Source organism: Rhea pennata, chromosome 2 (genome assembly GCF_028389875.1).
Source record: "Rhea pennata isolate bPtePen1 chromosome 2, bPtePen1.pri, whole genome shotgun sequence".
Taxonomy (NCBI): Eukaryota; Metazoa; Chordata; class Aves; order Rheiformes; family Rheidae; genus Rhea; species Rhea pennata.
Genome location: NC_084664.1, coordinates 50,448,642 through 50,501,587, shown reverse-complemented (window position 1 = coordinate 50,501,587; position 52,946 = coordinate 50,448,642). Strand labels below are relative to the sequence as shown.

Genomic DNA, 52,946 nt, shown 5'->3' with positions numbered 1-52,946 from the left:
GCGCAGATCCCATCTCTGGTGAGGTTCATCAGCATTTTGGTCTTTATAGCTCTTACAGGATTTTCTTAGAAGAAAACAATTCTGTTCATTATTCCTACAGTGAAGCAAAAGGATGTTTACATGAGAAATTGTTGTTTTACTTTTAGATAAAGATGACAACATGCAGGTGGGTGTTCTCTACAGGCTCCTCTGTTACAATTAGTTGGCCAAATTAATCTTGTGGTCAAGGAATATGGGCAACAGCTGTTACAGAAAATTAGTCTCACCATCCACCACAACAGGATCCGATCCTAGGTTCCCGCTAAGACATAAGTTTGAACCCAAATTAAAGCGAAATAATTTTTAATGGCACATGCAGAGTAATTATAGATTGAGCTGGATGTCTTTGAAGAGGGGCCTCAGACGAATAAATTCCTAGGCAATCATACCTTTACAATCTAAGTTCCCTGCCCCTCATGCGATGGTTTGGACCAATAAGTTTAGGTCTGAGGTATTCTTGTGTTTCACTGAGTCCCTTCAGTGTCTCTAGGCAGGCTGTGAAGAAATTCCTCTCTTATCTCTGCAGCTGCAGCTTCTGCTGTCTGCTGTGACTTCCTTATCCTTCCTGCTTGAACTGGCCTTGGGACCTCCTTTTACTTAACTAGGTGAAAAGTTCACACCTTGCGGCCGAAAGCTTCAGCAAATTTAGCTACTAACACTAAGCAAGCTATGCTAAGTTACTAACTCTTTACAGCTTCAGTCCAATCTTCTTTAACAATAGCACACGTCTGTACCGACTTAGGTTAACAGTTAAGTGGATCGCTAATTTCTAAGCGTACAATAGTCTTCTACACAATAGTGTGTCAGCATATTGAAGAGCATCCTGACAGAAGGCCTAGCTTCAGCTTTGTTTTGCCCTAAGATGTGCTTTCCTAGGGAAAGCACCAGGAGAGGAGTGGGTGGGCTGATCCTCTTTTCCAGTTTACAGGCAGAGTTAATCCAGGAAACATAAGAAGACAGTCACTCCCCTGAGGAGGGAACTCCGTAAGGAGAGAGAGAGGCTCACCAAAGAGAAGTCCACTGCAAAGGGCATATTGGATATGAGTAACAGAACAGCTTCACCAATGATCAGTGAGTACCACAACTCCGCCTGGAGACAACAGGGAAACCAATCAAGAGTGAAGAAGCTACTACTTGTCGAGCAATCATTGGTGCAACAAATTGGAGACCAGACAGAAAGCTTAACCCATAGGGATATAAATATCCAAGGAATTTCCTGTTTGGGGTCTCTCTTCGGTGGCATTGAGCTCAAGCTGTAATATTAATAAAAGCATCTTATAAAGAATTATTTTGTATGTTTTGGATAAAGCAGAAACCTAAAGTTGAACCTTGTTAAGGACACTGGGTTGAACAGTTTCCCTAACAGGGCAGAAGGAATCCCTCAGGAAAAGCTTTTACTAGCATATCTGTTAATTTTGTCAGACAAGAATAGTCTCACTCTCTTCAGGGCTGCTAACTGGCAAAGTGAACAAACAAGAAAAAGTGGTTTGTGCAGGTGATTATTTTCTGTGCCCAAGTTTTTCTTTTTAGGAACAGCCCAACTTAGCTGAAGTGTGACGTGTTTCTAAGCGCCTCCCCCTAAAGGGAAGGCAGGCCAGGGCACTGCAAGCTGGCAGGAGAGTCTCAGAAAAGCTGATCATCTAAGCAGCTGCATAGTCCTCCCGTCTTCCTCTTGCTTCACAGATAAGAAAGGGACAAACCTGAAGAGGCAGCAAAGAAACCCAGTCTTGAAAGCTGAAGCACGTTTAAAATATATCACCTAATTTCAGTGTCTAACTTCTTAAATGATCCAGAAAAACAGGCCTCCTCTGTTCCAGGCTCAAGATGTAGAAGACAAAAGTAGAAACGTTAATGGTAAGAAAATAGTGGAGAGAAACTCGTGCTTTTGAACGCCACTTTCTCCAGAATCCTCTCTAGGGGGAGGGATGGGAAGGAAGAAATTAAAACAACAGGTTATGAATTTCCCCTTCTGCATTGCCTTTTCTAGAATACACTGTATCTGTGCATTGTAGCAATTTAGTTGCTGGGTATCAAAGTAGCTGGGGAACCATGTAGTAAAGAAGAGATCTTTTGGGGGAGTGACTTTAAGTGTTTCTTATTACTTTCATTCAATAAACTTACAGTCTTTAAAGGAAAGACAGCTTTCAAAGTGAGCATTTAAGAAAGTATGCCAATGGTAGCACAAAAAAACTCAGTGGCAATAGGTAACACAGGTATCTGTTGAAAAACATTTAGTAATAGTTCAGATCCCTTAAAGTGCACCCTTCCCAGGCTCTAGTATTTTGAGTCCTTACAGCCTAGCTGGTGTGTTTCTGCAGGGGAAGGTTTCAATATATTGCAAACTATACGCAGAAGACCACAGCGGCTGGTGCGGATAGGGTCGGCAGCATGGAAAGTTTGCAGGACGAGACCACTCTGCAGTGGGTGAGTTTCTCTGCGTGCAGCGCAGAAGGTGCCAGCACGGGAAGGATGGCCGGGCACACGACCCGTCCGCTCTAGCGACGCTCCCGCGGGTCGCGGAAGCGGAACCGCGGCGAGCCGCTGGCCGTGGTTCAGCACCCGGGAGCGGAGGGAAGGGGCCGGTTCCCGCTGAGGAGGGCGGCCGTGACCCGGGACCGCACCGACACGCGGGGCCACCCCGGCCTCGCCATCGGGGGCCCCGGGGAGACCACCGCCGCGGGGCAGCGCCGGCCCGACCAGCCTCTAGCGGGAGCGGCAGAGAGCTCCGAGCGAGCCGCCCCCCGCAGACCGGCGCCGACCGGCACCAACAGGCGCCGCGAGCAGCCGTGCCGCCCTCGCCTCCGGCACGCGCGGGGTTAAAGCGAGCGCGCAGGCGCCCCTGCGCGGCCGTGCTCTGCCCCCCGATTGGCTCGCGGCGCGCTGCTCGGATTGGCCAGCGGCAGAGGAGCGCCGCGTACGTCACTCTACCCCGGCTTGCGCGGCGGCGGCGGCGCGGCTCTGGGATGCCGCGGCGAGTGGCGGAGGTAACGAGGCGTGCTCGCTCCGCGCGGCCCGGCGCTGAGTTAAGCAGGGTCTGCCTGGGTCAGCAAGTGGATGGGAGACTCCGGGGAGGGCTGTGTTACTTCTTTGCTGTCATCCTCCGCGTTGTGAGGCCGAGCCGGTGTAGTAAGCGCTGGTGTACCCATGAGCCTGCTGTGCTTGGCTTGCCCTGCGGGGCGGCGGGGGTCAGGCCAGGTGCTGGTTGGTGCCGATGCATGTGTTGGCCCAGGTACTGCACTGCTTCAGTGTAAACGTGTCTTCTTTTCCAAATCTTGTGCCTGTTTTCAGGAGCCTACTTCTTTCTCCTAGATAAGGTTATATATATATATGTATATATATATATGTATGTATATGTATGTGTGTGTGTATATATATATATATATGTATATATATATATATTTGCCTTGTAACAGAGTTAGTGGAGTGGTATCAGGCTAATGTGCCATCAGGAGGTGCAAACCGGGGAATGGGTAGCTGGAAACTTGCAGCTGCTATGGGCTGCCAAGGGGCTCACACGTGAAGGGGTGCTTAGTGGCCCAGCAGCTGTGTGGTTGATAAGGGGGTGTTGTGTGCAGGACACAAGCCAGCCCATTGCTCTGCCCCCTCCTCTGCAGGGAACCTGGGGTGCCCCGACTGGGAAGACCCAGCTTTGGCCACTGCCAGGATGCTGTGGGATGAAGGACGTCTTGGGAATGTGCCTATGTCAGCCTGTGGTTGCTGTCCTGCAGTGATGTATTTTAGAGAACATTGTTGAATAATCATAATGTATTTTGTTAGTGATGAGAAGTTTAAAGTAAGCATTAAAGAATAGGAAGATATAGTTTACTTTAAAAGATTTAATAATACAAGAACAACAGCTGTCAGGTTTTTGAATGTACCCCACTAGAGGCCATCACATTTTAAAATGTTTTCTGATGTGATTGTGCCTGAGGGGCATAGAAACATTATGATGAGTTAGAATCACATTAAATGATTGTATTAAAAATAAATCTCTGCCCTGCTCTGAGGTTTGTGCCTTCCAGCTTGTCATCCAAGGAATACTGGAAGTTGACAGCATGTGGATGAGAAAAATGGATCTTAGCTGACCTGGCAGCAGCTTGCTTTCAGTATGCTTGAGCTATATAATCTTTCTGAAAAGTCAGATTTTAAGGGAGAGTCTCACTTTTTTCCATGGTAGTTAGGAGGCCTTGGTCTGTGGATCTGGCAAGGATAAACTTGGAGACCTGCAAATAGAATGCCAAACAGAAATAGATTGAATTAAGGCTAAAGCACAGGTAGCTGGTAGGATGGTAGGAAGCAGATGCAGATTCCCTCTAATGTGCATGAGAATGGTATTGACAGAAAAATAAATTGTTACCAAAGGGCTACTAATGCATTTAAGTTTGACATTCAGAAGACTCTTTCCAACCATTAAAATACAAGTTGATTCTGGAACAACCCCCCAGGAAATGCAGAGGGAACAAGAGCCTCAAACAAAACTTGATCAGTCTATGAAAAAATCTGTGACATAGTTTCCTATGTGAGCAGCTGTACTCAGTGTCTGGGTCTGTCTCTTGTTCTTTTCTGGTGATATGTGGCATATCGACTAGTTTATTTCCTCTCATGCTACTCTTAATCAAATAGCCACTTTAATATTAATATCAGAATAATCTTATTCTTCCTCTTCCAGATGCATCCGGTCCTAAAAGCTTTTGTCTGTGGTTCCATCAGTGGGACTTGCTCCACCCTCCTTTTCCAGCCCCTCGACCTGCTGAAAACCCGCCTGCAGACTCTGCAGCCTTCTGTGAATGGGTGAGGGTGGGTGGGTGGATGCACGGATGCATTGATGCGTGCTCCATCACGGGCTTCTTACTGGTATCCTGGTCAGGGCTTAGAGTTCAGGAATATAATTCAGGTTTTAAGAGTCTTTCTGAAACAGGTATGTTTTTATAGCATGGAGAAGATTCAGTATTTCATTCCAGAGGAGTGAAGATAGTCCTTGTTGTGAACTCTACCAAGATGTGGGCACAGCATCTATTGATGCTCCATGCTTGCTGGAGTGGGTGCTAGGCAGTTTAACTGGATGTCCACTATGGTCTAATAAATTCTGTGGAGCTTCCATGTAACCTTTTCACATGCATACAGCCGCTTACATTTGCCGGGTGCAGTCAGTCATGACAAACATCAGATGTTGTTAATAAATGGAGCGATCAAAAATGCTACCGAGAGATGCCTTTACCTTGTATCACAAATGGTAGGTAAGCAGGAAGTTGCAGTGAAGCACTGGGCAAGGTGACCAAGGAAATCAGGCTGAGAGAAGACAGAGCACCTCTGAGGTGGCGTGGCTAATGCGCAGATATACCAGTGGAAGGTGGGGTGGCTGTGAAGTGTGCCTGCAAGAGAACACAAATAGGTCACCTCTGTATTCCTTGTTTCTTGTCTTCCTTTCAGGTCCAGTCGTGTTGGGATGGTAACACTACTCTTTAGGGTTGTTCGTACAGAGAGTCTCTTGGGGCTCTGGAAAGGTGTCTCTCCAGTAAGTGACTGTTTTAACCCTACTTTCTAAAAATAAGAACATAAATACATCTACTGTTTATTACTAACTATGAGCTGGATTTAAATGGACAGCTCTAGTAAAATTATGAATGAAACCATGTGATTAAGATGGTTAAATCCGATTTTAAGGAGTTAATATCATGAGTTCCACTGATTTGGTCACAGTGGTCACTGTGAATTTGCAGTACTGAGCAGTTGAGCATTTGAATACCTTTGCAAATCTGGAGTGGCATCTGCACCAACCTCATTTTCTTCTGGAATATGCTTATTGCTAGAAAACTGGAAGTGAGGAATGCATTAAATCCTGGCATCATTTCAACCCACTGGCTGCTAACTCTGTGGTGTTTTTTTTTTTTTTTTTAATCTTGTTGTCTTAGTGTATTACCTTTAGTCTCTTTTTTTCTCATACAAAGCTTCCTGTCAAGTCTAATAGTCTCTATAAAGTTCTGTGGTACATCTTCTCTCACATGTGCTTTTTCTTTCTTCATCTGCTTCTGTTTCTTCTGAAGTCTTTTGCAAGATGCATTCCTGGGGTTGGGATTTACTTCAGCACTTTGTACACAATGAAGCAAAAGCTTCTAGTGGACCGTTCGCCCACGGCCTTGGAGTCTGTCTTTCTGGGTGCTACCTCCCGTGCTGTAGCTGGGATTTGCATGCTGCCAGTGACTGTAGTGAAGACCCGATATGAGGTGAGTGTGACTTTAAGAGCTTTCTAATTAGTTCCCTGTTAATCATGTCACACCCTTTCCCACTATGAAAAAGAAATTTCTCTTGTCTGGAAAAACTAAGGGCATTGAATCAAGATAGTCTATGATTATCTGTATTGATGTGTGATATGATGTCAAGGAAATGGGTTGCTTTCTTGGCAAAAGATTCTGCTTGTTGTTTTTTTTTAAATATAGTGTCCTCCCTGTACAAGTGAGCATACAGAAGCATCTTAGCTGTAGCCTTAGGTTTGCAGTGCTTTTTTGTTACCTAGTAACAATGTGTGTATTTCAACTTACTATGACTTCTGCTTAGTGTGGTAATGGTTTAGTGGACAATGAAATTTCCCTCATTGAGAATGAGAACTGCTTTTACTGAGAAAGAACGCTGTGGAGGCAGCAAGCTCAGCCATCTTTAGGAACCAGTGCTAAGGACTTCCCAGAGGAAATGGATGGAGCAGAAGCTGCATTGAAAAAGCAGATATGTTAAGGCATGTTGGAAATTCACCTTGTGCTCTAGCAAAATCGCAAGTTCCTCGCACTGAGGTAGAGTGGGGATTGTTCTGATTTCATCTTGATTCACACATTATACAGAAAACGTCATGCTACATCACTGAGATTTGTAGACAAGGAATATAAGATGGGACAAATTCATCCTGAGATTTTTAAGTTTCAATTTTATGCAACGCCTGTCTAATTGTAGCATCTTCCATATTTAACCTTCTTGAAGGATTGTTTTAAAGGCTGAGGTAGATTGGAACTCAGTTGTGCCCTTGAGGCATTTTATATTGCCATCTCAACCGTCATATGGAGTGCATACTAACGTCTGTTTGGAGATAGTAGCCTCAGGGTGTGTAGAGAACTTGTTGCCCTGTGCCTGGCACGTAGATGTCTTTTGTCTGCCTTTGCAGAGTGGAAGATTTGGCTATGGGAGTATATATGGAGCTCTGAAGAATATATATCAAATGGAGGGGGCTCGTGGCTTGTTCAGTGGGCTCACTGCAACGCTGCTGCGGGATGCTCCTTTCTCTGGAATCTACCTGATGTTCTACACACAGACCAAAAAACTCACCCCTCAGGGTAAGGCTGAACATTAGATGATGGAAGATGTTCTTGCCCTGCAGTAAGCTATTTGCATGCTGTACTTACAGCAATCTAACTCAGTAGACATAGACATTTTCATGGTTTTAGGTGGGACATGGGCCTTTTACCTGTGCAATACTGCAGCCTTGGATCAGACCAGAAATAGAAATTGGTTTGTTACTTTCTTTGATGGGGGGCAGGGTCTGATGCTTAAGGTAGGTTAGTGAACAGTTGAGAGAAAGGTTGTGTTCAGTGGTGCTGTCTGCTGCTGATTGTCTTGTATGCTGAGTAGTTTCCACAAAATGGGGTTTCATGATGTTACGAATTACCACACTGCTTTGTGTCTGAGTGAATTCCTTTTGCTCTCTGGTAGATCACCTGGATCCAGCACTCATGCCCTTGCTGAATTTTGGCTGTGGGATCTTTGCGGGAATCTTGGCTTCACTGGCAACACAGCCTGCTGATGTCATCAAAACACATATGCAATTGTCCCCACAAAAGTACCACAGGACGACTCAAGCCATTGCCTTCATCTACAAGGTGAGGTGAATCTCTTCTAATAAATTTGATAACAGCCTTTTATCCCATCTCATTGCCAGAAGCACAGCTAAGAAAGCTCTTATCTTTTAAAGGAGGCAAACAAATGTGACTGTGATAGTCATGCTCTTGCAGTGAGGCTAATGAAGCTGAGGTGGATCATGAGGGAATTGCTGAGCAAGGTCAGAGTGCAGGAGCACAAAGGTGGGCTTGTTCTAGCAGGCAAATCTCCAGACAAACCTGCTTCATATTTTAGGCTGGTGTACAACTTCATTTCAGTTCTGTCCATTCCACCTTGACTCTTACACTGGTAAACAACTGATGGAAAAGCACTTAAGTTATTTCATTTTAACTATGTGAGCATGCAAAGTTGTAGGAGCTGTCTGCATCCAGCTTAGAGCTGCTGCCACCCCTCTGGTTTGTCAGTGTAGGCACACCTGTGATTACCGTGCTAAGGCAAAGAAGGTTTCTTTAGTATGTGGCATGAAATGCCAATTTCAGAGAGAAAACAGCTACAAAGCAATTCTTTGACCTTTGGATGCTAGAAGGCAAATGAGTGTCCAGATCTGTATTCAAGGAATTGGGTGGAGATCTGCTCCAAACTCACCTTTCCTTGGAAGGACAGCTACTGTGATGCATTTTCCTTCATCCATGTGGGCATATTAGTGTGTACTGTTAAATTAAGTGCAAGTCCATGCCATCTTTGAAAACCAGGCCTTCTACTATCCCTATGACATGATCCTGAGGTACAGGCCTTGCTGGAAGTAAGGAAAAGTCATTTTCCTAAAATGGCTTGAAACTGTTAATCTCTTATCTCTTCTTTGTCGGGTTTGAGTAAAGTTTTCCCTGTCACCAGCCTGATATACTCTTCCCCACTCACTTTTCCTCTTACAGCGAGTAGCAATTGCACAATATTACAAGTTCTCCCTAAGGGTTAAATGCTGTTTATGACTGAATCTTTAGGAGATGAGTGTGGGTCTGAGCTAAAATAGCTGTTCCATGCAATAAATGATGATGAATTAAAATGTTGGAGGCACATGATGATGGACTCTTGTTTGCTTGTCTCTTGTTGCAGGACTTTGGGTTAGTTGGCTTTTTCCGAGGTGGTGTGCCCCGGGCCCTAAGGCGTACTCTGATGGCAGCAATGGCATGGACTGTATATGAACAGATGATGGAAAAAATGGGATTGAAATCTTGACTGACTTGCACTAGAAATGACCAGCCTCACTCCTTTTCCCGCTTGCTGTGATCAACTGGCATTGGGAAGTTTCCAGTTCCATGAATGAATGAGCTTTCTTCAGCTAGGAAGAAGAAATCCCTTTTGAGATGGGAGTTAGGCCTTTGGGCAAGCAGAGAAAAGACAGATCGGATCGCCACATCATTTGAGTAAGGCATTCCAGAAAGACTGCACTTGTAGAGACTGCTGTGGGAAATGGCAGGGTTCTCAAAACTTGGGAACTATGCTCAGAGAAGCCCCTTTTACAAATAGCTTTGTGCTCTCCACCTTTATGCAATGAGCAATTCCTGAGCAGAAGTTTGAGGAGAAAACAGTGAAGACAATGCTGATTGCAGAATCTGTCAGCCTGTTCCTTACTGGTGTAGCCATTAAGGCCTTGTTGATTCACCATCTGATGTAGATCAGCCTTCCTCATATGATTTGTTCTCACAGTGGAACATTGCAGAAGATGTTAGGAGACTGGCTGTGTGTCTTAGTGCTTATATTGCAGGGGCAGGTGGAAGAGAAATGAAAGGCTGAAAGAAAGCTAGGAACAGGCTGTGTTATCACTTGCTGACTATGCTTGATAACAGAGAAAGTAACTGGAACCTCCTCGTTATTTGTTTTTACCTAAATGAACATTTTAACAGTCTTCAGGTGTGCTTCTGCCTCTACAGCAGTGCTTGCATGGGAATTAAGAAGCATAAGGCACTTTAAAGTAGAATAGAGAGAGTTGAATTGTTACCAAAGTTGTATTAATTCCCTGCAAAACATTTTTCCTGTTGGTCTGACTATATCAGGAATACTTCAGTATTTTTTTTTAATCCAGTTCATTTGCTGATCTCCATTCTCTACTCTCAGTGCAAGCTGGTCCTTAGATGTAGTTTTTAAGGACATAGTTCGTAATGCGTAAATGTATAACAGAACCAGATATTGGCACTTCAGACTTCACTGAGAAGTTGCTGCTGACTGCATGAGGAGTATCTTCGGTTTTGGCAAGAGAAGGCTGTTCTTTTCTGTAAGTTTTTTCCAAAGTTTTGAGGTCTCTGAGTGTTTGGTAGGGAACTTTCATCTCTGGGCTCTGCATGGATCCTGGATGGGTTTCCAGATGCTCTTTCTCTTTCAGAAGGTAGGCCATTCACATTTCAGTATTCCTGCTGTTAAACTGGGAGTCAGACCTACGCTTTCCATCAACTGTGCCTTCTTTCTCATTCCTACTTTGTTACACAGACCTGATAGTGTGTGCTTTTCAAAGTCAGATATAGCACGTTCCGTTCTTCACTTGTGCCTCAGTGAAGCCTGGCTGAGTTGGTGTTGCTGCAAAGGTGGTCATGGAAGTCATCATCCTATTCCATGGTGAGCCTTGCAGACAACATAGCTTTGGTTCTTTACTTGAAAACAAGAGCAGAAGTCTCTAAATATGAATACGTGACACACTCCAGCTGTACAGGCAACTGGTATTACCTACTGTTCTTTATTTTAAGTGTAATTTTCACAATCAGTGCTTGCCCTGGCAGCCTCCTGAACACAAGATCAGAGGGGAGATAGATTGTAAAAGATGTTCATTATCACAAGTCCAACCCCAAGAAGGTGTGATGACTGACAGAAAAGTCTAGGGAGAGTCTAAGGGACAGGCTAGAGGCTTGGAAGGTGCTGCCTATTTTCAGCCTTAGCCCATCCATGATGAGGACTGGCGCTACGCAGCATGGGAGTCTCCAAGTAGTAGGAGAGTCCTGTGTACATTTGTCTGCATGTTAAGAATAGAGCACTACATCAAATAATTCCAATCAAAATCAGTTTGTGGCTGACAACCTACCAGATTCCCAGACCTGCTTCTGACTGTCAGACATGTGGACAGATGCCTTATCCTAAGTATGAAGAACTTTTCCTTTCTTTGGCTGGCTGTCCCTTCTGCTGCTGGTGACCTGAAAGGTGCCTGCGTGAAACAGCAGTGGAAACTGCTGTTTATTGCCCCAAGCACTACAGCCTCAGAGAGCCAGAGAATCAAGTCTGGGGTTACTGACCTGGCAGAGTAAGGTAGCAACTGTATGAGCTACTCCGAGTCTTCTTTAAGCATGGGATGAAACCAACATACTATACTAGAAGCCTGAATTTATCTGGAGCTTTCTGAATCTGTTGTATGAAGTGGATCTATTTCTCATCTCGGGCTGTGGCAGTCCAAGGCTGTGGATGGTGTCCTGCAAGATACTTCATGAATATTGTAGTTCCTGATTTAGCAGTGGTAGAGCACAGCAGTGTGCCACTTGTGCAGACAGAAACTTAAATTCTTAAAAATGACTGTCAGGTGTTAAATCTCAAATTAAGTAATCTCTGCATCAGAAGCCTGAAATGCAGGAACAATTCAACAGCTTTTATGCCCTATACTCTTGCTTGCTCAAGTAACAAAGGAAGAATCGAGAGAATCTGTTCTGACATGCCAGAATGTCTTAAAGTATACTGTTTTTCGTTCGATTTTTCTTTGGAAAAGTTCTTCCATTCTTCTCCTTTTGTGGAGAATGAGGAGGGCTCTTTGTTGTTCCAGTAGGGGGAAGAGGTATATGCCTTTGACTCGTGAATTAGCCTGGGCTCCTTTAAGAAATAAGAGACTCTGAACTGCTTTGTGTTTTGTCAAAACCTTGGTGCTGCAAATCCAAAATCTTTCCCATGTGTGTGTTGGGGGAGTGGGTTTTGTGGGTTTTTTTGTTTGCCTTTCTTCAGTATTTCTTTGTCAGGTCTTCTATATTTGAGGGGAAAAAGAAGCCTAAATTTCTGCTTTGTGCTCTTCTGAAAGCTGTATGAATGTAGCCAGGCACAAGACTTATTTTTGAGCTCTGTCCTTACCCTCCTTTCTCCTCTTCCCTCTCTGCACAAACATTCTATTTCTGAAGTGATCCATTGACTTTATTTCTCAAAAGCTATAGCAAGTCAAGGAAGACAAATATGTGAACTTGAAGATTAGGTATACTGCTCTTGAGGTCATATGCTTCTCATTAACAACAAATGGCCATTGTACAACTGGAATACAACTTAAAATCAAGGAAGTTTCAGAGACTGGCACTGGAGCACTTACCTGCATCACCTCAGTCCTCTCTTTATTTACAAAGCTACCCTAGCTTGGATTACAGAGATGGTGGTGTTGGAAAGGGTGATGCTTTCCAATGTAGGACAAGGGTGCAGCCAGATCCCTCTCTGAATGATCTGAGATGCTGGCAATACATTAGGAGTGAGTATGTACTCGTATTTTTGCTCTCTTTGCCCATGCAGCTATGGTAGCAGAACACAACTGTTTAATCCATTGAGGCAGTTAGTATTTAAGTGAATTGTACAGACACAAGAGAAATAGTCTGATTATTTATTTTTTAGAAACTCTGTTTGCAGTCTTCCTGTGTCTGATGGCTTTATTTTTTTTTCCCTTGTACTATTTAAACACAACTGGAGCTTTGGAACATTGTCTAGGTTTGAGTGCTGTGAATGTTCTTGTGTCTATATAAAGTATTTATGTGAGAAGAGTATATTTTATATTGCTATTAAAAACAACTGTGGTTGCCAAAATGAACTGTCGTATCTTCAGTGTTTATTTAAAAAAGAGGGGAAAAAAAGGGGGAAGGAGGTGGGGAAGAAGCTTAAGAAAGCGAAGGAAGCCACCCAAGGTAACAGAGCTGTTGGCTGAGTTCAGATCTAATACATGGCAATATATATTCTCTTTCTCTCTGGGGCATAATATATAAAAATTCTGCTAGTTCAACCTAAATCTGCTTTGCTTAAATGGAAAAACACATAGCAATGGGGAATCTTGCCTTTTTCCCCAGCTTCCTTTGTCTGTGTGGTGTGTGAAGACTGGTGGAATTTGAATCTCAGTACCAACTATTGAGATAGGAACCTTTAGGACAGCGAGTTTTTTGAGCACTCTCAGCAGAGACTAATTCTCTTCAGTCTCTTGCACACCAGCTCTCTGCTACACAGGTAGTCTGATCTCAGTAGAGAACCAGAAATTGTGTCTGGGACTTCATTCTCTGCTGAGACACAGAGCAGGTGATGCTAGACTGCTAGGATCTCCTTTTCTGTTATCACAGCATGCTCCTGTCCTGGGATTTAATGTTAGGCAGACCATGCTAAGCAATACATAAATATTGTTGATTCGAAGGTTCCCAAAGCTTTTTATTTATTTTTTTTTTTATTTTTTTTTTTTTTTATTTATTTTTAAGATGTTGCCTAAATGATGTGTTCTTACGTGGAGCAGTTTTCATGGGGAGTTACTGGTGAGGGATTAACACACACTTACCAGACAGTCCTGCAAACTTAGCAGTGCACAGCTTCGTGACAGTTGGACCCAAAGGGCTCATGCATGTCCTTGATACCAGGTTAGGCTGGCAGTAGTACCAGCTGTTAGACAGAGGCCTGCTCAGAGCTCTTCTGCTGCCTTGGAGAACAGCCTCTGGGATAGAGGGTGTTTCTGTTCATGCTGTTGTTGACAGCTGTCCCAGCTGTGATAAGAGACAGGAGACAAGCTTCTCTGACAGCTGTCCCAGCTGTGATAAGAGACAGGAGACAAGCTTTTCTAGGGTGCTGTCCTTGTAATAAAACACTGAACTACTGATTTCTCTTCCTCCTGAAAATCAGGCAAACACTGTTTGGTTTATTTACTTATTTGTGAAGGCATATTATGTGCCAAGCACAATAACTGATACCAGTACTGAGCAGCAAATATTCCTCATCTGAGGGTACTGGAGCAGAAGCTTTTGTAGTGTTTTGGAGATAACGGAGTGACATTAGCTTTCTTCCAGTCCTCAGGCACCTCTCCTGTTCTCCATGACCTTTCAAAGATGATAGAAAGTGGCATAGCAATAACATCTGCTAGCTCCCTCAGCATTTGTGGGTGCATCCCATGAGGGCCCATGGATTTGTGGGTGTCAGGTTTGCCTAAATGATCTCTAACCTGATCCTCCTCAACAAAGGGAAAGTCTTCCTTTCTCCAAACTTTCTCGTCTCCAGGCTCTGGGATTTCTGAGGGCTGGTCTTAGCAATAAAGACTGAAGCAAAGAAGGCGTTAGTAACTCTGCATCCTTTGCCACCAGGGCCCCTACCTCATTCAGCAGCAGGCCCACATTTCCCTAGTCTTCCTTTTGCTACTGATGTATTTGAAGAAGCCCTTTCTGTTGTTCTTGACATCTCTTCTCAGATTTAATTCCAAATAGGCCTTAGCCTTCCTCTTTGCCTCCCTGCACACTCTGACTACATTCTTATATTCCTCCCAAGTGGCCTGTCTCCTCTTCCGCATTCTGTGTACTTCTTCTGTTGAAGTTTTGCCAGGAGCTCCTTGCTCACCCATGCAAGTCTCCTGTCCCCTTTTCTGCACTTCCTTCTTATTGGGATGCACTGCTGTTGAACTTGGAGGAAGTGATGCTTGAATATTCACCAGCTCTCTTAGACCCCTCTTCCTTCTAAGGCTCTAGCCCATGGGATTCCTCCATGTTGTTCCCTGAAGAAGCCAAAATTTGCTCTCCTGAAGTCCAGGGTTGTGATCCTACTTACTGGCTTGCTTCCTCTATGCAGGATCCTGAACTCCACCATGTGGTAGTCACTGCAGCCAGGGCTGCCCCCAACCTTCATGTCTCCAATCAGTCCTTTGTTAGTACAAGGTCCTCTCCTTGTTTGCTTCTCCACTGCCTGTGTCAAAAAGTTACCATCGATGCTCTGCAGGAGACCCAGACTGCTTGTGCCTAGCTGTGTTGTCCTTCCAGGAGATACCTGGTTGGTTGAAATCCCCCATGAGAACCAAGGCCTGTGATCATAAGGCTACTCCCCAGCTGTCTGTAGAAGGCGTCATTGACTTCCTCTTCTTTTTGCAGGTAGCATTCTGGCCCCATTAGTCCTGTATAGTGACTGCACTGGTAAATAGGATAGTGATGTTCCTGTGACTACTCCTTACCCTCCTATTAGTAGGACCAGTGGAAGAAAGGCAATGTGTAAACCCTAGTTCTGGCTGCTCCTTTCGTAAAAGTAATTATTTCATTTGATAAATAGGAAATGAAGCAAATTTGGGGGAGCAAGGAATTAAAGCCATTTCTAGCCACTGAATAGGTGTTTGAGATTTAACACAGCTATTAACAGACATCTTAAATTTTCAAAGCAAGCATGAGCAAATTAAAGCTAACAGAAGGAGCATAGCTCAGAGAGTCAAAGTAGATGAAGAACTCAAGGAGAACAATGCGTTGGTGTTAGGCAAAGGTGGAGTCACAGTACGGGTATACCCTCCTCATGGACCTGGGGGTCCTAGGGGAAGTCCAGCTGTCTGGAGCAGGGTCCACACAGCCACAGGATGGCTAGATATTTTATAGTTCTCCCGTTGTTTTCTACAAAAGTAGCAGCTTAAACCAATCACAAGTGGAATTGTCTTTTTATCCAATCAGTTTTCATTCTTCCCTACAACTTCCTTGTTTTACATGTTACACTCAAAAAGTTACCCCAGGAGAGCCAAGGCTTCTCATAGCCATCAACCTGGGCCCAGATACGAGCCCCCTCCCAGGAGATCAAGGAGGAGGCTGTATCAAAAAACATCCCGCAGGTGGGAAACAGAGCCCAGCCAACCTCCACGGCCAATCAAAGAATGAGCTCTTGAGCTTCAAGTGTTGTGTGAGCCTGTCTTCAGGGGCTGAAGAGGTGGTCTGTCTTCTGCACTGAGCCCTGAGGGTGAGGCAAGGAGAGGGCCTGGCTGCCTTGTGGACACTGTGCCTGGGCAACAGCAGGAGTGTGTTGGAGGGTGGCCAAGGCCACTAGGGACCTGGAGGTGGGATTTTTCAGTCGGAGGAGGAGAAGGTGAATGGGGGGAGCTGTCTTCAGTGACTCTCTTCAGCTGCCTAACTGCTGCCGCTCTAGAGTCAGGGCTCCTTTCAAAGAGTCCCAAAATGCTCTACATCTGCTAATAGGAGCCATCCATTGAAAGATGAGTGTTTTTCCCTCCCATAGCACCAAGCAGATATGGAGCAGCCATGTCTGCAGCCAAGGTGTGCAGCAAAGCCTCAGGGAGCTACTGCCACCCTCTGTGGAGTGTACTGAGCTCATCAAGCAGGTTCCTTGGGTGGCTGCAAAGCCCTGCAACATGCATCTCCCCAGAGCAAGCCCAGGCTGTTGGGGACCTCTGTGACCCTAGCCAGCACAGGCCTCCAAGGAGGCACTCTCGGAGGACCTCCAGTGGTGGGAAGAGAGCCACTGGGCAGTGTGCAGGTGCCCTATGCTTTCCAGAGGGTAGTCCTGCAAAATGCATCAGATGGCCCACCGTGGAACCAAAAGAATGAGAGTAAAAAAAAGTGAATTCTGGGACAAAATCATTGCCACTGAAGATTCTGTGAGGTCGCCCCCCGCAAAAGGATTTGTAGAACCAGTGGTGGTGGACTCTTGAAATGATGAGGCCGAACTGATGGAGGTAGACCCACCTATATAAGACATGGAAGACATCCATCATTAGCAAACACAGCCTGCAGGAATGCCACAGTGCCTGGGATGGCCCGCCAACAGCCAAGAGGGCAAAGTCATCGCAGGAGAGCTAGGGCTCCTCATGGCCATCGACCTGGGCCCAGCTACGAGCCCCCTGCCAGGAGATCAAGATGAGGGGGGCTGTATACAAAAGACATCCCGCAGGCGGGAAACAGCCCAGTCAGCCTCCATGGCCAATCTAAAAAAGAACTCTTGAGCTTCAAGTATTGTGTGAACCTGTCTTTCCAGCCCTGCAGTGCTCTCTGGCCCAGGGGCCTGAAGAGGTGGTCTTCTGGACTGAGCCATGAGGGTGAGGAGAGGGCCTGGCTTCCTTGTGGATGCTGTGCCTGGGCGACAGCAGGAGTGTGGCAGAGGGTGGCCAAGGCCACTGGGTGCCTGGAGGTGGGTTTTCTTTAGCTGTAGGCTGACAAGACAAATGGGAGTAACTGTTTTCAGATACTTCTCTATTCAGATATCTAACAGGTCATTGGAATTTGAGCAAGACCCTCCTCAGGTATTTACAGTTGAAGGAGCCCTCAAATGAGTTGCAATGAGTTTCAATACGAGCATTAAGATGTGCTGGATTTCAACAGGGTGTCTCTTCTTTTCCAATTGCTACACTAGCAGTTCTTTTCAGTAGGCCAGTTCATTAAAACTGTAAATATATTACCTCTCTTTCTGGCACTTGTGAGAGTTCCTCTATATTGCTGTGCTGGGTTTAGGCTCCTCCACAGAAAAAAAGACTGAAATACTGGAGGAGCCTAGCCCAGGCTCACAATGATGACAAGGTGTTGGAAGACATGGTATATATGAGATGGTTGAGGGAACTGGGCTTGTTCAGCATTCAGAAGAGAGTTCCTTTCAGAAGTTTTGCAGTGACTTTGCTTTTACCTTTGTGCATTTGACTGTGCTACAGATACAAACAAAGATTGCTAAAATCAACTGTCTTGATGGTGAAGCTATTAGTGTATGTGGCCACAGAGGTGTTGGTTGTCACTAGAGCTACTTAGCACAGTATCGTTCTTTCTGGCACATGAAAAATCTCTCAAGTTTTTGCCTTCTGGTTAATCAGACTGAAGAAGAGCAAAAAAAGTTTTTTTAAATATATATTGTGCTTAGCCATACGACATTAAACTGAGAGTGACATCATCACTTTTAGTTACCAGGTATTTTTGTAGAAGGTTGTATGTGTATATAGAGGCGCATGCATGCATGCACACAGGTGTGTACACAAATTCATGAAGTCAAGAGCTTGATCTTTGCTTGATTTCTCACAGTATTATCTCTATTACTGCAATTAACTGCATGAGATCTGGTAAGTTTTAAGGCTTCCCTGAGATTTGTGTGTGCATACTTCCATGTGCATGTTTGGCTAATATATAGTTATGCAAAAAGAAAGCATAAAATGTATATGATTGGTATTTAATTCTTTTCTGAATGGATGTCTCTTTTGGAAGGAACTCTTTGTGACTAGCAATTGGTCAGACTTTTCTGTATGGAGAATAGGATCCTTTTCTTGAAGCCCATTCTTTTTTTTTTCTTTATTCAGACTACAGCTATAAAAACACCAAGAACATCTGCCACCTTATCTGCATTTCATATAAATTGGACTGCAGGTGTGGCAAAAGTGTCAGAGTTTAACTGGAAATAGTTTCACGTAGCATATTTCTCTGATCTCTTCCTGATCTCTGGTTCTGGATTAAGAAATCCATAATCTAATTAATTAAATAAATTAGAAAGAAAAAGCATTGAGTATAGAAAATTAGACAGCCATCTTCAGCATCAGACATTGAAGGTATCAATATAATTCCTGGAAAAGGGGTATAGGATGCACAGCTATAACATTAAATGTTCTCTTTTAAAAGCCTGGAAATAGAAGAATAAGTCAAATTGTACTCCAGCAGAAGTGACAGTAAAATGGCAATGTTGACAGAATCACAGGATGGTTAAGTTTGGAAGGCTCCTCTGGAGTTCAACTTGTCCAACTCCCCTGCTCAAGCAGAATCACATACAGCAGATTGTTCAGGATCGTGTCTAGATGGCTTCAGAATATCTGCCAGGAGGGAGACTCCACAACCTCTCTAGGCAACCTTGTCCAATGCTCAGTCACCCTCACAGTAAAAAAAAGTGTTTTCCTACATTTGGATGGACCTTCTTGTGTTTCAGGTTGTGCCCAGTGCCTCTTGTCCTGTCAGTGGACACCCATGAGATGAGTCTGGCTCCGTTGTCTTTACTGCTTCCCTTCAGGTATTCACATACATTGAGAAGATACCCACTGAGCCTTCCCTTCTGCAGCCTAAACAATTCCAGCTCTCTCAGTCTCTCCTCATGACAGATGCTCCAGCCCCTTAACCATCTTCATGGCATTTGCTGGACTCACTTCAGGAGCTCCATGTCTCTCCTGTACTAGGGAGCCCAGCACTGGACCCTGCACTTCAGATGTGGCCTCGCCAGTGCTAAGAGGGGAAGGATCCCCTCCCTTGAGCTGCTGCCAACACTCTGCATACTGCAGTCCAGGACATCACTGGCCTTCTTTGTTGCAGGGGCACATTGCTGGATCATGTCCAACTTTCTGTCCACCAGAACCCCCGGGTCCTTCTCTGCAACCTCCTACATGCTCTCTCCAGCCAGGAGCCACCCTTAGCCTTGTGAATAGTGTGTTTGGTCCTGGCCCTTACATCACATGTTCACCAGCGCTGGTCCCAGCAGGGACCATAAAACACAACTATTCACTGCCCATCAGGTAGCTTTGTGCTGCCTGCCCTACTTGCTCCCTTCACCCAATGTGCTGCTGCCATTTGGCTTCCCTTCTCACTTGGATGCATACTTTTCCTTTTATTATGGGAGAGAGCATTTTGTGTCACGGGTAGCAGCTGGTCACTGTTCAGTTCCCTTCCACTTCTTAAAAACTGTGGCAACATCATAGTAGCTGCATCTATTTTTCCTCTTGCTTCTCCTGTGTGAAATTAACACGTAAGACATGATGACAGAAACAATCAGAGATCATATTCTTGGCTCAAAATCTGCAGGGAAGCATGTCCTATCCCAACAGACCTCACAGTTCAGTCAATGTGAACTGGAGGTGTCACTACCTTGGCAAACTCATCACCAAGGGAAATAAAAGCATGTGGAAAATCTAAACTTATACATATACTGATGAACATAGTCTATGGTTATGTCCATAAGCATGGAAGCATTGCCCTTTTGCCACAGTTCCCAGTCCACTCTTCCCCTTCTTCCACTCTTTCCTCTGGCAGAGTTTGAAGAGTATTAGTGAAAGAAAATCCTGTGGTAGCTAAACTCTAGGACCACCAAACAATACTGCCAAAGAAGATTCCTACAGGCTGTGCAGCTGCAGTACTGCTTTCATAACTGATCAGATATGTGTGCTGATACCAGAGTATGTAGTACATAAAGCAGGAAAGATTTAAAAAAAGTCTACGGAGAAAAGAACAGCAATACAGAGCTGCAGCAACAAAACTAAAATGGGAGGGAAAAAGACCAGAGATTGCTTGACAGTTAAAGGAAAAAAGAAACAAATAAAAACAATTTAGGCACTGTTAGTTCCTGTGGGAGGATCTGTTGGTGGCCCAGAGAGCTGACTTGTAAGCACTGTGACACCTCAGTCCAAGGCAAGTGTCTGGGGTGGAGGCAAATGTCCAGCTGACAAACACAGAATGACATCTGCACCACAGGGCATGGACAGAGGAGCCATAGGCAGCTACTTACCTTTTCCTGTGCCTCTTCATCTTGAGAGAAGCCTAGAAATGCTGCATGACACTCCCAGGCTGGGAAACTCTGCACAGACTGGTGAGAGAAGATGGGAGATCCTCCGCTGGTCCCTCTACTTTCTGTGGTGGAAGTCTCTGAAGGCCAAAAGTTTTTCTCCGAGAATTTGTGGGAAGGCTCCAGCTTGGATGCTCTTTACAGTTCTTCATCTCAATCAGCAGAGCTTTATGCCCAAAGGGAATGAACAAGCCTCAAAAGCAGTTCAAAGAAAGATGAAGCAAGTATTGTGGGGAGAGAAGGATGACATGGGATATGGGGGACTGGCATTGAGGGTGGGAAGGACAGTTGCGTACTTGTGAGTACATAGGCCAAGGAGAGTGCCAAGGCACCTGGCAGCCAGGAAGGTTTTGCTCTATCTCCTGTCAGAGCTCCCCCATGATACAAAAGGGCCTGGCACGAGGAAATGGAGTCAGGCAAGGGTGATAAGTAGCCTCAAGTGACTACCTCCCTCACTTCTGCGGCAGTACCTTGCCAGGGTGCTGGTTCACAGATCCATGTGCTTTGTGGCCTGGAAGCTGTGTACACTGCCACAGGGCTATGCAGAAAGCTCAGGCTGCCATTTCTTCAGGGCCTGGGACGTATCTTGCTCCCTTGGCTGCCCTCCACCACACTTCTGCTGTTGCCCAGGCACAGTGTCCACAAGGGAGCAAGGCCCTCTCCTTGCCTCACCCTCAGGGCTCAGTGCAGAAGACAGACCACCTCTTCAGGCCCCCAGGCCAGAGGGCAGCACGGGGCAGGAAAGATGGGCTCACATAACACTTACTTGAAGCTCTAGAGCTCTTTTTTAGATCGCCCATGGAGGCTGGCTGGGCTCTGTTTCCCACCTGCTGGATGTTTTTTGCATATAGCCCCCCTCATCTTGATCTCCTGGGAGGGGGCTGGTATCTGGGCCCAGGTTGATGGCCATGAGAAGCCTTGGCTCTCCTGGGATGACTTTGCCCTCTTGGCTGGGGGCATCCCTGGTGCTGTGGCATTCCTGCAGGCCATCTTTGCTGGTGGTGGACTGACTTCCATGGGGTCAACTACATCATACATTGGTGGGTCTACCTCCACGGGTTCAGACTCATTGTTTGGAGGGTCCACATCCATAGGGTCTACCTGATCTTTCCAAGGTGAACCTGAAGAATCTTTGATGACAACCATTTTGTCCCAGAGGTCTTTCTTTGTTATGCCCGTTCTTTTCGTCCCAGTGTGCACCATGTAATTTGTTACGTGACTACCCTCTGGAAAGCAGAAGGCACCTGCATGCTGCCCAGGGGCTCTTTCACATTGCTGGCAGTCCTGTGACAGTGTCTTTTTGGAGGGCTGCTCTGGCAAGGGTCACAGGACACCCCCATAGCCTGGGCTGTGGGGAGATGCTCCTTCCCTGGCTTTGCAACCTGCTTGATGCTCTCAGCACACTCTGCAAATGGTGACAGTAACTCCCTAAGGCTAAGATACTGAATGCCTTCTTCATCTCAGTCTTTACTTGTAAGAGTGGCTTCCAGGAATCCCAGACTCCTCCTGCTGCCCAACACAGCAACCCTAAGGAAGCCAGGTCATCTCCTCACCTCGCCCTCAGGGCTCAGGGCAGAAGAGAGGCTACTTTTTCATGCCCCAGGACAGGGGACAGTATGGAGCAGGAAAGAAGAGCTCATACAACACTTGAAATTCAACAGCTCTTTTATTCATTGGCCCACAGAGGCTGTCTGGGCTCCTTTTCTCACCTGTAGGATGTCTCCTATACACCCCTGCTCATCTTTTTCTTCTCAGTGGGACCTGAACCAACTTTAGGTTGCTGAACCCAGGTCAACAGCCATGAGAGGCCCTGGCTCTCTTGTGATGACTTTGCCATGGGTATTGGTGGGCCATCTGAGCCACAGTGGTGTTTCTGCATGCCAGCTTTGCTGACGGTCCATTGATTTCCATAGGTTTCAGCTTCACCGTTAGGAGGATCCACCTCCAAGACTTCCACGTTGTCTTTTTGGAAGTTTGTTTCCATGGTTTCCACGTCTGTTGCACGACAACCAGTGGTGTATGGTGGGACAAAAGGTTTTCACCACACCTGAGCCATCATCTCTTTTGTTAAATGGCAGGAAACCACACACAGCCCAGGTGGGCTAACACTTCCATTTCCCACCATTGGGATGTCTGCCCTCTTCACTTCACTTCACTGCAGCTGCCTTCTCACAGGGCACTGAACCAGTCTCAAAAAAACAGGCCTCCACTGAAGGACACGATGTGCCCTGGCCTTCTTGGGATGACTTTGCTGCCTCTTTGCCAAGAATGCCAGGCACAGTACTGTTTCTCCGTGCCAGCTTTACTGGAGGAAGATCAGTCTCCATGGGTCCAACATCATCTTTCAGAGGGCCCACCTGCTTGCGTCCTCTTTCAGACGGTCCATCTCCATAGGCTCAATATCATCTTTCTAAAGAAAACCAGTGGCATCTTCCACACCAATGATTTTGTTCTAAGTGTCTTTTTCCTGATCCTCATTCACTCGTTCCGAGGTGCACCATCCGGTTTGTTCTTTGCAGAACCCGTCTCCTGAAAGCCCAGTGTTTCTCCTACTGCTGGGAGTCCTGTGACAACTGCCTCCTCTGAGGCCTCCCTTGGAAAGAGTCGCTAGACCTCCCTCACACCTCAGGCTGGCTATCAGGAAGGTGCTCATTCCAGGGTCTTGCAACCAACTACCCGAGGAACTCTCGGTGCACCCCCTAAAGGGTAGCAGTAGCTCTCTGAGACTTTGCTGCACCTTGCCTGCTCCCTGTCTCCTCAGTGCTATGGGAGCATGTACCTCAATGAGTTCTGGGCCAGTCCTGTTTTTGAGGGTGTGGTACTATTGCCAATGAGGTGGATCACAACATCAGAAAGCCCCTGTGATGTCAGGCCCAAGTTCACAGGCAAACATGGGTCTCTTTTGAGGTGAGGGCACATGGCCTGAGAGACATATGGCCTAACTTGGAGGAGCAGGAGGCTGGGTACATCATATCCTCAAAGGAAGCTCTCAGGTTGCTCTTGGCACAACTTGCCCTTGGTGATCTCTGGTGGCTCTTCCCAGAAGCCTTCCTGTTTCATATGTCTTGATACATTTTCCTGTTTATGTTTACTGTATCTTCCTAGGGATCAAGGGGGAGACTGACTACCCAGTATTTCCTTGGCTCTTCCCACTTGCCTGTTTTGAAGATTGGTGTGATGCTTGCCTTCTTCAGACACTCAGTAATGCTCTTTGATCACAGTAACCTTTCAAAGAGATAACAGAGGCTCACAGTGATTTCAAGGAGCTCCTTCAACACTGCTGGTTGCACCCCTTAACATCTCACAGACTTGTTCATGCTGAATTGGCTTAAAAACTCTCAATCCTGGTCTGCTGTGCATAATGCCTCAGTCTGACAGGTCCTGAATGAAAATACAGATTTATCTTTTCTATTAAAAAAAAAAAAAAGTATGACAAGCAGTTTCACATCCTGTATTCTCCAGATACAGGCTTTTCTTGTTATATTATGAACTGCTGATGTATCCTGTTTTTTTCCTCCTTTTTTTCTCTTTTTTCCCTTTCTTTCTACTATTGTAAATTATGAGAAATATCTTGGATTACCTGTGTGTCACAGCCTTATAAACTAAAATTCTCTTTGATACCATCTACTCTGCAGCTTATGCACAGAGAACAGATAAGCCATGTCCTAGTATTTTAACACTATTCCCCTGTACTAAGGGCTAATGAGCATAATCCAGAAGTAAATTTCAGTTTATAAATCTACTCACATCCTTCAGAATAGATAGAACTGAGATATTAACCATTCATGATCAATGAGAAGTCAGTATCAGTCTCTCAAAAGAAGGCCCATTATCTTCCTGGAAAAATTTCAAATTAATTAATTTCCACCTGAATTGCCCTCTACAGCTACAGTATTTGTGCTTTAAAGGAAAATTAAGGTTAAAGACAAGGATTTTTTTTTAATGGCTGCTCACCAGCATAGCATCTGAGCTTTTAATGTACATCACTTTTGGTTTTTAAATTTGGATTTTCTTTTTTACAACTCCTTGTTTACCCTAACCTGTAACAATAACTGAAACTATATCCCAAAGAGTATATCTAGCGTTTAAGAACAGACATTCACAATATGAACACTTTGACCTTTGCTACTCTCATTATTTCATGTAACTGAGGCTTTCACTGAGCAGAGAAGAGCCCATTCTTCAGAGAACAGGTTTTGTTAAGCACACATCGCCTTCTTAAACGGGATCAACCCCTTTTAAATAGAAGTGTTACTAAACCAATCTCATCAGTGAGAAAGCAGATGCATGTTCTTTGGTGTATTTAGCTATATGCACTTATTTTAGTAAAAAACAACAAATCAGGTAGAATTATGCATCATCAGTAGCTTTTATCAAGAGCTAGAAAAGAGACAATTGGGAGAGAAAAATGAGCAACACAGCATGTTAGGGAAAGAATACATTAGTTGGAATCAGAACCTGGATCCATCTATTTACTTTCTTATTAAGTCAATACCACAGCCTATCAATTGCACGGGGAGACGAGAAGAAAGAAAAAGTGGAAAACTACTGAAGAATGCAGTAATGGGGCTGGGGGAATACAATCAATGAAAGGCAGGCAAAGTCACATACAGATTGAAAATTGTTCCAGACCCAAACCTAAACAGCAACAGGGAGAAAAGGTTATAAAATCTTCTAATGCAAGAATCTCAGACTTCATCATCGTGTCACGCAGAACCAGCCGGCCGCCGGCGGCACGGAACTGCAGCGAGCGCCGGGAACCGCCCCGCGGCGGTCCAGACCGGCTCCAGCCGGTTCCGGAACGGCGCAAACCGGCCGCCGCGCGCCAGAACCGCCGCGCACCGCAGCGGTTGGCGGCGCTGCTCTTCACAGGGGGTTAGAGAGGGGCGCGGAGGCTCAAGGCCGGGGTGGGGCGGGGTCCGTTGTTGGGGACGCGGTTGGGGGCGCTGCGCGCCGGGACCGCGGTCCCCGAGCCACCCGCGCCGGGCAGAGGAGCAGCAGGAAGCTGGCAGCAACGGAGCGGGGAGGGGCGGGTTGAAATCGTTGGGCGCCGCCGCCGCCTTCGCAGCCCCGAAGGCATCACCGCGGGGAACACAGGTATTGGACTGAGGCTAGGGGGGAAAGGAGGGAAAAGTGCTTCCATAAATCGCATTTCTTTAATTGTTTGACTTTTGTCTTTTCAGCACCCAAGTCTGTAATTGAAAGTTTACGTTAAACGGCAGGAAAATTCTGTGAAATCCCCGAGTTGAGACTTCTGCCAGCAATAACTATTAATACGCTTTTTTATTTTGGAAATTAAGATATTAGTATTCAGTTTTGTTTTTAGTACCCTATTTGTATCTTATGGCACTCATGTTCAGTGATACAGTATGAAAAAAATATTAAATACATAATTAAGTTGGATGTATGTTAGAAACGAGATATGCCAATTTGAGATCGATGATTACATGAGTAAGCTTTGTTGATACCGAATTGCAGTTGTGGGCGTGGTGTTAAGCAGAAGCCGCGCGCAAGCAGTTTTTGTGTCACTTTTTATAGTTCCTATTCTCTCGACCTGCCTCAGCTCCTCATAGGTTGAATATCCTGAATTCACAATCTCTGTGCTGCGTGTGGTAAGCATTTTACAGTCTTTGTAGTGCATAGTTTCTCAGTCTTTTTTTATAAGGAAATGAAACATTTTTGGTTGTGCTGCTACTTTTATTTATAACAGTTTGCAGAATAACCTGTGTTATGACATAGATCAGGTGAGTAGCCTACCTACTTGTTCTAACCTCAAGGTTGTTTAATGTCTCTGTAAAAACAAAGTATGTCATCTTTCTCATGTATACTCACCAGCAGATTGTAGAGCAAATAAAATTACACATTTCATACAATTTTATTGGCTGTCTGGAAAGTTTCTTTGCACTTCTTTTGTGTAGAGTTCTGCACTTAGGGAAAAACAACGCTAGGCACCCGTACAAGCTGGGGGCTGACCTGCTGGAGAGCAGCTCTGCAGAGAAGGACCTGGGAGTGCTGGTGGATGACAAGTTGACCATGAGCCAGCAATGTCCCCTTGTGGCCAAGAAGGCCAATGGGATCCTGGGGTGCATTAGGAAAAGTGTTGCCAGCAGGTCGAGGGAGGTGATCCTGCCCCTCTACTCAGCCCTGGGGAGGCCTCATCTCGAGTACTGCATCCAGTTCTGGGCTCCCCAGTACTAGAGAGACATGGAGCTACTGGAGAGAGTCCAGCGTAGGGCTACAAAGAGGATCAGAGGGCTGGAGCATCTGCCCTAGGAGGAACAGCTGTGAGAGCTGGGCCTCTTCAGCCTGGGGAAGAGAAGACTGAGGGGGGATCTTATCAATGTGTATAAGTACCTGAAGGGAGGGTGTCAAGGGGACGGGGACAAACTCTTTTCAGTTGTCCCATGTGACAGGACAAGACGCAATGGGCAGAAATTGAACCACAGGAAGTTCCGTCTGAATGTGAGGGGGAATTTCTTCACTGTAAGAGTGACGGAACACTGGCACAGGTTGCCCAGAGAGGTTGTGGAGTTTCCTTCTCTGGAGATCTTCAAGGCCTGCCTGGATGCAACCCTGTCTAACATGCTCTAGGTGACCCTGCTTGAGCAGGGGGGTTGGACTAGATGATCTCCAGAGGTCCCTTCCAACCTTATTGATTCTATGATTCCTAATAGACAATTTCTTTTTGTACTGCAGTTAGTTTTCTTTACTGATTCTCACCCAAATCACTTGAATGTGAAAAATATGATTCTAAATTTGAAAAGAAACTTTAGCAAGAGAATCACATTCAGGCCATTTTTGCTTCTACTATATTTTGCCAGAATTTAGTAATAGTGAATGTCACATACAGATCAACAATTACAGTTGGAGATAAAAATTCTTTAACATTGAAACAACTTGCTCTGGAAATGCTTACCAGCAGCATTGACAACAGTGTATTTACTGAAGTAGTTGTTACTGAACTCCCAATCATTATGTTGGAATTTAATAAACATTTGTTATTCTGCAAGAGTATTCTCCAAAATAGGTTCATTACATACGCCACAGTAACAACCACCCCTGCCCCCAAATACTTCATGCTTCCATTTGGAGATACACAAAATGTTGTATATAGCCCCAGAAGGTGAACTTTTAATATCCATAGTGCATTCATTGAAGTTCAACAAAAATATATTATCTGTAAGCCACTTGTGTAAGACTTTACGTTCTTGTTCATGGAGATCTCATCCAACAATTTGCAGAATTTGGTTTACTTACCTGTGGTATACTTGCCTTTGGCACCACCATGTGGCATATGTGTGAATTACTCGTTGAAAGAATAATCTTGTCTTTCTAATTGACATCTCATAAACAGACAGAAAAGGAGAAAATGTACCTGACTTGCGGGTTGAACTTTTGCATGATGGAATGTGACTGCCAATAAACACATAAGCTGCTTTTCACTAAAACAGGACAAGTGTTCACTTTACAAGAAGTATAAAGCATATATGAAGTGATGTTCTAAACATCTGCTATTTAAATAATCATTTATAGGATAACTCGGTGGACAGTCATTGTAAAGGCAGTGTTTTGGGTTCTATGTCCAGTCATACAGCTGTAGTTTTATCAGTTTATATAAAATACAGGAGAGAAAACTAAAGGAGTGCTGTTGCAAGAAAGGCATAAACAAAAGAAGAGGAAGACTGCAAAGTAAGAAATTGCAAACATTTCCAGGAAGCAGAAAATGAATCAAAGCCAAAATTGAATTTAGAAAAGCATCTAACAGAACAAGCAAGAAAGTAAGCAAAAGATCTTAAAACAAGTGGATCCCAGGATGTCCATGCTCACATCATTGAACAAATGCTACAAATGTTCCACAACTTGTCTTTTGGTTAGGTTTTGAATTCAGAAATTCAAAACTTTATGGAATTACTATTTTTCATGCTCTACACTAAGCAATTTTAAAAGAGCACTGCATTTTACCAAAGCACAAATGAATTCCTTACTTTGTTAGATCCTGCAGCACACGATCGAAGAAGCTCTTTCACTAGACTTCTGTCTGATCAACACCAACCACTTACCTCTCACAAAGGAAAACTGGAGGGATTGCACTGCAGTATGCTACGTGCATAATAGCCGAACATTTAACATGTTTCACACTTGTGTTTTTAGCTGCGGTGTCACCTTTGCTAGCCTAGAGCATGACAGCCTGGAGCATACACTAAGGAAAGACTTGCCAGGTGTGTACAGCAGAGGTAATTGACAGATTGTGCTCCTCACTCACCGTGTAGCAATCTGCAGTGGAGCCTGCAAGCAAGGGGAACCTGTCTTGGAGCTTATAAACATTTCCCCACCGTATTGATACAGTAATGCAGATCTTTCACTGATTTATCCAATTAATGTATTCGGACAAGGAAGGAAACCCTAGCTGGACAAAGTGTTTGGTGGAACTTGGTAATATCCCCAAAGGGATTACAGGAGGCAGCCTGACAGAACACTGTGCGCAGCTAAACACAGCGGAAATTTTGGGGGAGTGCCGCTTCGCTGATCAGTTCATGCCTCAAAGGGGTGAAGGCCAGCCCTATCAAATCTCAGCTGCACTTTGGAGAGAAAGAGACAAGGTATTTTTTCCTAACTGACGAGGAAGTTCCCGTAGACAGCTTTCGTAAAGATAGACAAGGTGGTTTTTGCGGTAAGAAAAAACGATCCTATCATTGCCTATCTTCACCTCCTCAAGGAGGCAGAGGAGTGCACCAAGGAGGAGCCAGATGCCTCCAGCCTGAGATGTGCTAAAGTAACACAATCTTGACAGCGGTTTTTGGGCAACTGCGAATCCTCCCTCCTCCTATCCAGCTTGCTCAACTCCCTTTTACTTTCTATCCCAAATAAAGAGAATAAAAATAAGAAGTCACGCGACAACAAGCAGAAGCCTTCGTTTTTATCAAAAAGAAGGAAATGTTAAAAACCCAAATAGAAAAACGAAGGAATGTGATATGATGCAGTTTATACCACACAATTCCACTTACCCGACCTGCCTCCCGCTCCGCTCCCCGGGCTCTCTGCCGCCTGGTTGCTAGGCACCGCCTTCCTTAGCAACCGGCGGAGCACCTCCCTTCCTGTCGGCGCCGCGGCTCCCCATTGGCCGGCGGAGAGGCTATATATAGACGTCATGCGGCGGGCGACTTCCTTTCGCCCCGCGCCCGGCGAGGTCTCCACACGGCGTTGTCCCCGCGTGAGTCCCGGGCCGCGCGCGGCGGCGGCGGGGAGGCGCCCCGCGCATGCGCTCCGCGGGCACTGGCGGCAGCGGCGGCCTCCTCCGCGCTGCCGACGGCTCGCCCGGGCCCCGCCGCGGTGAAGGCCGGCGCCTGCGGTGGGCGGGGAGCGCTCCGCGCGGTCAAAATGGCGGCTGGGGCGCTTGGTGAACACGTTGCACCGTGCCCTCTCGGAGGTGGTGTGGAGCGGCTCCCTGTGTGGCTGACCCGCGGTGTTTGTCGCAGCAGGTTCCCTGTCGTCGCTTCTAAAGGGAAACCCTACAATGTCCGGAGGTCTCGATGTCCTGCAGATGAAGGAGGAAGATGTCCTCAAATTCCTTGCTGCCGGGACCCACCTGGGAGGCACCAACCTTGACTTTCAGATGGAGCAGTATATCTACAAAAGGAAGAGCGATGGTGAATCCGTAGGGTGGGCGACCTGGGGGTAATTGTTTTTGGCAGCTGGGAGTAGCTAGGTGCTGTGGGCAGAGCTGGACAAATCAAAGTGTGAACGCTTGAGCTTTCCAGTACTATTCTGTGTGATTTGGAAGGCATGCTCCTTAAGAACTGAAATATTTTACTCAAAAAAGTAGGCCTAAAGGTGGTTTTTAGAACCATCAATCAGTCAGTCAGTCAAAACTGAATTTGGGCATTTCTGTTACTTGATTTTTAGCAATAAAACACTTTGGATTCTTCTGTAGTAATTTCTGCTTCTTGCTTGTGTTGTCTTTAAATCTTAGCTGCATTGTATTACGAGTTTTGCAACTCGTACTAGGCCCTGGTATGTGTTGGTTAGGGTTGGAAGTGTGCTACATTAAAACCATATTGCAAAGATTTTTCTGACACAAATCTTTTGCTAACTAGAGAATGAGAGTTGTGTGATGAGTTTGAGTGTGATCCTGATTAGGATCTTGTGTTTAGTCTAAATTTTTTTGTCACTTATAGGCATTTACATCATCAATTTGAAGAGGACATGGGAGAAGCTCCTTCTGGCAGCCCGTGCTATTGTTGCTATTGAGAACCCAGCTGATGTTAGCGTCATCTCCTCTAGAAATACTGGACAGGTATAGACCTTGCTCAGTGGTCAGGAAGCCTGCAGTCTTGGGAGCAAGACTTGTCTGGCCTTGTATAATGCTTGCAAATGAAAACTTGGTAAAAGGGATGATCCAAAATTTGGCACTTAAAACACTTTGAAGCATGTTTTTGAACACCTGCAGTTTAGAACATATCAACTGAAGTTTAACACCTTCTGTAAATTCCTGTAGGTTTCAGGAAAGACAGGAGACAGCTGGATAGTTTGTTCTTTCATATACTGCCTTGTACTATACTTTTACTGCTGGACTGTGTCATTTTAGTTGTCACTTCTCCCTTCTTCCTTGTCACTTCCCCCCATTATTCCTTGAGCCATTAGCACTGCTTTGGGGGGAAAAGGAGCATCTGATATAAAAATTTTAAAAGAAGAAATAATTGCTTTGTTATTCAGTAAGGAACAGTAACAAGTGTGTTTCTAATGTGTATTTCATCAGTAGATTTTCAGAAAAATACTCTAGTGTTCAAGGGGACTCAGCTTTCAAATAATGATCAACTGGCTGTTGAAGTTTACCTTTGAGCTTCTCTTTTTTTTTTTTAAGCAATGCAGGTGGTGCCAAGTATACTTGAAAATTATGGAATACAGTGGGTGGATTTATAAAGGAAAAGCACAGCCTTCTCTTTATTTGACCTGCACACTGTTAAAGCTTGATGCTGAGGTCAGTTTTTGGCCGATGAGCTCTCAAGTGTCGGAAGTGTGCTACAGCAAACCGGATGGCAGGGTTTTCGCTAACACCAGGAGAGGAGCTCCCTCTATGATTGGCGTTTGATAGTAGTCCTTGCCACATGGCACAGCTGGTTGAGACCTGAGAAATTGAAAGCTGTTGCAAGTTGGTAAGGCAGCTTTAATATATAGCTGTTAAGTGTGTTTTTATTAGTCTGCTTCTGAGTGCAGAGCTGGTGAGTAAGCCCTGATTTCACAGGTGTTCAGACAAATACATCAGCTGAAATTCATGCATTTTCTTTGACAGCCTACCTGAGTGACTTGGTTTAGATGGAGTTTTCCTGCCTCACTTTTGCTGTGGTCCACTTTACAGCGTGCTGTTCTGAAGTTTGCTGCTGCCACTGGGGCTACTCCTATTGCTGGACGTTTCACTCCTGGTACCTTCACAAATCAGATCCAGGCAGCTTTCCGTGAGCCAAGGCTCCTGGTTGTTACAGACCCTCGGGCTGATCATCAGCCACTGACAGAGGCATCCTATGTCAACATCCCCACCATTGCGCTGTGCAACACTGACTCCCCTCTGCGCTATGTGGATATTGCTATTCCATGCAACAATAAGGTAAATTTTTTGTTGTGGTATTCAGAGCTGGAGTACACCCTAAGCTGCAAGGTGGATGCTTTCTGCAGGGGAAAGTTGGCTTGTATCTGGTATGGCTAACAGGGTGAAGAGCTAGCTAAGGCTCTTGGCAAGATAGAAGGTGGGTGAGAAGGAGGAGTTAAGCTGCACACAGTTGGAGCTTGGAGCTGAGGCCACTTTCTGGCCAAGGAACTCTCAAGTGTAGGACGTGTGCTATAGTAACCTGGCAGGCCTTTTCACTGATGCCACGAGGGTCTTTGTGGCCCAATGAATGGAGTTTGATAGTCAGTCTTGCCACAGCTGGTTAGTATGAAGAAAAGGTAAAGGGAATTGATGAGGAAACTTCTTTGAAATGGTATCTGTTCTTCTCATGAACAATCTGAAAGGCAAAATTTATGAGATGGAAGACTCTTTGACCTGTATCTAGGTGTTATTAACGAAATTCTAATGCAAGCCAAACCTGAACATGTGTGTAAGGTTTGTGTGGTCAAGCTTATTTGTGCATACTTACATATGTGATGAACATAATCCCTGTCTTTTGGACTGGGTGTATGTGTGAGAATGGGCAGTACAAACTTCCATGGGGGAGAGTTGATTCAGGCTATGCTGTATATTGCAATTAATATATTAGTGATTGAAACATGCTTCTGCAGAGACCTGAAAATGCCACTGGAGTCTTGAAAAGTGGTCCTTTAAGTTCAAAGCATGATAGACTTGTCAGGCGTTAGCCTGAAATTGTGCCTTCTCTTATCAAGCGATAATGTGGACTTGGTGCAAACACCCTTTGCTCTTTTTGTGGAAGAATGTTTTTTAAAGATTTGGCTTCGATACAAAACTTAAATACTTTTTTCCCTATTTCAAGGGAGCACATTCAGTGGGTCTGATGTGGTGGATGCTGGCTCGAGAGGTCCTGCGTATGCGTGGCACGATTTCCCGTGAGCACCCATGGGAAGTCATGCCTGACTTGTACTTCTACAGGGATCCTGAGGAGGTAGGACATCTGTGGAAGTGTGCTTATGTGAGATACTGTTTGTGCTCCTGCCCATTGTCTTGCATGCCTGCCACTGCAGGATGAGTGTTTGCCAATATAATTACTAGCTTTCACACTTAGGATTGAGGTTAGTTAGTTGCCTTGTCTGCACTCAGTGCATATTGTCTGGCAGGTGATGGTGCAGGGCGTTCTGTTTCTGAGTGAGTTAAGCTATGCTCTTCCTTGCAGATTGAGAAGGAGGAGCAGGCTGCAGCAGAGAAAGCAGTTACGAAGGAGGAGTTCCAGACTGAATGGACGGCCCCAGCTCCTGAATTCACTGCTCCTCCTCAGCCTGAGGTTGCAGATTGGTCTGAGGGAGTGCAGGTCCCATCTGTACCCATCCAGCAGTTCCCCACAGGTCAGTCTGGGGCATGGGGAAGGATGTTGGGGGGGAGAAGTGGGATCTTGGGAGCAGAAATGAAAAGTCTAACCTGTGTTCAGTTAGCTGCAGAGATGTGAACAATGCTGGCAATGAATCTATTTTCATAAACGGAGAATTGAATAGCATTCATTAGGCACTTCATTCTTCTGAGAATGTCTGCATTAAACCTTCCTTTTATATGCCAACTTGATACGAGGTGCCTATCATGGCTCAGTGTTTCTTGAAAGTCACAGATTGGCTATTTTGGGGGCACAAGCTCTCCATTAGGTAGTTTTTATGGGTACTTCTGTGTGGATAGAAAAGGACTGCAGCGTGCATAACATGTTTTAGTGGGTGGAAAGAATTGGAGTTCATTCAGGATTGTTATGTTCTATCATTGCAGAGGACTGGAGTGCCCAGCCTGCCACGGAGGACTGGTCAGCAGCTCCCACAGCTCAGGCTACTGAGTGGGTTGGGACTGCCACAGAGTGGTCTTAACTTCAGTGCTGCTGTACTAAGAGGAGAAATAAAGATGGTTTAATACACATTGTTTTCTTACATTTCTGAATGTGGACTGGTACTGCTTTTTTCCTGTTGGTGTGGAAAAAAAATTGGAATAGAGTGGTGTGAAGGATAATTCTTGTCCAAGGGTGGGAGCTTAGAGGCCTGTAAAATACCACTTTACGCTGTTTGTGGAATCAGCACTTTGTACCTCTGAGTGAAAATGCTTTGGGCCTCCTTTGATGTGCTCTGCCATTTCTGGGCTTGAAATGGCTGTTCTGGCCAACAATAGTCTCCAGTTAAAAGTGGGATTTGCTGCACCTCTGATCTGGTAGCATTTGCTTAAGTACTGCTTCTGCTGTAACTGCAGCTGGGCCCCTGAGCAAAGAACTGTGGTTCCTATTTCCTGCCCTAGCATAGTCTTTCTGGTGACATGACCCTGTGGCTCCTGATGGACTGGCAGGCTATATCAAGTGATGCAGTGAGTGGCCTTCCTTTCTTTCCAAAGTGAGTGTCTCACATTGAGTAGGGAGGAGGGGGAACGGGTGGACTGCCTGCCCACTGTTTTCTCCATGGTGGGGGCAGGCTACTTCCCCTTTCTCCTGCTTTGCCATTGCAGTGTTGCTGAGGGGACCAAGGGGCATACCCCTAGAGGTTGTGTACGCTGGTTAAAGCTTGATTAGGGAGAATGCCCAAATGGGATGTTTCCTCATGGTGACCCTTGATGTCACTAGTTTGAGCAGCTGCAGTGAGCATGTTCCAGTAGCCCCGGTTGAAGTTGCAGTCAGCCCATGTACACTGTGGAGTGGAGGGCCCTTGAGGTTTGAGATTTCTATGGGTCAATTCTTGCATTTTCAAATGCAATGCTACTTCTCTCTTTATTATAATCCTCAATAGTAAAAGCAGATGGACAAGTTGTTGCGACTAATGGCAACAGTAGGAAGTACACCAAGAAAGAACAGGATATACTTTAAATTGTATCTCTTTGCATACTGCTGTGATCTTGCTGTCCTCTAACTTCAGCCATGGCAATCAACACCAAGTATTAGATTGTTTTGCTGTAGTACATATGCCTAACATAGTAAAAGTAAATCTGGAAAACAAAAAACTTGAAGTTACATAGTGTGTGGCATTAGTATGTTCAAAGGAGGCTGCTCATTTTTTTTTTCTCTTTGCAAGATAACTATAAAGATCTCATTAGTAATTAAGAGGTTTTAGCTGAGATGCATGTACTCACTGTATTACACTTTGGCCCTCAATTTTTGGAAGAAAGAGGGCTTAGCTGGATGGTGACCCTAAAGGGTCCTTCCTGTTTGTAAGTTAGATTCTCTGGATGTCCTTTTCTGGCATACCACTTGCAATCTTCACTTTCAGGACATAGTACTGGGAAGCTCCTACCCACTTGAGGTCTGCCAGGACCACAAGATGGGGCGAGAGCCTGCTCATCTGGGGACTCTCCATGGGTGTTAGTATGCCTTAGCTGAATCAGGAGCAGGCTGTACAGTAGCTACTCATTTGCTCCCCAGCTCTAAGAATCTCCACCATTACCCAACATTATTTGCTGTTCTGGAGGTCTTTTACCCTTTTGTGTTAAGAGTTACCAAACTCAGGAGCACAGGCTTAGTCATCTGTACTGTATTGTCACTACTCTTGTGCCCCTTTATCCATTCTGTGACCTCCTTCATGATAGTATGTTTCAGAAATACATGGTCATATTTTATATTAGTCATCTCCTGTGTAGGTGATGGTGCTAGTTTTTAAATCAGTGATAGCTACAGTTGATTAAATGTTACTGAAGTGATTCTGGCATGTTACTGCAGTGATTGTTTTCATGTGAGAATTTTCTACAGGATTGCTTTGGGTTCTATAATCATAGGTCTGTCCTTGAAGATCAGGGACCTCTAGTGAGAGATCAGATTCTCCTGAAAAAGTGGGAGTAAAAGCATCTTTGTCAACAGGCTTGCCAACCTGATGAGGAAGGCTTTAAACTAGTTTCATTTGTGGGGTCACAATAACAGTTGGCAGTTAAATGGTGGAGCAGTTATCAGGAGAGGGGTAAAACAGGTCAAAATGAGCCCAACCCTAAGTGCCTGTGCACAAATGCATGCAGCCTGGAAAAAGAGCAGGAAGAACATGTAGATGCAGAACAATTGTGTTGGAATAGCTGAGATGGAGTGGGAGAGCTTATGTGAGTGGATGAGACGCAGGAAAGAAGATGAGGGAGGGTTGCCCTTCCCAGGAAGAAGCTTCAAACTATGGACCTCTTCTGTGGAGTGGGTGACAGGCTGGCCAGGACCTGATGGGTTGGGATCAGAGGAGGGGTTAATAAGAGTGATGCTGTGGTGGTAATATGTTACCACTTGATCAGGGTGAGGAAGGGGACAAAATCATCTTTAAGCATCTGAAGGAAGTCTGGAAATAAGAGACACTGGTTCTTATGGGAAATTCTTAACCTCCCTCATCTCTGCTGAAAGAGGAACAAAGCATGATGCAAGCAATCCAGTGGATTTCTGAAGGATGCTGGGGTGACTTAACACAGATGGTCCTGGATCTGCTTCTCATCAGGAAGAACTGGCTGGGGGGTGTGGTAACCAGTGACAGCATTGGCTGCAGCAACAGAATCCAAGTGCAGCAGTGCTATGTCCTGTGCCGGGCACAAGAGAGATGGTGAGGAGACAAGTGCTGAGCTGGGGGAATTTCAGCCCAGACAGGCAAAGGCACAGCAGAAGGGGTTTGCAGGTGGGGCAGTGGCAAGGTGAAGGCTGGAGTGTGGGTTTGGGGAGAGGAGGTATCAGCTCAGAGTTTCCCTGTCCCTATCCTACTTGAGATGAGACAGCTCAGTGCATTGCATTGATTCACCCTACTGAAAAGTTGCTTCCACAGTTGCTCACTGTGGTGGGGGGATTGATGGCTGAGAACCTGGATATAAAGGAAGCCCTGACGAACTCAAGGAGGAGCTGAAAGAGCACAAATTTTATTAGTGGGAACTATTTAACATTCCACAGGCTTCCTTGGAAAGTGTTACCACAAGCCATGAACTAAGCTGCTGGTCAAATGCTTCCCAGGCAAAGCCAAAGAAACGCTGTACACTCCTCTGGACAAATGTGGCCACAGGACCTGGCCATGCAGCTGATGGAGCAGGGATTCGCTAGGTGACTGCAGCAGTCAGGTTCTGCGTGAGGATCAGGGCTCTATGCAGGCAGTGGGAAAAGGGAAGCAGCCACAGGCCTCAGGGAACCTTCCTTCCTTGGCATGTATTGGTTGCACTGCTGCTCTTCCTTTTTCTTTCTTCCAGACCAAACCCACAACAGGGCTCTGAGGTGCTGTGGGAGAGCTGCCATTTAGCTTAGAAGCAGTTAGATTCACCGGGGGATCTCTCAGATGAATTAATAAATAAAATTTTTGTTACTATCTGGTGTTACCCTCTTTATAGACACCTTTTTACTCAGGCTTTTGCTGCTGCACCGGTTCTTGGCTCCAGGAAGTGCCTGGTACCGGTCTTTGGGTTTAGAGGCTGGGGCAGCTGTGCAGAGGTCAAGGCCTTGAGTTGCCAGGTAGGAAGCTGAAGGAAGAAGTGAGCAGGCTGCACATCATCTGACATGACAGAGAAGGGGACCGACAGAGTTTCCTCAAAGACCTTGCAAAGGCAAGAGCCCAAGCCCTGTGGTGCAGAGAAGGGATGGCTAAAGACAATGCCCCCAAAACCAGTGAATGGAGACTGTCATGATGGGGAAGGCTGGAAAATTGTGACTTCTGGTAGCAAGAAGAAAGCTCCTGCTCCACCTGCAGATCTGCAATTACAAAACAGGTACAGTGCTTTGGGAACAGGTGAAGAAGAACAAGCTGCGTCAAGGGAGGCATTGCCTTCACCTAAGCCTGAACCAAGTTTCTCCAGGAAAAGCAAAAAGGCAAAAGAAAAAGATAGCCCTGCCCACTGAGAGCAGAGGGAGGGAGGTGTGCGTCTGCCAACCTGACTTGATACCCTGGGAGGCTTGCTGCTTGCAAAAAGGATTGCCATGCTGATTAAACAGCTCACCCACTGACAAATGTTCGCAGATACGTTCTCCTGAGCCCCTACTGTTGCCTTGGCATGCCTGTTCCTGCACCCTAACACCTGCTCCTCTGCACTTCCTCCTTCTTCCACAAGGGACACCATTCCCCTCCTAGCAAGTTTGTACAGGAAATGCTATATAGGTGACAGCTCATGGACCAGCAGATGCTCGCAGGGAAGTTACTTGGGTCCTGGCATGCCTGTTCCACCACCACAGCTGCCTGTCTGCACTTCCCCCTGTTTCCCAAACTGTCTTCTTGCCTACTAACAGATTCACACAAAGATTATCACTGGTTTAGTGGCTTAACCACCAAGAGGAACTTGCAGAGAAGTTCTCCTGGGCCCCTATTCTACCCTTGGCATTTGTATCCCAGCCCCACAACAACTGTGCCTCTCTGCACTTCCTCCTGTCTTCCAAACTAACACTATGTCTGGGGATGTTAGTGACAAGAAATGTCATATGGGTGAAATTACTCATCAATCAACAAGTGCTTGCAAACAAATTATTTTCACAGAATCACAGAATTGTTGGAAGGGACCTCTGGAGATCATCTAGTCCAACCTCCCTGATCAAGCAGGGTCACCTAAAGCATGTTAGACAGGGTTGCATTCAGGCTGGCCTTGAAGATCTCCAGAGAAGGAGACTCCACAACCTCTCTGGGCAACCTGTGCCAGTGCTCCATCACCCTCACAGTAAAGAAATTCCTCCTCATATTCAGGCAGAACTTCCTGTGTTTCCATTTTGTGTTGCCTGTTGTTCGGTTGCATGACGCTACTAAAAGAGATTGGCAGTTTGGTACCATCCCTTTGACACCCCCCCAAGGTATTTTAGATATTAATAAAATTTCCCCCTCAGTCTTTTCTTCCCCAGGCTAAACAGGCTCAGCTTTTGCAGCCTTTCTCATAAGGGAGATGCTCCAGCCCTCTGATCATCTTTGTAGCCCTATACTGGACTCTCTCCAGTAGCTCCATGTCTCGCTTGTACTGGGGAGCCCAGAACTGGACACAGTACTTGAGATGAGGCCTCACCAGGGCTGAGTAGAGGGGCAGGATCACCTCCCTCCACCTGCTGGCAACACTCTTCCTAATGCACCCCAGGATCCCATTGGCCTTCTTGGCCACAAGGGGACATTGCTGGCTCATGGTCAACTTGTCATCTATCAGGACTCCCAGGTCCTTCTCTGCACAGCTGCTTTCCAGTAGGTCAGCCTCCAGCCTGTATTGGTGCATGGGATTATTCCTCCCCAGGCGCAGAACCCTGCGCTTGCCCTTGTTGAACCTCAGGAGGTTCCTCTCTGCCCAGCTCTCCAGCCTGTCCAGGTCTCTCTGAATGGCAGCGCAGCCCTCTGCTGTGTCAGCCACTCCTCCCAGCTTGGTATCATCAGCAAGTTTGCTGAGGAGGCACTCTGTCCCCTCATCCAGGTCATTGATGAAAAAGTTGAACAGGACTGGCCCCAGTACTGAGCTCTGGGGAACTCCTCTAGCTACCGACCTCCAGCTAGACTCTGTGCCACTGAGAACAACCCTCTGAGCTCTGCCTTTCAGCTAGTTCTCAATTCACCTCACTGTCCACCCATCTAACCCCACACTTCCTAAGCTTATACAGGATGATGTTACGGGAGACAGTGTCAAAAGCCTTGCTGAAGTCAAGGTACACAATGACCACTGCTCTTCCCTCATCCACCCAGCCTGTTATTCCATCACAGAAGGCCATCAGATGATTGGTTAAGCATGATTTCCCCTGGGTGAATCTGTGCTGACTGCTCCTGACCACCTTCTTTTCCTCCATATGCTTGGAGATGACATCCAGAATGAGCTGTTCCATCACCTTTCCAGGGATGGAGGTGAGGCTGACCAGCCTCTAGTTTCCTGTGTCCTTCTTCTTCCCTGGCTGCATGGACCCACTGGAGGCCTCCCAACCTGAGCTGCATTTTGTTGACTACCTTGTCTTTATAACTCTCCCCTTCCCCCATCCTACCTAGTTTAAAGCCCTCTTTACAAGGCTGGCCAGCCTGTTGGCAAAGACATACGTGCCCTGCTTAGTGAGGTAGATCCCATCTCTGTTGATCTTCAGACAGGGTGCCATAATCATAGAAACAAAACCTCTGTTGCTAACACCAGTGGCGCAGCCAGTTGTTAACTTGGAAAATCTGCTCCTTTTCCTATCCTTCCCCCTCACTGGCAGGATTGAGGAGAAGATCATCTGAGCTCCCAGACCCTTGACTACCATGCCCAGAGCTCTGAAATCCTCTTTGATTGTTTCCAATTTGCTCTTGGTATCATTAGCATCCATGTGAAAGAGCAGTAGTCTGATATGTCTGAGATAGTAGTCTGATACGTGGATGAGCCTTGGCAGTCTTTTGATGACATCTTGTATACGAGCCCCTGGCAGGAAGCGAACCTCTCTAGACAAGAGCTCAGGCCAGCAGATAGGTGCCTCTGTCCCCTGCAGCATGGAGTCACCCGCAACAATCACTCATCATTTCTTCTGAGTGTTCCTGCAAGGCACAGGGTCTGTCAGCCCAGTTGCTTCCCTTGAAGTCAGGTCCACGTCCTCCTCATCCTGTAGGACACTAAATTGGTTCTTCAATTGCAAGTCAAGTCTTCAGGAGGACCAGCGGCCTTTCTACCAGTTTCTAGCCTTCTTCTACAGTGTTGTGGTGTACTATTTCACTCTGCACAGAGCCCTCCAGTAACTCCCCTGCTGCAGGGGATTGGGACTCCTGGAGCAGGACAGTCTCCAAGAATGCCCTGCCTATCTTCTGCTCATTTTCGCAGATGCTTCACAGTCTGCTGACTTCTTACTGCAACTCCCTTACCTGAGGACACAATGCTTCAACAACACAGCTCCTGCAGGAGAGCTGACTCTCAGTCCAGGCCTTCCATTCTGGAGAGGCCCCAAGCACTCCCTGAGGCCTGTAGAGCTGCATCTGCTGTCAGAGGGTCTGTCTGTGTTGAAGCTTCCGACACAGCAACTCTGACAGCTCACAGGCAAATGTGTTTTTTAGCATGTCACGACCATGTTTGTGGAAGTGGGCAATATGAAGAGTGGAAACAAAGATGCATTGCACCGTCCTGTGCAAACTGCTGCAGTTCTCAAATGACAGCCACTTACCTAGGTTCTACCGAGATTTGAACTCGGATCGCTGGATTCAAAGTCCAGAGTGCTAACCATTACACCATAGAACCAGGTGGTAGGCTTCCTCTACCAGTGGGCTACTGGTTTGGGCTACTACTGTTTCCCTGAAAGTCCCTGAAGCAGACTGAAACTTAGCATTGCAGGGCCCTTACCTTGCTGGCATGCCTACTCCAGACATAGGTGCCCAGGCCTCTTTGCAGCACGCTAGGGGAGTTGAAGGCCTTGTTCTAGTTAGATTCCCCGGGGCCAAACATCCGTTTTGGCAAGCCAGTACAAACTCTCTCTCTCTCTCTCTCTCACACACACACACACACACACACTCTTCAGTAGCAAGCAGTTTATTAGTAGATATTTAAAAACAGACTGACCCAACGGTAATCTCGAGAAGGACCACTCCAATGCTTGTCCCAATCGTCTGCACGGTGAGAGAGAGAGTCGGCAGGCAAAATCTTTTCGGGCATCCCCAAGGAGGCAAAGTGGTCCTCTGTTGTGTAGCAGCCTCTCTCTCCTTCGGAAAAATTCTGGTATTTATGATTATTTGTGGTAGGCGGGAGTCCCGGCAACTGGGACCAACAAGTGCAGGGAGTCTAGCCTAACTCTGCCCCGGTTGCGTAACTGGGCTGTGGTATTGCGCACGCATGCAGACTTATTTTGGGGGCCACATTTGACTTTGGGGGTCACTATTTCATTACTCTTCAACTTCTGACCTTCATGTTGACTGCCTCTCATGGTGATTCTGTGGCTATATGTAACAGCAGTTGGTTAACTGCTGTTCTTTCTCACAGATTTCCAAGACCTTGTTAGTTACTTATTTGTATTCCACTTAACACAGTAATATTGTCCTAGGCACTAGGACACCTGCATTGGTGGGACTCAGTCAGTGGGGTGCACAGCTGTACTGAGGCTGCTCTTGGAGGCACATATGTAAAAGCTCACAGGTGGGTGAACTCAGGTTATACAATTCAATAAATCTATTTGCTTTGCTTAAATAAGTGAAGTTAAGGAATGTGTGGACAGGGAAACAGTGTCAGTACCATCCTCTTTCTTTCACTAGCTATTCTGCTGTTAGGGACTCTAACTTGATAAGTAAGACTTAAGAAAGTCATTTCCTCTGTTCACAACATCTTTTTTGGAGGCTCCTTTAGGCAACATTTCTGCACCTGTTAGGGTGAGTTTTTATGAGCTCCAGGTGCTAGAGACTGCAGTACTTCCTCAGCTTCTCTCACAAGAACTGGAGCAAGGTAGGACTACAGCTGTTACTAGCTTCTTTTCTTTGTTTTGTGATGGTTTTAGAAATAACCTTTGTGTTCCCCCATAGTTTCAGAGATGCCGGCAAGCTGTCCTGAACTTGTTGGTGGCTCTCAGGGAGGCAATTCCATTTTGTTTAAAGGCTGTAGACAGACAGCTGTTCTCCATCAGCTCTGGGGGCTTTCAGGGGCTTGAAAATTCCAGCATCTAATTTTGTGTATTTAAAGGGTTCAATTGTTTGAAAAGTTGTGAGAATGGTTTTAAATCTTGTTTTTATTTGCCTAAGCATGGCTTTGGTTGTTTCTGCTAAGCTGTTGGATTTTGACTTCTTTGCTCCTTCTATATCTTGTTTTGTTTTCCTTATATGAAGGCTGCATATTTGTGTTTTTGTTTTAAAATGAGAACTGATGTTTCTTGAACCCTACCTTGAATGAAAATGTGGGAACTTAATTAAAATCTCAAATATGAGACTTGTCATAAGATGCTGCAAGTTATCAGCACTGCATGGAATGTGGATCCGTCCTCTTGCAGTTGCAGGTTTGGCCTGCACTGGCTGAAAAGCAGGCAGCTCTGTTCCCCCTGGGAACCAGGAATCAGAAGCTGCTCTATACTCGGGTGAGTAAGTGTCAAGTCTTTGTATCTGTTTAATTGTATTTTAAAGTTGAGGAGTCTTTTATTATTAGAGGAATAATGATTTGACCTTCCTTCTAGAGTTCATTCTGTAGGAATCTGTGGTAGAGCAGTATCTCTTCCATGGATACTGTTTAGGAGAGGTTTAATGTACACATGTAACCCAATGTGTTGCCTGATGTGAGAAAACTTCTACAAGATTTTGTTGTGTATTGAGACTGTGATTAAAACTCCTGGGGCTAAGAGAATTGCAGTACAACATCTGGAGCAGGACAATGAATGCCATGTCCCAGGCTTTGGTCAGAAGGGCCCCATTGCCAGTGCAGGTGTTGTAAGCTATAGAGGAGCAACATAAAGATCAGGAACAGAGCACGTTGTGCTGCTGTTTCTTCCACGCTTCCTTTTCTTTCCTCCTTCCCCAAATGGCTGAAAGTTTTGCTTTAGGTTTGCTCCTGAGCTCCCACTTGCCTCCTATGGCCCTTCTCTGCACTTTTGGGAAGTCAGGAACGTTACCTGACTTATGGTGGTCATGCAGGGTTGGGAGCTTGGGATGAGGGCTGAACTCTCCCCAGAGGTCTCATTGGAACACAGGCTGAGGTCTGATCCCCTTCCTGCTCCCAAGTGTCACATCTGAGCTTAGAGACTGCTCTGGTCATTGGATGGAGGACTCTACCCTGTGGCCATCATTTGCCAAGACCCCTGCCTCACGAGGAGCAGCTGCTGATAAACAATTGCCTACAGCTAGTGCATTAAAAACACAAGTGGGGATATGTGTTGTGCTTATTTAGTGAAATGTTTACTGTGTTCCTCCTATCTCCTTTTGGAGGCTGTCAGGAAGGGCTGGAGGTCTGCAGGGAGGTACTTCGTGCCCTTTGGAGTAGCCAGGTGATGGCCAAGGTGTGGTGGCTGGGGCAGGGTAATGCAGAGCATCTGTCTTGGGAGTGGACTCTATCTTTGGATTCCATCTGTTTCACACTGTTATTTCCCCTTCATGACTCTTTTGGCTGACCAGGTCTGTACAGGTCTTACTCCTGCCCTGGGGGAGAAGGGAAGCCTTTGCTCCTGCTTGTCAGTCCTAAACACACTCAAAAATCCTACAAATGGGAGGTGCTTGGCAGCTAAAGGATTTTGGTGGATTCTCTCAAACTGATAAAAATAGTGAGAGCCTTTGGTTTATGCCAGCCAAAAGTTTTGAGCCAGAAGTCCACCCTGCTCATCGTATGCTCCTGGTGGTGCTTGTGAAGATCTCACTGAAACAGAGCTGCCTTCTCTGGTTCTGTGTACCTCATGGTGTTTCTTTGTCAAGGCCAGGGCTAGTTTAACAGTCACAAGGGCTGTCTGAGCAACATATTGCTGATACCATAGGGACACCTGAAGCAAACATGAGCTATGCGCATCTTACTGGATCAGGTGAGATTTAACAGAGATTATCTAGGAGTGAATCTTGCTGACATGGAGCCCTCCACATCCCATCTCTTGCACACTGGCAGGCATGTTTCTGACTGGGTAAGTTTGTGTGTGTGGAGGGAAGATCTCTTACGCCTGGTCAGTATTTGCTCCACTGGACCTAGGTAGCAGTTGGCAACAGCAGCTCTGAGCTTCAGACCAGTGCCTTGACTGATGGGGGGAAAAGACATGCCTGCGAGTTGTCACAGATATACACTGAAGCCCCCCTCCTTATCTTTGCCAGGTGGAGCGCTAGCCTTGCAAATAGGTTTAAATAGGTGTTGATTTAGCAACTCTGTCCTGCATCAGCTTTGCTATTAACACAAGACCTTGATGTCCAAGAAGTAGGCACTGCAATCTGAGGGTGCTTTGTGATTGCCAATGTGTTAGTGCTGGCTCTGCTCCAACTCCAGTTAACCCAAGGAGGATAACAATTTGAAATGCATTTAGTAAATGAACCATGACTAAGAGGAGTTGAATCAGCGCTGAATCAGGCTGGATGTGTTCTTGGAAGGGAGGTGTATGATTCAGCAGCAATGGAAAGTGGTGCAGGAGGCTTTACTCTGCCTAGGCTGGGAAGGAAAATCAAGTATTTAATACCTAGGCATGCTGCGGAGAAAGGGTATGCTAAAGGTGGAGACAACTTTGGGGTAAGATGGCAAAAGGCTATTTAGGTTTTACCTGTAAGGTCCTGCTGCATTTCTTGTTTGAATCACAGAGATACGAACTTTGTCTAATGTCTAGGCCAAATTCCAACTTGAAAAGTTTGATTGTGGTTACTTGTAATCCCCTTGTGTTCTAGGTGGATATGTAATTATTCTTCCTGGGCTTTGAACTGGAGTAGTGCTGTGAGCATTGTACATCTATTTTATTTACTCAGGAAGTGATTGTTTTGGCTATTTGGTGATAGCCAGTTCAAATACAACATTTGGCTTAGTTTAAAGGATAAATTGTTACAGCTGCATAGCCAGATAACAACTTACTCTGTTTCATGACAATTAGATAAATTCTCCAGAGCCAGCAGAAGGACTATAAAGCTACTTATGCTCCATGTTACTGGTGTTGATGAAAAATAAGTGGGTGAAAGGAAATACATCTGGTACTTGGCTCACCCTAATGACTCTTTACAATAGATCTCTATTGCTGCCATACGAGAGGATCGACCTGTCCCCAGGTCAATGTCCGAAGCAGCACAAAAGCAGTGCTTTCCCCACTGCCTGCTCTTTGCTGCTGTGGCACCCTGCTGTCCCCATGCAGGGAGGATGGCCTTGATAGGTCTTGCTGTGCCTCTGTGCCAAACTGCCCTTCATCCCTTAGGCTCTCTAACGTGCCTGCAGCACAGGTACCAGTTTCTGCTGTCCCAAGTGCTGGGCTTGTACGGCTGTTCTTTGTTCAGGCATGGCACAAGCCCAGCTGTGCCTGCAGCCAGCACACCTTGGTGTCTCCCTGCCCGGGGCAGTGGAGACCCAGATCTGCCATGGTGGTGGTGTAGGAGGGATGCCCATAGCTCCCCCAAGGCCCTGGCAAGCTCAGCTCTCTCTACTGCTATAAACCTCACTTATCTGCTTAACTCCCTTTTTACACAGAGGATCCATTTTTATGTCAGAACAGGTTTCGCAGAGGTTTGTTGGAGTGCAGTAATACTATATGTAAAATATAGTATTACCTTGCCATGCATAACAATCAGAATGGGAAACAGAGCTTGAAAAGGCACATCAAATATAGGCTGGATGTTTAATTTGCCATTTTCTTTCTTAAATTCTGGTGAGCAGTGGTGGAAGGTAGTGATAACACTGCAACATACTGCAGAGCTGTACCAGTGGAGGAAATGGATACTAAAATACTAGTAACTTGCACCTTTTGGGTCAGGTGCTAGGCATTTCTGGGAAGGACTAAATGCTTGTGTCATGTTTTACATGATGCTCAGTGCTTTAATGCTGCATGCACTGTTTTGACAGCAAGCAGAAACACATGCACCATTGCAGCACAGGTTATGAAACACGGTGGTGTTCAGGCACAGACACTGATTCTGCATGTCCTTTTTCTTTTGGGCCCTGCCGCCAAGTCTGAGGTCTTGTCTGTGCCAGCATCTCAGGGCCAGGATGTTATACACTGTACATGGGGAGCAATGTGCATATGTCCACTTGTAAAAACAATCTCCTCTTCTTGTGGTAAGATGGTTTCTGCAGATGTTCAAGGGTTTTCTTGCCAAAGAGGAGCTCCTGAATGGACCTGGCACTAACATCAACCCTATTATCAGGGCTTGTGTGCACAGTTTGGAAGGGTACCTGTGTTCACTGGGTTGTGATGTGGTTTCTCAAAGTATCAACTTGACCTTGTGCAGGGGGACTGTGCCTGAGGCAGGTACCGTGACTGCCATCTTGGTGACACAGACATGGTGTACTGGAGGCTGTACTAAATGTAAATACATAGGGAAATGATGTGTGGGAGAGGGGAAATGCCTGTTTCTCATCTGAGGCTTCTCATCTCTGTGCCTTAGTTTCCTACTCTATAAAAATACTTTGCTGTTCAAAGACCAGTTTTGCTAGAGGAAGGACTGGGTCTGAACTAATGTTTCTCTGTGAAAGTTGGCACTACTGGGTGAGATGTTGTCATTTATCAATGTGATGTATCAACAACTGACCTGGACACATTGTGCCTCCTTCCTCCCTGTCGGGCTGTCAGATAGGCCTTCCAGTTAACATCGTTCAAAGGCAAGGTCAGTGGTTCAGGGCCTGTTCGGACCAAGCTCAAGGTGGCCTTTCAGTGTTATCCATTTAATCCTCGCTGCTTGAACACAAGCAAGGAAAGTATATGTGGTCTCAAACACTGGCATCCTGCCCAAATTTAGCAAACGAAGCTTCAGTCAGATCTCTGGCTGGCTGCTATCCTGCAGGCAGTCTGTGAGGCACTTCAGACCATGCGGAGATGCCTTTATCGAAGCAGTGCAGCCTCTTGCTTGTGCCAAATAGTGGTTTGGGACCATGCTTCAGGTCATGGCCCCCATTCAAGTGTACCCCTGCAATAGGTTATATGCTGCCAAATACTAGTCATGTAGAGAAGTAGAAAAACTGATTACAACAGGCCAAGGTATAGTGAAAGGCCTGTTTCTCACCTGTACCTCAACACAACAGATTGCTATTATTTCTTGGAAACTACCTATTTGGTACATGTATGCTCTTGACAACAGACCTTCCTATGTTCCCAAGATGTTTATCAACCTGCTTTTAAACTGTTCTATACAGGATGCTTCTGCTCAGATTGCTCTCTTCCCCTAAAATGAATTTGGATTTTGCTATGCTGACTGCCTTCAATAAATGGATCTGTTCTTACCTGTATTTACAGCCCATGACCTTCCCCAGAGAAGAAACTCATTCAGAAAGCTCCCAAATAAGCGATGACCAATGCCTTAGCAAGGGAGGACTTCCGTCCCTCTTTTTCTCTGCAGAAAGAGAAAAGTCACTTCTTCTACTCACTGGATCCCTACTGACGGCTGGGGGAGGATGTAGTGTGGAATTAATCCTGATCCCTTTGCCCTGCCCTCATATATCTGCTACTTTTGCAGGGGAGCTGGGACTAGCAAAACAATCTGTAAACTCACAAATTGCGTCAGTAATGCAGGATCACAGAGAGGTCCTTTTTTTTTTTTTTTTTTTTTTAACCTGTACAGCCAGCCTGTATTTAAAAGCTGTCCTCGCAGGCATGAACATGTGCTGGTGTTGTTTTTCCTTGCCACTCCTTACTCTGTTTTAAAAGTAGAAGGTTGGAAAGATGTTCCAGTTAAGAAGCGGGGCTGCTTGGCAGAAGCTATTGAGAGGTAACCTGGCCGCAGATGTGCTCCAGCAGGTTGCAATCGGCAGAGGGCAATGGCACTCTTCTGCGCTCTGGATATGGAGCTGAGCTCCCAGCAGCTTGCAACTGAAAGCGTGTTTAGTTATTTTTGCACACACAGTGTTGAAATGCTTCTGCAACCTTCTCATCAGTAAAATGCTGCGCTCTTTGACTAGTGCTGCTTGTCATCTCAAAACAGCTGGATGGGGGGAAGCACAACCCTGTTTGCTGCAATGTGAGCCCAGCAGTTCAGTGGCATCTAGAGAAGATGCTCCTCCTGCAAGGCCCTTTGCAAAGCCTCCTTTAACCCCTGGGCTGGATGACCAGTTCCCCTCTGCAGTCAGAGCTGACAGAGCTCGGAAGACCTGCAAGCCGCAGCCTGGCCTGTGTTATGGCAATGCAGCTCCCTTTTGTATTCAGGCAATGTTTATAGTGCTATGCTCGAGCTGCTGTAGCAAAGTGCTCCAGTTACTGAAGAAGGCTTTTTTTTTTGTTTGTTTTGTTTTGTTATAAAGCAATTGCTCTCTACCTGGCTCTTGGAGACTCCTGATTTAAATAGGTCTGATAGATAACCTTCATATCTTGAAGCTTCTAAACATCTGCTTAGGCACTGAATTATTCAGTATTTCTGCTATAAAAAAAAATTCCATATGTGTGAAACATTACTCAATTAAAGAAAGGTTTGGAGTCTTCAGCCTTCTGCAGAAGCCTGAGCAGCATTAGTTTGGTGGAGCAGAGGGGAGGACATACCTGCTTCGGATGTTTCTGCAGCAGCTGTTCCACCATAAAATGCAGTGGAAAACTAACTCGTTTTTAATAACGTTCCACCTATTTCTAATCTGATATGCACACTTGATCACGGTGATGGTTTGCCAGCCTCCAAACAGTCCAGGCGCTGTGTAGCTATGGATGATTTTATTTTTTTAATCTTAAACTGAGCTCAAGTTATTTTCTCTCCCTCTTTCGTTACCTGGAGAGATGGCTTCTGTGAGCATCGATCGGTTCTTATGAGAAAAGCTCCCTCTCCTTTATTTCTGCTTTAATATCCTGGAGCTGTTTCCTTGTAAAACTTTTTCTCTACCTGAACACAACAACGATAGGTGAAGTGTCGTAATCTCTGGGGGAGATTATACTTAATTTATCTCCAGCTCTTAATTGTATTTATCTCCTCAAACAAGACCTAAACTGTGACATGACTTGGATCAAAAAAAAAAAAAAAAAAAAAAAAAAAAAAAAAAGAAAAGAAAAAAAATAGAGAGAGAGAGATTTTTTTTCTTCCGTTTAATCCAGATGATTTCTCGGGTCCACAGCATCACATCATGTTCCCAGGAACAACGACTATTTGAAAGGTAGTGAACTGTTGCAGGAAGGCAGGAACAGAGTCAGGAGTGCGGGAATCATTTAAACTTTTTTTTTTTTTTTTTTTTTTTTTTTCCTGCAGGAGAAATTTTTGTGGACCTGCACTTTCCCCTTTTCTTCTAAATTCTGGTGTTTACCATTGTTTTCCTAGGGAAGCAATAGGTTATTTCTGAAGATATAGTGATATACAGATGGACTACTGATACCATAATGTCTGTGAGGCAGAAAGAAGGGTCCAAGAAGATGTTTATCTAGACCTTTGCAAACATGCAGAGAAAAGATACTTCGTTTCTCTCCGCCGCCAAGCTTTACCTCCTCCAATTTATCTACCTTATACTGCTTGTTTCCTGACCAAAGTACTAGTCTCTTTTTCTCTTCCTCACACTTCCCACTTTATTCTGACAGATCTTTTGACTTCTGCTATTTATTCAGTCCATCCCTCCCTGCCTAATGCCATGTTGGTCTAGTCTCCATACCTCTGCCTGGCAGTGGGTCCCTCTCCACCCCAGGACACCAGGACCTTCTGTCCCTCTGGCCCTGTTGCCTCATTACAGCCAGCTTCCTGGGGGTGCCAACTAGCTGTGGCATCTTGTCAGGGCTCCTCTGTCTATGTGCTCATTTGTACATAGGAAGAGGTTCAACATACTGGCTGCAAGCACCCATGCTCACCTCTTATTTGTTCTTCTCAGTTTTGGAATAAATCAAGAAGGATGCAGAAGATGAGATCCATAAAATGATTTTAATCCTGAAACTTCTTGAAATTTGTTCACTTATATCTCGGTATCTGTGTGAATGTGCACATACACAGATGGTCTCCTAATGCATAGGAGCTTAATGGCCTCCATTTCCTGGTCAAAGGGAGTGTTCGGGTATTCCTGAACAACATCCTCTCTAAATCTTAAATTGATTATATAATGTTCAGTGCTGTTTTTGCCTGTCTGTAGATGGCTAAATGAAGGGGAGCAGGGGAATTGGGTCGCCTGGTAAATGGCAATAAAACCAAACCTTTCAGAATTAGCTCACTACAGCATAGCATCAAGTTGATACAGTTTATTTAAAATACACTGTTGAACTCGGATTCAACAATTAGGACCATGCTGTGTGAGTAATGGGCAGGGACACAGAAGTCCTCAAATTGCAGAGTTGCCTTTTCCCTAAGAAAAACTGTATTTTAGCATTTGCAAGTTTCATCTTGGTGCAGATGAAACCAGGCTGACACCTGCCAAAGGACAAGCTGCTGCTCTTAGGCTTAAGCAAATAGTGAGGGGGGGGAAAACAAAACAAAACCAAAACCCCATGACCCCATGATGGAGAGAAAAATCCCCACAGCTGTCAGGCTGCCAAGATGATAACATTTCATACTGTATGAATCAAAATGGGGGGGATCATTCCTTAATGCTCTGCTTCAGCCTTCCAGTGAGCACTTCATTTTTTTTGCTAGTCGGTACTTGGACAGAATGTAGCTGCTCTGAAGAGACATGGTTTAGGGGTTCGGTAGGGTCAGACTTCAAAGATCCAAGTCTGACCTGCTTCAGTGGCAGCAAAGCATCTGATTCATTGTCATTCACGAGGCAGAAACTGTGTCAGCATCACTAGCATCTCTCCTGTCTGTGCCATCATATAATCTGTCCTTCTCTGTCATATTTATTCATTTATTCGATGTCTCTTGATAATTCATTTTTACTGCTGGGGATTATCTGCCATTTTATAAGGGCAGCTTTTGACCCAGGCAGAAACATCTATCTTTCAATCTCCCTCTCCCAGAGAAAAGGCAACCTGTTGCTTTCCAGCCTGATGGCACGTTCTTCCCCATGGAAATGTGGTGGCAGCGCTGCTTGATCCTGAGCAGCCCCTTACTCTGCCCTCCATGCAGCACTAGACAGGAAAGGCACATGGGCACCAGGGCATGCAGAGAACAGGGCATCGAGACTGGGAAGAGGACCATATCCACAGCCTGCTAGGGTCTGACAAGGTCCCACAGGACATTAAATCTCGCTTTAGAGCATCTTCACCAGTATGAAAACTACTGTAGGTCTGTGAGCTCATGCTAACTCACTTCTAACAGTTTAAATGTGTATTGGAAAAAAGAGAAGGGAGTAACTGTCTCAGGAAATTGTGTGTGGGGTTGGGTGATGTACCCCCATATTAACAGGCAGCTGGAGCGAGGGATGTCTGTGCTACGTGGCAGTGGGTGGCTGCTGACAAGGTAGTACTGGGATGCTTGATGCGCCCATCTGGGGGCTCTCAGGCTGGCCAGGGTGAGTGCCTGCCCTGCTGCTGCCCCAGTCCTCCTGACCATAGACATGGGCTCTGCTCCCAGGGTATGGTCAGAGTAGTGGGTTTGGTTATGGTCCTGTCCCAAGTTCAGGGCTGGTGACAGGTTCCCTAGACAGCCCCCATCACATGATTCCCATGCTTTATCATCCCCTTTGCTGTTTCTTGGTCCTCCTTTTTTCCAGCCTTGAGCCCCTCTTTCTCCTCCCTAGTCTCCTCCCAAATAACCAACCCTCACAATTGCTTTCTCCGTTGGTCCCAGTTTTGTTACATATGTACCCAAATTTGATATTTCTGATAATGTTACATAAGCAATCTCAGCCTTTCACGATATTACTGATATGGTCACCTAGGTACTGTTGGCCTTGCAAGATTATAGTCCCCAAAGTCCCTAGCGCTCTCCTGCAAGCATCTGCAGGGCTTGTCTGTTTCTTGCACAACTCTCTTGTAACCCCTGAGAGATCCAGCTGTTCCCCACAACACTATTTGTAACTTTTGTTAGCTTCTATTACCTCCCTTTATGTTCAGCATTTTCTCCTGTCATGTCTTTTCCATGTGCTGCTCAGTTAGCATAACCTGGGGCCAGGGCAGCAGGGTGCTGCTGCTGCAATCCTGTGTCATGGGCTCTGAGCAACGAAACAGGGTCGTTTCCCTACGTCTCATCAACATGGAGCCTGGGGATTGGAGGGTTTACGGTCAAGGAAACACTTGTTGCCAGCCAAACAATGTCACTAAATACCCTTTGAGCAGGTGCTGATGATGATGGGAGCATTTGGCAGGCACCTACCAGCATCTCCATCAGGCCACCAGGGAAGAGCCATCAGGTCACAGCTGCTGGCAGCTTATGCAGAAATCCCAGCATAGCCTCTGGCTGGCCTGGCGTAGTAAGCAATGTGCTTTGTAGATGTCAGCGTAGGCTAAAATAAGATTGATTTCCATAACTGGGAAGTTTCTCTGGACATGGTGAACGGCTGCCAGTTGTCTTTCTCATCTTGATTTGTCAGTGAAGATTACTCAGGGTAGTTTATCAGCTGGTGCTTGGCCCTGTACAGCTCACAGTCCTTATATATACTATAGCTCTTG

At 45.8% G+C, this 52,946-nt stretch overlaps 2 protein-coding genes, 1 long non-coding RNA gene and 3 other non-coding genes across 10 annotated transcripts; 4 read left to right on the top strand and 2 right to left on the bottom strand.

Annotated features, from left to right (window-relative positions):
* The first annotated feature begins 1,663 nt into the window (after nucleotides 1-1,663).
* Nucleotides 1,664-12,670, top strand: SLC25A38 (solute carrier family 25 member 38). 5 transcript variants are annotated; one of them, XM_062569466.1, is made up of 8 exons: nucleotides 1,824-1,893; nucleotides 2,358-2,463; nucleotides 4,709-4,830; nucleotides 5,470-5,554; nucleotides 6,084-6,263; nucleotides 7,190-7,358; nucleotides 7,735-7,901; nucleotides 8,974-12,670. In XM_062569466.1, the coding sequence occupies exons 2-8, from the start codon at nucleotides 2,428-2,430 to the stop codon at nucleotides 9,094-9,096; spliced, it is 882 nt and encodes a 293-aa protein (XP_062425450.1). In that variant the 5' UTR covers nucleotides 1,824-1,893; nucleotides 2,358-2,427; the 3' UTR covers nucleotides 9,097-12,670. The 5 variants fall into 5 exon arrangements, with proteins under 5 accessions (XP_062425449.1, XP_062425450.1, XP_062425452.1 ...); XM_062569465.1 differs by lacking the exon at nucleotides 4,709-4,830 and having other exon boundaries at nucleotides 1,664-1,893; XM_062569468.1 differs by lacking the exons at nucleotides 1,824-1,893; nucleotides 2,358-2,463 and adding an exon at nucleotides 2,981-3,023.
* LOC134137035 (uncharacterized) lies at nucleotides 3,893-29,433 on the bottom strand. The gene is made up of 3 exons (XR_009957612.1): nucleotides 29,379-29,433; nucleotides 5,258-5,411; nucleotides 3,893-4,262 (listed from the first exon to the last, which is right to left on the bottom strand). It is a non-coding gene; the product is annotated as an uncharacterized LOC134137035 (long non-coding RNA).
* An 87-nt stretch (nucleotides 29,434-29,520) lies between these two features.
* On the top strand, nucleotides 29,521-33,929 carry RPSA (ribosomal protein SA). The gene is made up of 7 exons (XM_062569464.1): nucleotides 29,521-29,584; nucleotides 29,853-30,020; nucleotides 30,549-30,667; nucleotides 31,730-31,975; nucleotides 32,856-32,984; nucleotides 33,213-33,381; nucleotides 33,788-33,929. Exons 2-7 carry the CDS (start codon nucleotides 29,888-29,890, stop codon nucleotides 33,880-33,882), a joined length of 891 nt encoding a protein of 296 aa, XP_062425448.1. The 5' UTR covers nucleotides 29,521-29,584; nucleotides 29,853-29,887; the 3' UTR covers nucleotides 33,883-33,929.
* On the top strand, nucleotides 31,323-31,482 carry LOC134137657 (small nucleolar RNA SNORA62/SNORA6 family). The gene has a single exon (XR_009957745.1). It is a non-coding gene; the product is annotated as a small nucleolar RNA SNORA62/SNORA6 family (small nucleolar RNA).
* Nucleotides 32,137-32,295, top strand: LOC134137659 (small nucleolar RNA SNORA62/SNORA6 family). The gene has a single exon (XR_009957746.1). It is a non-coding gene; the product is annotated as a small nucleolar RNA SNORA62/SNORA6 family (small nucleolar RNA).
* A 7,124-nt stretch (nucleotides 33,930-41,053) lies between the features above and the next one.
* Nucleotides 41,054-41,125, bottom strand: TRNAQ-UUG (transfer RNA glutamine (anticodon UUG)). Its single transcript has one exon. It is a non-coding gene; the product is annotated as a tRNA-Gln (tRNA).
* Between the last annotated feature and the right edge of the window lie 11,821 nt (nucleotides 41,126-52,946).

Excerpts from the sequence above, each read along its gene's own strand:
- SLC25A38 (XM_062569465.1), top strand. The coding sequence starts at position 1,824 with ATGATCCAGAAAAACAGGCCTCCTCTGTTCCAGGCTCAAGATGTAGAA. Across the intron at positions 2,464-5,469 it reads ACGAGACCACTCTGCAGTGG|GTCCAGTCGTGTTGGGATGG; the intron begins GTGAGTTTCTCT and ends TCTTCCTTTCAG. Across the intron at positions 7,902-8,973 it reads CCATTGCCTTCATCTACAAG|GACTTTGGGTTAGTTGGCTT; the intron begins GTGAGGTGAATC and ends CTCTTGTTGCAG.
- RPSA (XM_062569464.1), top strand. The coding sequence starts at position 29,888 with ATGTCCGGAGGTCTCGATGTCCTGCAGATGAAGGAGGAAGATGTCCTC. Across the intron at positions 31,976-32,855 it reads CTATTCCATGCAACAATAAG|GGAGCACATTCAGTGGGTCT; the intron begins GTAAATTTTTTG and ends CCCTATTTCAAG. Across the intron at positions 32,985-33,212 it reads TCTACAGGGATCCTGAGGAG|ATTGAGAAGGAGGAGCAGGC; the intron begins GTAGGACATCTG and ends TCTTCCTTGCAG.